This window comes from Nyctibius grandis, chromosome Z (genome assembly GCF_013368605.1).
Source record: "Nyctibius grandis isolate bNycGra1 chromosome Z, bNycGra1.pri, whole genome shotgun sequence".
NCBI classification, from domain to species: domain Eukaryota; kingdom Metazoa; phylum Chordata; class Aves; order Nyctibiiformes; family Nyctibiidae; genus Nyctibius; species Nyctibius grandis.
In genome coordinates this window covers 11,065,986-11,138,074 of record NC_090695.1, presented here as the reverse complement: position 1 = coordinate 11,138,074, position 72,089 = coordinate 11,065,986, and the positions used below count along the sequence as shown (strand labels likewise).

Sequence of the window (72,089 nt, the reverse complement as noted above, 5' to 3'; positions counted from 1 at the left end):
CAGAAGGGTAAAAGTGAGAAAACCCATGAGTTGAAATAAAGACAGTTTAATAGGTAAAGCAAAAGCTGTCCTGGAAATCTTGCATTACTGCTATCAAGATCCACCTAGCACTTGCCTCCCTTGTACTAGATGTGCTTCATAATGTCAGCACATAAGCTTGTTATATAGGGTACCCTACTTACTGCCTTAAACATCCACATTTGATTTTCTTGTGTCAGCTTACTTTCAACAAGCTGATACAGGTGAAACTGGAAAAGGACGCAATGCAGGCTGGCTGTTTAAGAAAAGACTGGACATGGCACTTAGTGCCATGGTCTAGTTGACAGGGTGGTATAAGGGCAACGGTTGGACTCGATGATCCCTGAGGTCTCTTCCAACCTGGTTGATTCTGTGATTCTGTGATTCTGTGAATGCAAGGACAGGCAGTTTCCATGTGTCTGTGGCTCTGAGACAGTACCGCTCAGCAATGCAAAACTTGTTCCCTGTCCATTTCATGGAGAACATACTAGAACTGTAGAATGATGGCAACACTGAGGTCACACTAGCATCTGCGGATAGACCACATCATTCTTCAGGTGTTGGATTATTAGTAATGGGATACTAATTTAAGTGGAAAGCCCTTCTGAGCCTTATTTAATGTATACAGAATTAGCTATTCTGCTCTTTCAGAGCTGTTCCTGTGTGTTTTTGACAATGAGCAGCAGGCATATCCACTCTATAGATTGTATTACTGCTCTTCTTTCTTCTTCTTTTTTTCTTAAATCAAAACCTTACCCAGTCCGTCTGTAAGCTTCCATTTAGCCTGACATATTTAGGTCACTGATCTTTCTGCTGTGGTCTGGAAAACATCCCCAGACTTGTTCCCAGATGTTTTGTTCACTGTCATATCCAAAATGTGTACCCTGTTGGTGAATCTAAAATTTTAACCCAATCATGGGTACTTTTTTTCACAGTGCCGTTACAAACTGCATGTTTTCCAGATCACTTGCAAACTCAATGCATAAATAGCTTCACTAAATGATGAAATTTACCAATTTGAATTTTCCCAGTTTGTCTGCTAAATTTGTCCATCAGTACCACTACCACCACACAAACACATACTGGTTTTGTTTTCATATCAGTTTGTATATCTGCAGGGAGTAGAAGAGGTAATTAGCTTGTATTGGAGGACCAAGACTACTTTTAAGGAAGGCATGTGTATTTGCTGAGGAGGTCTGTTGGAGCAAGGTCGTAGCCCCCAATTTGAAAATCTCTCAAGCTTTCATTCAGACAGTAGCTGTTTTGCTGTGTGCAACATGGGGTCTACAAGATTTCTGCACACCATGATATGGGCCACAAACATTCACTTCTTAGAAGTCTATAGTAAAAAGTCTAGGTTGTTTCTCCATGATCTAGAAGCATGTTCTTCTGGCAACTGGACCCTGAGAAATGCTGATATCATGTCTTAAAAAAGGAAGGTTCTTTTATTTTTAAATACTTAACTCTTATTGGTGCTGCTTATTACTTTGATTTACTTCCCTGGACCTTCAGAACAATGGAAACTTTTTTAGAATGCTTTAAGACATCCTCGTCTCCTCCATCACAGCACCTCTGCTTTTAGAAAGCTGTAAGTTCCAAGTAATGCGTAAATGATATATGACATGCTATTCCATCTTTTTGGTTGCTGTAGCAACATTGCACTAAACTATGCATTAGTCAGTAGTCCAGGTCAGGAACTGTCTTGTTTCTAAAGAATGGTTTACACATTATGAAGACTATTAGAAACAAATGCTAAAACAGATAATTGACTATATAAGCAGTTCCAGTGAAAAAATGTGCATAAGAAGGCATTACATTGATTAGATTTAGAACTGAATCTGTATATTAAGCTTCATACATAAATCTTTCAAATTTCCCTCACCTCCTCTTTGTCCAAGCAAGTACATATACCATTTTTATATGCATGCAATGAGGAAAAAACAATGCTTCAAAGGTAGGTAAAAACTGAGAATTAGAAGTCCTTTGTGATGACCTGTATCTGTGACACTCAGTCATATGATGTTGCTGTATTTGCCATGGTCTTTTTGTTTCTGTATACAATATGATGACACAGATTTTAGGAAAATCAAGTAGAGGTAGAGATAGAGATATCTGAAAAACAGCTATCAAAACATCCTTCCCATTCAAAATAACATGACATTAAGGAGTACTAGTCAGGAAATTCAAAATAAAATTTGAATGTTTAAATAAGTTCTAGATAAGGGGTAATGTGTTTTAAATTTTGGTATGACCAAAAAGGAAACATTTCTTACATGTAAAGCTGTGAATTTATTTTTATTATAATAGAAGAGTCTAATCAAAGAATTCTTACTAGTCCAGATCTAATTGTTGCAGAAAAAGAAAATAAAGAATACGGTTTCAGAAAAAGTCTCAAAAATAGTAATACAATGAAAATTGTTGTGCACATGATTCCTAGTCTCTATCTCTTTTTCTCTGCTCATCCTTTCGCTGCCTCTGCATTCTAAGGTCAACAACGCTAGTCTGCCTCAAGCAGAAAGGAAGGGGGAGCATTGCAGCACACCATCAGTGCTCCAAGTCCTTCACTGAGAGGGGTGAAATGTTGATGCTGGGGTTACTTGCTCTTATTTGCTAGGAGGAATATGATATTGGTGTTCAGGGTTTCTTCATCTCCTTCTTTAGGATACACTTTGAGCCATTTTTATATGTTTGCTATTCATTCCTTGGTCTGCCAGTTTACATTACATCCAAGTTTATTCTACTTGGTGAGTTTTACATATTTTGGATATTGTTTTTCATTACCTTCATTTTGCTCAGCTGAGTGTAGGCATTCTTTAACTGGCTGTTGGTGAGTTGTTTATAGCCCTTGGATTTCTAGTGTCAGCTTGTCCCCCTTTTCTTATCAACCCACACCTGAACTCCTCTGCATTGCATCCTGTGTCCTCATTCTGAAGGCTTCTGCTATCAGACCAGGCTTGTATTCCTCTACACTGTATCATTATGCCATTATTAAATATTTCATCATATCAGTTTAACTACGTGTTACTATCATGTATAAAAAATACGGTTATATCATACAAGAAAGAGAAGTAAAAGTAAAATAAATTAGAAAAATTATTACTATGACCAAACAAGCCCCCCAAAAAGGTGCAGACAGACCGAGAAAAGTTTAAAGTAAGTCTAACAAGCCTCAGTCCTTGTGGACTGGCAAAGCCAGTACAGTCTGCAGCCCATCGCTAGCAATGGCAATAGTGTGTTTACAGGGCTACTGTAGAAGACAGCTATACCTTTAGAGAAGAATGGAACTGAATTTGATATACAATTTGACCCTGGACCACAGTATGATAAGCGGCAAGGTGCTGTGATTTAAAGCATCTGTAAACCATTAAAGAAATTGGAAATCTCACATTAAATCAATATCTGGAAAACCAAATACCTATAATTTGAACTGACATGAATTTTTCAGTTTCCTTGTCAGTAAATGCAAGACAGCTATGGCAAATATTCAAAGTGTTGCCATTCTTGAAATAAAAGAATTGAAGCTGTTGTTCACTTGGTAAACCTTTACATAAATAATCCCTCCATAGTTAACTTTTGTGAATTACAGTTCATCAGAATGAGAAAGAGGTTGATGATAAAATAGAAAAGAACTTGGTTAGCTTAAAAAGTTGCTTGAAATTCCACTCTAGCTAGCAAATACTTACAGTTTTTCTTTCAAGGATGACCCTGGATGTGTTGATATGGATACAGCCTTCACATGGTTTATTTCCTAATTTTTGAGTAATTGTTCTCTTTTCTTGCACCACATTTTTCCTGTTGTTTGAAGATGTATCCTTACTTACTATGCTTTAATTATTCCAATTAAAGTTGGCACAAGTGGCAATGAGATCAGGAGAATATTCTTGGTCTTCTGTCAAACAGTGATTTTGTTTTTCTTTAATCATGCAAGTTTTCCATGCATTCCATTTCATGGAAAACCTGTTTATTTGAGTTTTGTGGGGGTTTTATGTTTTGCCCAATGAAGCAGAAAGCTACTGGCTGGAAGTCAGATATACTACGTGTATCTTCAGCTAACGCTAAATTCAGCAAGAATTCTCTGTATATACTGGTCTGAAAGTGGACAATGCAGAGCAAAAGAAGAGACTAAAGTGTACATGGGGTTGATATAGCAGGGAAAATAACTCAGTATTTAACTTAGAGGACTGCTTGCTGTATTTTTATTACTGGTCATTGTTAGAGATAAGATAATGGCTCAGATGAGCTTTTATCTAACCAGTTAGAGAAAGTGCAGTGACTGACAAAACAAAAATGTATGTGAATTTTTTTTTCCCACATAGTATTCTTAAGGGCCTGATTAAAACCAGAGTCAGTTCAGTGTTGCAGATTCTTTATGCGTTCATTACAAAGTTTAGTTGACTTAATTGCGTATGCTTACCAGCTGCTGGTGTCATTTCTTTATCCTACTTCTCCCAATGGAAAAATCATAAGCTAGCATTCACAGACACTGAAAATATTGAACTAAAAATGAGAAGTAAAGAAAATAAATGCTTTGCACTATAAAAGGGGAAAATGAAGACACCAAAGTCTTTCGTTTTGGAATTTGTTTTATTTGCTGATTCAGGCTGGAGATCTTTTTCAGGATTCATGGAATATTTTAGTACTGAATTTGGTGTTTGGCATTAAAAGTGAACCCTGGCAATCTCATGAAAGGAATAATTCTGTATTAATAAAGAGTTTCATCTTGGGTCTGAAGAAATTGAATATACGTGTTCACTGTATATATTCCCAGTAACTTTTTTTCCTATTTTGAGTTGCTGTTTTTTATTCTCTGTAACACTGATTTTGACAGCAATAGTGACTGCAGACAGTTTTGCAAGTTATGTAAGTAGTCTTACAGGCAACTCGGGCTTCTTGCAGTGTCACTGTTAGAGTATGTCTGAGCTCCACTTGGTGCAGCCACTATTCTAATGTAAGAGTACTTCAAAGCCAACACTTCTTTTGTCAGAAGCAGTTGTAATATTTAGTTTGATTAGAAAGAGTCCAGGCAAGAAGGAAAATCTATATTCTTAATATAGAACTAGGACATAAATATTGTTCACTGTTTAAATGTACTATTAATAAATAACAGTTGTTTTCTTGGGAAAAAAAAAAGGTATTAGACAAACTCTAAGACATTTTAAAGATGTGTGTATTTCAGCCAAGCAATATCATAATTAAACTTTTCCTCCTTCAAATCTTCATCTAAGATCAGATATCCTGATCTTGCATCACACCAATCTTAATTATTTTAGATAGGATCCATATTTTTCCTGGTAATCTCATTATTAGGTGTCAGTATAATCAAGCAGAATAGAAGAAGATAACTATTTAAATTCTGATTTGGAATGTTGGAGAGTTACCAGGGATCAATTAATTGACTTTAGGCAAGATAATAAAGATTCACTAGATTTCACTAGATTTCATAATTAATACGCTACTGAAATTAAAAATATCATCCAGCAAGTTGGAGATGATTGCAAGCTTGTGGAAGGTACCAGGAAGAAACAGACAGAAGTCGCAGTGCAAAGCACTGTATGCATCTAGTAGGGTATGTTACCTTTAGATAGGAAGAATCTTCTGAACTATCTCCTGTGAGATTTCCAGATGTCTGTAGGTGCCTAGTGTGGCACCTAGGCAAAATCAAAGTGTATAAATCCATCATTTGCAAAATCTATCAGGTGCTTGTATTTTGATTTTGAAAGTTCCCTAGGTGTTTAAGCTTAGGCTTCTGCATGTGTGCCATTGGTGTAGCTAGAAAGACTGGCTCCATTCAATGTGCTGAAAACTTGCTTAATTCATACCAACAGTATAGCTCAACTTTTCCAAGTTATAAAATACGTTCTTTATTTAGGAGTGCTCCTGACCCAAAGTAATTTCTTACAGTATCCTTAAAGTTTTCAGATCAAACCTTGGGTCCTATATGCAAAAGTGTAACAATAATAGAGCACAATTCTCCTCCTTTACGTACCAGACTCCTTGGGTTCTTTCTGTGGCAGCCGCAGCTGCCTCGCTAGCTTGTTGCTGGAGATCTCTTCTTTCCGGGCAGCATTAACAGCAAGAGCTGCAGGAGGAGCTTGAGCCATATCTGTGTCCATCTGCTGACTCTCTGGTGCCCTGCCTTTGCTGCAGCCCTTCCTCTACCATGCACAACCTGGAATACAGTGGAACAAAATCAACACTTGGGATCTGAAGTCCACAAAACTTTTGGACAAGTGGAAGCTGAACTGTATTATGCAGGCCCAAACCTAATTAATATCGCTTCCTCTTCAAGAGTGTGTGAGATTTGCTTTGTCAGACAACAAAAGCTTTTGTTTCATTGGTATTTAAGAAATAGTTGTTATTTTAATTGAAGCTCAGTTACATGTTCTATATCAGTAGGTCCTAGTTCATCTCATAATCTTGTTTAAATAAAACCAAGGTTAACAGGATGCTGATAGAGATTTTTCAAGGATTTTAGGAAGATAAGGCATCCAATGGCTCGAGTATTTTGTCTTTAATAATGCCTCCTTTATTTTTAAGTAATTTTTTTTTCTCTTAGCAGCTTGCCCATGTTTTTTGCTCTTCTTTTCTGTATGCCAGCTGTGCATATAGAAAACAAAAATAGTTGAAAGTTGGTATGTCATTATAATAAAACTGAAATCACAGAATCACAGAATCACAGAATCACAGAATCACAGAATGTTAGGGATTGGAAGGGACCTCAAAAGATCATCTAGTCCAATCCACCTGCCGGAGCAGGATTACCTAGATCATGTCGCACAGGAACGCGTCCAGATGGGTTTTGAATGTCTCCAGAGAAGGAGACTCCACAACCTCTCTGGGCAGCCTGTTCCAGTGTTCAGTTACCCTCACCGTAAAGAAGTTTTTCCTCATGTTTATGTGGAACCTCCTGTGTTCCAGCTTGCACCCATTGCCCTTTGTCCTGTCAATGGATGTCACTGAGAAGAGCCTGGCTCCATCCTCATGACACTTGCCCTTTACATATTTATAAACATTAATGAGGTCACCCCTCAGTCTCCTCTTCTCCAAGCTAAAGAGACCCAGCTTGGAGAGGAAATATGTTATTGCAAGCCCGTTCGTTCATACGTATTTTATGTGGCATCATGTTCACCTGTTTGTCAGGTGTCTAGATTCAGAGCTGAAAGAATTCCTGCATTAAAACAGTATTCCTCTGCATTAAAATAGTCTTCAGTGATTTTTTGAGAAAAAACAGATTTAGCAGAATGGATCAATGCGTTTGTGACCGAGTCACAGATTGTAGCATAAAATTTACAGGAAATCTTTCGGAAATTAAAAAGCTCAACAATTACTACCTGTAATAATACATTCCACTTTTTTGACAGAACATTTTTCAGCCCTGTGTTTTTGGCAGCAGTCTTCTCTTCTGTCATGGGAAGGGCTGAAGGCTTGCACTTACAGCATAGAATTCTCTGCTGCTGAGAGTCACTTTTTCATGGCATTTTTATGCTATGATCAGTCTCAGTTCTGAGTTTCAGGTATGCTTTTACCTACATCTACTTTCTAGAAGTCTTTCCTAACTTATTTTCTTGCTAGTTTTCCTCATAGCTTCCTTAATTTGATCTGCAGTTTTGCTTTCAGTTTTGTGTTTGTCTACGTGGGTTTTTTTAGCCAATAGGGCATTCGAATAACTGAGACAACCTGGTAGCTTCTTCTCGTTCTTACCTTGTTGATTTGCATTATCCTGTGATGGAGCAGAGGTGCTTGCTTTACTCTAAAGGAGCTCAGATTGGTGAGAGCAAATGGCCAAACATTTTGTGACTGAGCAGGATTTTGGTGCTTTTGTAGAGTCACAGCAGTAAAAGAAAATACTTTCTTTGTTACCTCATGGCTGCAGAATTTATTGTAAATGTGCTTTACAGTGGTGGTGTACATAAATCTAAGGGCTTCTTTTCCCGGATGCGTAAATCATTAACAGAACACTGTGTGTGGTCAGTAGTCAGCTTACGTTTTAAGTAAGTAGTGCTTACTTTTATCTAGCACATGTGGTTACAGCAAAGCATAAAACAGGTAAAGGTTCAAATTCAGCAATACCTCATCTCTAGCTGCAAAAAAGACATCTGGAATTTTATATTTTATATGTACAGTAATTGTTCAAAATAGAAATACTCCTTTTCCTTACAGACAAATCCAGCTACTGAAAAGCAGCTCGTGCGTAGAATCTGCTTAAACTAATCTTCTTTCCATGCTTCACCCTCTTCTCCTGGAGTCAGTCCACTCAGACCCTGTATTTCCATAAAGAGAATTTAAGCGGCTTGTCCTCACTCTTGAGGACTGTACGGTCTCGATGCAATCACTCATACAACCCCTCCCTAACCTGTGGCTCTACTCTCCCCCTCTTTTGTGCTATCATGTGTCAAGGTTATTGTTCTTCGCCTATTTCTATCAAATGTGTTTAGGTCAATGTAAACTTTGTTTTTCCTCTTTCCTTCCCCACTATAAAAAACATTTGAGGGACAAGTTAATGCTTGATCTGGCTGGGACAGGCAGTGAAGTCTTGAATTTATGATCTGAGTTTCGTGATATTCAGGTTTACTTCTTTTACAGAGGTTTTTATGGAAGGATCTCCCTGTTCTTGACTTCCAAGAATACTTTTATCGACACTATTTCTTCTAGGATTTCTTTCAAACTCCTTCCTAATTTGTGATTTTCTGCTTGATCCTTCTTAGCTTGTAAAGCATTAGCCATAGAAATGCATCTTAATCTGAAATTTGAAATATAGCATGTAAAAATGCAATGTTATACAAATTCTTTTTATCAGTATCTTGTGTAAAAATAATATGTAGTGCAAAAATACTTTGCATTAGTTCATTTTAATCCTTAAAAAACATCTAACTATACATCATCTTAAAAATAGACTGAAAAAAATGTAGTAAGTCGAATATTTTTTTAAAGGAAAGTTTATGGTTTTACTTCACCTTTCTTTTTTTTATGCAGGAAGCAACATACAAATTTGCCATACAAGTTTTGATGATGAAATAACCTTCCAATTTTTATTTTCAGCTGTATTCAATGTGTTTCACTCACTGTGCCTTCATAGAAAATAGAAATAACAGTAATTTCTGTACAGTTTATGAAGTATGAGAGAAATTATGAAGCTATTATGAAATTTGGCAGGGGAAATTATAAGTTGTTCTGACTGGTTTTTTGCATCAGAATTACCTCAGTGGAGTTGAAATCAGCTGTTTACTATAAGGGATGTACAATGTCTCAGCTTATTTATATAAATAGTTCCTTATTTACCTGAATAAGGGGAAGCACCTGAAAAATTATAGCAGCTGATGCTACAAGTTCTTCTAGAGTCTTTTCAGAAAATGTAGAGTAGACAAATGCAACCAGAGAATGGAAAGAACAAATATGTAGATACTGGCATTCAAAAATGGAGCAGGTAGATGTGTCAAGAGAGGAGTACCAAGGATGTACAAGAAGTAAAGGGAATGTTTTACATTAAGTTTGAGCTTGTTAAGCTGTGGGACGAACCCCACAGCTAGCTAAGATTAAATAGTCCTGGAACAAAAAGCTGTAAATTATATTAAAGGGTCTGATGTTTACTTCTAGTTCTATTCTTTTCATGCCATCTGAGTACAGAAGATGTGTTTAGACTCCCTGTGTGAAGCTGAAATGGTTTTGCATGTTGATCTGTCCAAAGAGAGGGTCTGTTCCAACTGTTGGGATGCCTTGGAGGTCAGCTGTGTTCCCAGGAACATACAGCTGGAGGGCCCCATTTTGTAAGAGCCCCACCAGCAGCCCGTACGCAGGGACTATGTCACAGGACAAGCAAAGCTGTATTGGTTCAGGACAGACAGACATGAAGAACGCAAACGTCCAGTGCACTGGGACCCAGCTCAGCAGTCATGTGAAGGGAGGACTCAACTAGCACCAAGATACTCACTTTGTACAGAGTATTTTGAATTGTTAGATGGGGAATGCTGTGTGAATGTACAAGGTGCCAGGGATGATCTTTCCATTGCATTGAACAGAGTGCCTTACAAATCAGAAAAGACTAAGTCAGATTTAGATTATTTTTTTGTTCAAGTGAGATTCTAATCTCACCAATTTTAGCTTCAGGAGAGTTTTCTGTTTAATTCAAATTACCTCTGTGATCTTAATGGTTTATTTATTAATACAATGGGGAAACACTAAGAATCTGCATTTGGGTTTTCATTTCAGCTGTTTATACACAAAAAGAGGGAGATTGTTTTTATCTTCAAAACAGTTTAATAACTGAAAGTACTACTGGAACCCTGCTACATTACCATATTAGAGTCTTTCTGAGCCCATTTCCAGAGTGTTTCCACATAAACAGCATGGGTTTATTTAGAATCACAGAATCATAGAATGGTTTGGGTTGGAAGGGACCTTAAAGGTCACCTAGTTCCACCCCCCTGCCATGGGCAGGGACACCTTCCACTGGACCAGGTTGCTCAAAGCCCCATCCAACCTGGCCTTGAACACTGCCAGGGAGGGGCATCCACAGCTTCTCTGGGCAACCTGTGCCAGTGTCTCACCACCCTCACAGGAAAGAATTTCTTCCTAATATCTAATTTAAATCTACCCTCTTTCAGTTCAAAACCGTTCCCCCTCGTCCTATCACTACATGCCCTTGCAAAAAGTCCCTCTCCAGCTTTCCTGTAGGCCTCTTCAGGTACTGGAAGGCTGCTATAAGATCTCCCCAGAGCCTTCTCTTCCCCAGGCTGAACAGCCCCAACTCTCTCAGCCTGTCTTAATAGGAGAGGTGCTCCAGCCCTCTGATCATCTTTGTGGCCCTCCTCTGGACCCGCTGCAATATGTCTATGTCCTTCTTATGTTGGGGCCCCCAGAGCTGGACGCAGTACTGCAGGTGGGGTCTCATGAGTGCAAAGCAGAGGGGCAGAATCACCTCCCTCAACCTGCTGGCCACACTTCTTTCGATGCAGCCCAGGATATGGTTGGCTTTCTGGGTTGCAAGCGCATATTGCCAGCTCACGTTGGTTTTCTCATCACCCGTCACCCCAAGTCTTTCTCCTCAGGGCTGCTCTCAATCCATTCTCCGCCCAGCCTGTATTTGTGTTTGGGATTGCCCCGACCCACATGTAGGACCTTGTACCTGGCCCTGTTGATCTTCATGCAGTTCGTGTGGGCCCACATCTCAAGCCTGTCCAGGTCCCTCTGGATGGCATCCCTTCCCTCCAGCATGTCAACCTCACCACACAGCTTGGTGTCATTGGCAAATTTGCTGAGGGTGCACTTGATTCCACTGTCCATGTCCCAGACAAAGATGTTAAACAGCGTCTGTCCCAGTACTGACCCCTGAGGAATGCCACTCATCACTGTCTCCACTTGGACATTGAGCCGTTGACCACAACTCTTTGAGTGGGACCATCCAGCCAATTCCTTATCCACCGAGTGGTCCATCTGTCAAGTCCATGTCTCTCCAATTTAGAGACAAGGATGTCATGCGGGCAGTGTCAAATGCTTTGCACAAGTCCAGGTAGATGTTGAAATAAAGATATTACATTTCCTGTGATCTAGAATATGTTCTGAGTCGGAATGCAACTTTTTTAGTTTTTCTCAAGTATTCACAAGCTACTTATTCAAGCGTATGCTTGTTGCATGAGAAAAAGGGCATTACACTCCCCTTACAAGTAAAAGAATCCATCAACATCAGCAAAACTTGCAAGGCTTATACCACAGAAGCACAAGCCAAAAAAAAAGTGGGAAATCATATGAGAATCTCAAAACCTTATTTTATTTTCTGATGCTGAGTAAAGGCAAGATGCCGCCTTTTCTCTACACGTAAAATTCATTGTATCTCTCCTTGAGGAAGTAGCTTCAGTCTGTTGCCATAGTAAATAGCGTACGTGCTCCCAGGGCCATGGGTAGGTATCTTGAGCTTAGGATCTTAGGGACTAAGAACAATTAACTGATAATTAATTATTGATATAACTGCATTTACTTCAACAGTTTTAAACCTAAACATTTGTTGCTTAGTGATCTTATTTAACAGGCAAACAATCTTTCTCTAATAGGCTCCATTCTTCCTGTACAGGTCAGTTTAGTGAAATGCTAATGGTACCCAGTAAATTCTCTCCTATTCTGCAGCTGTAGGTTTAAATGAGCACCTGCAGAATATCTCTGTCTGCAGGAAAGAGGCCAGTGGTGTTTAAAGGAATTGACTAGACCTGGGAACATGCAGCTCTTATGACAATGAAAAATGAATTCTGACCTATACTAATCTTTTTCACCTGAAACAATAGGCAGCTGCAACAAGCTAAGCTCTTTCTAATCTTGCCAATTTCAAGAAGTACTTTTTCTATAAGTATGAAATGTTCTCGAACCATTTCTTTGACACACAAAGTTTGAATAGGTTTTGTTTTAGCAGTGAGTTGGCATTTTTTTTGTGCCGCTTATTCTTGTTTAATTTTTGGAGTGTTCATCCCAAACTGGCTAGGGGAAGCTGATAATAATACACCAGCCAAAATGTCAAGTCCTTTTCTGAGCCTATAATGAAATCCCTAATTTTAAGACTTTTTCATTATCCGACATTTCTCCTGAGAGTATGAGAGCGCACAGGCTGGTTCACATTCTTTGTTGAGCTCCTGGTACTGTTTACCCTACCTCCCTACTGAGACCACCTAGTTTATTTGCAGCAAAGTAAGTTTCTAACTGCATCCATACACACAAGATAAGAAGACAAGGGTGATCAAAATGCACAATGTAACAAGGCTAATAGTTAAGCATTAAAATACAACTTGGTAATTATCTCATACATATCTATTTTGAGTATTTCAGTGATTTTTTAGATCTGTTCACTGTCACAGTTGACAGTTCTATGGGAACTGATGAGATTTCTTTTATTTTCTATAACTTATTCCAGAAAAATTAATCAAAATTATTGTTTCAAGTTGAGACTGCTGTGAATAAACAGCAGTAGCTCGCTAGGATTCATTTTCATGATCTATTTGAATTGCATCTCCTTTTGTAGAAATACACATGTTCATATTAAGTTGCTGCTGTCATACTCTTTTTTTTTTTCATAGGTCAAGTGCATTTTTCTTTTTCCTTGACTGTTGGTACTTAGACAATGTGACTGAAGGAACTCCAATATGGGGTAGTATATGTTCACCCTAAGGACAGTCAAGGAGTGCAACATGTTGCCCCAGAGAGGTTCTGAAGTATCCATCGTTGGAGATTTTCAGACTGTGAATGGATAGGCCCAGAGCAACCCCATCTGGTCTCATAAGTGACTGGTTTCAGCAGAGGATGGATTAGAGATCCCCCAAGCTCCCTTCCAGCCTGAATTATTCTTTGATCCTGTGAGTCTGTGCTGTTCTACTTAACCTTGATAGGTCCCATGAAATTTAGGTGACCCTACTGGGTCTTTCTACTGCTTTTGTTTTTCATTTTTAGTGCATTTCTTACAATCTGCTTCCATACAAACACATTGTCTCCTGTGTGCAACATTTCCTGAATTTAATGATTCCTGTGTGCATGCCGCACACAGTTACCTCTGCTTTTCGAATTCTTCACTAGCAGTGCCCCCAGTAAGAAGTAAAACTTCAGTAGCTTGTACTTAACTTTTTAGTCTTGGCGATAAGATTTACCTGCCACATGTAGCTCAGTGTAATTAACACATGCAAGAGAACATGTGGAGACCGTGCTTCCTAACCATAAACCTTGTGTCTTTGTTTACTACATACTAGGTAGCTCAACATATTCACAGCATTTCATGGAGTTCTAAACAAAAATGTTGTATTTGGTTTTCCACTTTTCTGACTCAAACACCTGTTGTTCATCTAGAGTTAAGGTCAATTAGCTCTTTTTTGCTTGCTTTCTTGTGTTCAGGCAAATACCATTGATTTGTTCTTCAAGACTGTTTTTAGGACATTTCTTTTGAATGGAAGTTAAAAAAATATATGCTTCTGCTTGTCTAATTTGACAAACACAGATAGTTGGCTAATTTCAGTCTCCAAGGATGGTGACTCCACAACCTCCCCTGCACAAACTTTCACTATTTAATATGCAGCTTGTGAAAGATCAATTGAATTGCTGAGTAATTGATTTATCTCTTAAAAAAATGCAAAAGACAAGTTGCTTTTTCCCTTTTCCCCTACAACTGTCTTCTCTTCTTTCTCAGCCTCCTCTCCCTTCTGTGTGCACATGGGTATAGATACACACACAACGGGAGAAAGAAGTTTTCCTTTTATCTGTCTTCTGTAATTCTCCTGACTACTACAGTATGTCTTCTCTCTTCTTTGCAGGATTCTACTCTTGATCTTCTTTCATTCTCTCTCCACATCTTATTCTGCATCTCATCTGAATTGACAACTCCATCTGTCTTCTCTGTGGTGATTACCCAGGAGTCTACACCTCCAAACCTTTCCTTTTGCCTTTTGTCCAAACAAAGATATTGGCCTCTCTCTCTGACATTTCTTTGTGAATTTGTCACCAGCTGAGCAAGCTAGACAGGGCTCGAGGACAGTTCCTGATCAGTCACCCAAATCCTTTGTTTCTCATGATCTTCCTTAACTACTGTAGAAGACTGAACCACCCTGCCAGTTTAAACAGCAAATCACTTTTCATATCTGAATTCGAATCCAGGCTGTCTTGCACATTCCTTTGCATTGCTATTCTCAAATATTGTCTTTCCTGCCCACCAGATCTCTTCATGTATTTTACATTAAGCAGACACTGTACAATAAACAGAAAATTTGGGCAAGGAGCAAGCAAACTTTATTCTTTCCCAACCAAGTACACTCCACACTAAGCTATAGTCGCATTCCATCCTGGTTATCTTTTTTCTGTCCCTGTAACTCTTGCATTTGTAGCCAGAATGGAAAAAAGAGGGGTAGAGAATAATTCTAGCCCAGATTACTCTACTCTATAAGAAATAAGAGATTTGGGATTGAATTTCCCTAGGATGAGATTATAATTTAATTTATTCCTCCTGGTTTCTAGGCAAATGACCAAACACGTCTATTTTTATCCAAGTGAGGCAATAATTTGTAGTCCACATGTTTTTTAAAAGCCCATGCCCTGTTTGCTTAGGTAGCAACCCATAAAAGAGAACTGCATGCTCAGAGTGAACAGAAACACTGTTACAGACTTAACAGAAAAATAAAATTTAGAATGCTCTCAAATTACAAAATAATCCTTGGAGATTTTGATATGTAAAACTGCTCTTGGTCTACTAAGGAAGTGAGGCCAATTGATCTCACAATCTATAGGCCCCTTTCCTTCCAATATTGTATTATCATGTTGCCCAGTATAGACCATATTTAAAAGAGGGTAGAATTCCCAAAGATAATAGAAACATATAATTTTTCTGAAAATTAATGAAAAAGAGAGACCCTAATTAGCATTCCTTCTCATGTGGAAATAAATTTATGCAGAATTTAGTTAACATTGTGTTCCATTTGGCAAAAGCCCATTAGACCATCACCACATGCATGCTGGCCATTCAAGCCAACTTGTGTAGAAGTCACCCCATTGGCATAAGTTTATATCCGGCCCAGCCATAGCCTTTCAGTCTCTTGGCCAATGGAGTATCATAGAGGATGTCAGGAGGGAGGAAACTGGTATTACAGTGGCAAGGTGAAACAAATTCTTAGAAAATCAGGCTTTATTAGTTCCACTGCTCATGGAAAAGCATGGTCTTTTCCCAGGCTGGTCTCAGCTTTAATCATGTGTTATTGCCATGTTTTAGAACTTAACTCCAGTTGACTCAGTGTCACAGAATCACAGAATCACAGAATCACAGAATCACAGAATCACAGAATGGTTGGGGTTGGAAGGGACCTCTGGAGATCATCTAGTCCAACCCCCTGCCAAAGCAGGTTCACCTAGAGCACGTTGCACAGGGTCGCATCCAGGCGGGTTTTGAATATCTCCAGAGAAGGAGCCTCCACAACGTGCTTGGGCAGCCTGTTCCAGTGCTCTGTCACCCTCAAAGTAAAGAAGTTTTTCCTCATATTCAGATGGAACTTCCCATGTTTCAGTTTGTGCCCATTGCCCCTTGTCCTGTCACTGGGCACCACTGAGAAGAGTCTGGCCCCATCCTCTTCACACCCGCCCCTAAGGTATTTGTAAGCACTGATAAGATCCTCCCTCAGTCTTCTCTTCTCCAGGCTGAACAGACCCAGCTCCCTCAGCCTCCCCTCACAAGAGAGATGCTCCAGTCCTCTGATCATCTTCATAGTCCTCCGCTGGACTCTCTCCAGTAGTTTCTTGTCTTTCTTGAACTGGGGTGCCCAGAACTGGACACAGTACTCCAGGTGTGGTCTCACTAGGTCAGTGTAGAGGGGGAGGATAACCTCCCTCGACCTGCTGGCCACACTCTTGCTAATGAAACCCAGAATACCATTGGCCTTCTTGGCCACAAGGGCACATGGCTGGCTCATGGTGAACTTGTCCACCAGGACTCCCAGGTCTTTCTCTGCAGAGCTGCTTTCCAGCAGGCCAACTCCCAGCCTGTACTGATGCGTGGGGTTATTCCTGCCTAGGTGCAGGACCCTACACTTGCCTTTGTTGAACTTCATGAGGTTCCTCTCCACCCAATTCTCCAGCCTGCCCAGGTCTCGCTGAATGGCAGCACAGCCTTCTGGTGTATAGGCCACCCCTCCCAGTGTTGTGTCATCAGCAAACTTGCTGAGGGTGCATTCAGTCCCTTCATCCAGATCACTGATGAATAAGTTAAACAGGACTGGACCCAGTACTGACCCCTGGGGAACACCACTAGCTACAGGCCTCCAGCTAGACTCAGCACCACTGTTCACAACCCTCTGAGCTCTGCCATTCAGCCAGTTCTCAATCCACCTCACTGTCCACTCATCTAACTCACATTACCTGAGCTTTGCTATGAGGATGTTATGGGAGACAGTGTCAAAAGCCTTGCTGAAGTCAAGGTAGACAACATCCACTGCTCTCCCCTCATCTACCCAGCTGGTCATGTCCTCAGAGAAGGCCATCAGATTGGTCAAGCATGATTTCCCCTTGGTGAATCCATGTTGACTACTCCTGATAACCTCCTTTTCGTCCACATGCTTAGAGATTGCATCCAGAATGAGCTGTTCCACCACCTTTCCAGGGATGGAGGTGAAGCTGATCAACCTGTATTGCAAAACTGCTCCTGAAAGAGCTTTTGTTCTCACAAAATTCCAGACTTACTATATTCAAGGGTACAAAGTGTTAGCAGTGGCCAAGAAATGTTTGATGCAACTGAGGGTATAAGGGATAAGAAATGCCTCTAAGCCACTCATCACAACCTGGCACCATCAACATAGGTCAATACCACTGTGTAGAATGGAACTGTTTGTTTGAAAATAATTTTGTTTCATACCAGCTGTCTGTGACTCAAGCCTCATCTCCTGGCTGGAGAAGAAGGATGGTACATAAATCATTACAAAAACTGGGATGAGTATTATCTTCTTCTGTGCTGCCATAGTCATCGCTGGCACAGAGCCCATCTCCTCAGTTCACAGTGTTCTCAGTCAGGTACTCCACTCAGACTTCATAACCTACTACTGCTTTCATCATATAAGCAGGAGGCTTTGCTGGGTTATAATGTCAAACATAGTTGTATAAGTAAAGCTGCAGGAAAAACACAGACCTGCATATTTTGTAGATGCTAAGAAGAACAAAGACTCATGTTCCTCAGTTATGAGACGTGTGCTGTCACTCTGAGCTTTTTGTAAAATGATAATCATTAAAACGTTCTGGGATGTAATTTCAGTGCAATCACTGAAAATGTCACTCACATAGAAATGCCAGGCATATAATTCTTGTTAGGGCTTACCAACCTGCATGCTAATGGAGGGGGAGAAAAAAATATCAAGAAATGACAAAGCTTCTATTTTCCATGCAGTTAGACAAACACAAAGAGATGAACTCTCTGAAGAACGACGGTTTGTTCCCAGGTTGAGAATTTATATGACTTATTTAATGGTTTGGCTGTAAAGTCAAAAATAAAGCGGTTTGTAAAGGAATACAGTAATTGGCTGCTGCTTTTGTTATGAACACAGTTCATCTAAAAAAGGAATCAGATTTTGACTAATGGAAAATTATCATATAAAAGAAAATAAAAAGAGATTCAGGATTAGAACCAGAATTTCCTGAACCTCAGTGCCAGCTCTTATACATATTCACCAGTGGAAAATGAGCATAGCGGAGCTCTTAACACAAAGTTCTTCTCAGAGCTGGCCTTATAATCTCTCCCTTTCTCAATGAATGGAATTAGTTACATATTTTAGCTTTGTTTTTCGAGTGTTGTCCTGAAGGGTTATACAGTCTTTAAGTTTAAAACACCTGGAGTGGTGTCCAGTTCAGCGCTCCCTGGAAGAAAAAAAGACATGGACATTCCAGAGTGAGTCCAGCAAAGGACCACTAAGATAATTAAGGGACTGAAGCATCTTTCCCTTGGGTGAAGACTGAGAGAGCTCAGACTGTTCAGCCAGGAGAAGAGAAGGCTCAGGGGAGTCTCATCACTGGGTGTAAATACCTGATGGGAGAAGTAAAGAAGATGGAGACAGGCTTTTCTCAGTGGCATCCAGGGAAAGGACAAGAAGCAATGAGCACAAGCTGAAGTACAGGAAAATCTCCTTAAACATAAGAAAAAACTTATTTACTGTGAGGATAGCAGCTTTGCAAGCTGAGTCACCTACACTCTGAGCTGCACCTGGGACAAAACCCCAGGGAGAAGGAAGGAAAGCTGCCTCTTACCCACTTTCGTGGCAGGTTCTTAGAGCTCTAATAGTTTCTTTGTGCTTGAGCTGCTTCACAGCTGCTTTGTCCTATGTGCTGATGACTGTTATATTGGCAGCCTTGTCAGAGGTGTAACCATCCTTTTCTCATGCACTCTGAAGGATGTGCAAATCTCAAGTGGAAGAAGACCTTAAGGGAGACAGAGATCTGGCTGTTCTGGCTCAAGGTTCCTGCCATACCCAGTTAAACAAATAATCTGAATTGGATTTGAAAGTCTGGTGCCAGCATCTATTAAACAGTGTCAGATCATATATTCAACGTACTGTCAGTGGAGCAATCCAATGATTAAATTAAAATAATAATTTAAAACACGGTTGTGTTATTCTTCAATGATTTTTCCATTTAAATTATATAAAATGTGCTGCTACCTAGGGCATGCAGCCAGGAAGATGCAGGCATATGACCATAAAAGGCAACTTGAAAAGATGCAGGTAACAATAATGACTGAAGGTGTGGATCCAAACTTCAATAAAAATGACTTTTATATCAAGTGAAAAGGTCAGCCTTTATGTAAGTAAGGTTTAAAAGCCTGCGTTGTTATTATCTAAAGTAAAACCCACAGTTACGGCATTTTTTCCTCCTGCCATTTCATAAATGTCAGCATAAGGTTTTTATTTCAGGGATTGTGGAAGAAATATTGTGGATTAAACACAAAAGGAATGGTTTTACTATTTGAAATATGATTGGGTAACTGGGTGCCTACAAAAAAATTACTAATTGAAGTTGGTCGTGATGGGATATAAACCAAAATGGGTTGATGCTAATTATAGAGGCTGATAGTTGATTTCTAGTGATCTAAACTACCACGCTTAAAATTATTTCAACTGTTAGTAAAATTTACTAGTTTTCTGCAATTTACCATGAAGTCCACCATACAGAGGGCAAGCATGAAGGTTCCTGATGCTTATGCCTTTCCTCTGATTCCTTGTAAATATCAAATACTTCTAAAAGAAATGTCATTGATATTTCAGATTTATTACCTTCACATTTTCTTTTTTTTTGACTTTTTTGTGATGTAGCCTTTGTCTGATGAAAACATGCAGATCTGACATTTTAGATGCTTGGGCATAAAAGGTCATCTTTGTCTACCTGCAGTTATTGAAACCATTGAATTTTGGTCAGAGTTTTCTTTTAGGTGAAAATCAGGTGGTTTTGCTTACAAGCAGTTCTGAACTGACCACTGCAACAACCCACCTTCATACCTTCCCCTTTGGCCCCTAAATTGGATGGCAGTTTTATAATCTTGAAGAAGCATGCCATTTCAAAGGCAGAGGACTCCAGCATTGACTCCAGTGTTCCAAGGTGAAGCCATTGCCCAGTATAATAAGGCTTGTAAAACTTGATATTGTACATACCATGGGTCAAATCTGAGATTGAGTGCAAAGAAGAAAAAATTTCACAGCCTTTGAAGCTATACAATAAACAGTGAATCAAGCACATTTACTGAAAAAACAGATGTAGCCAGATGCATCGATACATACTATAACCAAAAGTCCTTCATTTCATTCTGAGTCTTTTTTCACCAAATAACAGGAACGTCATGAAGAAAAGTGTTAAAATAGATTTTGCTCTAGTAGAGAATATATATTTTTATTCCTTGAAATCTTTTCTTCTCCAAATTCTGTTTAGTAGCTATTTCTTCATTATTTAACAAAGAAGTGTGCAAACTCCACAGAGGAGTAAGTCGAACTGAAAAATTCATGTTAAATCCAATTGGACATATTTGGTGTTACAGCAGAGGTAAGGGACAGGCATTCCTAGGTCCTTAGTTTGTTAAAACTAAACACTATCCATAGTCCAAAACCTAATACCCCATATTTAGTTAACCTTTATTTGCGAAGCCATTTGTTTGCCTTTGCTGCACAATGAAGATTTCTCTCTCTTTGCAAAATGAATTTCTTCAAGCAGTTTCTTGACACGTTTTATTTACTCTGTCAGAGACGCAAATATCACCTGTTAGAAACTCATTCATCTGTAGGAGATACAATACTGTCCTTGCAGTTTCTAAGGAACAGAGCAAGTGAGTTAATGAATGAATTAATACATTAATAATTTTACCTTTAACCTCCCGAGACTGCAGTGTAAATCTTTGTTCTGTAAACAAGTACATAAAAGTCTCACCATCTGCAGCCTCAGGGTCATTTCCTTATACTGCAAAACAAACTAAAAATCCAAAACACAGTTCACCATGACTGAGAATCTCCAAGGAATAGCAGCCTGGGATGAAGATGAGGGGGTAGATCAGGTTAGTGCTATACTTCGTTCAGTTTATATACTCATCATGAAGAAATTAGAAAGGAAATTCGTACTCCTGATCAAAGGGTGAATTCAGTTCCTTCAGGATGCATATTGCAGCTTTTAGGACCTTCAGTATTCTTTCACTGCAAAACTTTAATTAAATAAAGATATTTTTGCTGGAAGATGAACATCTATGTGGAACTCAACAGGTCTGTGATACAGCAGTATTGACACTGTTACTGGTTTGGCATGTAGAATGTTCAGAGTAGCTTGAACATTTGACTTTCTGTAATGAGAGACTCCTCATAAGGCAGCTGTGTGTTTTTTACTGCCATTAGAAATTAATGCCACCTATGTAAACCCCCATAGAAAATAATCTGGTTATAAAATGTGTTAAACACTAGTCTACTCACGAATTAGGTACCAGAGGAGATCTACAAAATGCCACCAAGATTAGAGCTAGGCAAGATAAAGATACTTCTCTGCATACACGCGTATTTCTGTATTAAGGGGAGTATAATGCTTTAGGTTAGAAGTGCCAAAAGATTAATTTTTTTAAGCACAGGAAAGTGAAGGTTGAAGGTTAAATATTGTTTTATTCCCATTACTGTCAGATATTTCTGTCAAATAATTGTAAGAAAAGATTTTTCCCTCAGTTTTAGATTACCAGGATAACATTGTTTCATTCCTTTAGCTAACCAGTGTGCCACTTGATCTGTATATGGCATTAGTGGTAGCCTTTAGCATGTAACCACAAAGCTCTTTTATCGAAGCTCGGGGAATATGTTTGAGAAGGGTTCATGTTCAGAAATAATAGGACATTGAGTGTTTATATCAGTTTGATTGGAGTAGTAATTTTTGGTAATTGTGTTCTTTTACAGAGTAACTCTACAGTCACTTAAGCAATTCAAGTGTAAATGTACAACATGTACTCAGAAAAAGACAAAGCAACAGCTATTTTTATGCCCTCATACTGAGGACCTCCTGTAAAAGAAAACACTGAAGCAGCAAGCAATTATTTGTCCAATAGTTTTCTCTGCTCCCACTGATATTCTTAGTTACTGAACATATTTGTGATTGAACAAGGACGTTTATTCCCCTGCAGCCAGGTTCCTTCTGTTACCATCTTAGCACAGTCATAAAGCTTTGAAGAGACACTCCAGACACAGACTTAGCCAAAATGGACCATCTCAGTGAAAGGGAATAAAGAAACTGTGCTAGAGCTAAGGTCACAGCTTTCTTCAGCATTACCCTACTGATGCTTGCAGGAACTAGGATCCAGAAGATGCTTCTCCTTCACCCAACCCCATATCCCATGTTTACCAAGAAAAGGCTATTTGGGGATAGCATCCAGTGGATGGAGCTTTGAAACTCAAAGGGGATATTGGAATACATTCAAAATTACAACCTTATCTGACACTTTACTGCCCAGTGCCAACAGATTGTTTGTTCTTTCCCCCTTCTGTGTCCTTCCTCATTGTCTCTTCAGATTCACTCCATAAACCTTTCACACTTTTCTCCATTATTGTGTTCCTTTTACTACTTTCCAAGTCCTCTTCCGTTCCTTCCTGTAAAGTTTTAGTCATTGTAGTCTTTCTGCAATAAACTTCCTCACCTCTACACCAGCATCTTCCCCCAGAAATCTCAAAATATCAAGACATTTTGTGCCATTGCATTGCTCATTGAAATTCTTTGCATAATTAAAGATTATCAGAAATTTTTCATGGCAACATGTTTTCATCGGAAAAAAAAAGATATAATAAAACTGCAATTATTTGCTTAGATTTCAGAAAATGTTCTACTGGAAAATTTCAAAACAAAATGCTTTATGTTGATATTTGGTGATACTTGTTCATTTTGGAATTTTGAAAATTTGCATGCATTGGCTTTGATTGAAAAAGGATTTGTGACCTTCTGAAATGACATTCTGAAGTGAATTTTCTAAAACTGATTCTTCATATGCAGTTTCCAGTTTATGGGATATTTTGAAAATATTTTGCAATAAAAGTAATCTTTAGTTTCAAACCAAAAATATTCAAGTTTTGACCTGCTTGTTATATCCCTTTCTTCCACTCTGTATTATTAATTGGTTATTTACATTTAAGCTCTTGAGAGCAGAAACTCTTCTTTGTACAGAATCTAAGACAGTGGGATTCTTTGTTCTCAGGACTGTCATAATAAAAATATGATTTAAAAAAAGATTATTTGATGTAGAAATACTTGTGTCAGTCATTGTCCTGGTTAATGCAGGAAGTAAGGTCAATTCTATCGTGATCCTTTTCAATCACTGATATGAACAAGCCAGTGTTTATGGCACTATTGTAGCTTTGGTAAAAACCACACTTTACGTCAGTCATATTATGTAGGGCTGTGTCACCAGTTCATGATATCACTTCCTTGATGAAAGCAGTCATGAAAGCAGAATGAAATTTGCTGGTAGGATAGAACTGTATGTTTTGATGTAGTACCAAGTAGTAGAAATCAGAAAAAGTGGAGGAAAGTTTTATTTTTATTTAATTATCATAACCATACATTTTCTCTAAGAACTAGGCTTCCTTTTAACTGAGGAACAATTGCATAATTTTTAAAATGTCTCTGTGAAGTCATCTGGATCTACAAGGCAGCTAGTATTTTGGGAGAATTCTTCTATTTAGCCAATCTTGAGTCAAAACATTCCCAGCATGCACACTGACAACCAGATTTCTGTCCTCTGTGAAACAGGGAGCACTTATTGAGCTCCATCTTCAAACTACATTTCACCTTTTGTCATGGTTAAGTAACTTCACTGCAAACATTATTTTTGCCGTATTCAGTTGTGTGTTATCTATGCCATTTTATGTATGCACATAAAAAAGAAACTGTTTATCACCCTCAATTAAATCTGATCCTCTGTCACGGCATACTGTCTATCTGCCAAATAATTTCATGGCATTTTTATTGTTCTCATTAGGTTTACTGAAATGGAGACAAACAAAAGAATACCCTGGTAACTGAGTAATACAGCTTCCCACCTGGTCTCCAGGCGATACATACCATTCTTAATGTTAGCTGTAAAAATATTCTACTTTGTTTCAAACTGTTTAAAGAGAGAAGATTTTTTAAAAATAGTATGAGGAAGTTAGTAATTTCGAAGTTAGTAATTTAATGTATAAATAGTTTTTCTTGCTCTGGCAGATTTAAGCTTTGCCCATTGAAGCTCATCTAAATTATTTCTTCACAGCATAGTGTATTCAGATGGGATGACAAAGAGCAGTTAGTTAAACATAGTGGCTTTTGTTGGTAAAACATGTAGTTTCAGCCTGTTAGAGGCAGCTGAATTGGGTAGCCCCATAGATGTGACGCTGCTGTAGGTCCTTATCCTTCGCTTCTGCCAGTAGCAAAGCTGAGCAGCTGCTCCCAGTGGGTGGGCACACAGACACAATAAACACACACAGACGCCACACACATCAACAAAGATGTAATGTTTACATTTACAGGTATATGTGTGTATTTGCACAAAAAAAAACCCAAACAGATCGCTGTAGTAGTTAGTCTTAGATGCTCAGTTAACCCGGTAGCTGGCCCCAGATCCTCTGGTCTCCCCAGTTGCAGGGAAGTTGCATATGCCCCCAGAGGTTTGCAATCCCACTCCTCTCTGGCTAATCCAGCTAAAAGTTCCCTGCATCCAAATGTACCCCCTCAGAACAGAGCACACGCAGAGAAAAGATTGTTAGAAATAGGACTTAGTGAGAACGTAGGGTAGACTATGGTGATCAGGCACACATCTCAGTCAGACAAGCCACCAGTTTACACTTAACTGACCCCTTCATTCCCCTTTTCACCTTATTTTCCCATGCTTGTTTCTCTCCAGTCTGCTTTGATCCCTTCTTTTCCTCCCCAAATTCTTTTCCCCCTGCCTCCCTTAACGAGTGCTATACCTCCTTCAGTCTATGAGGCATATGGGGAAGAGGATTTGGTTGGTTGGCTGCTCCCAGCGGGTTCCACATAAGGGACAATGATCTGACTGTGCTTTGGTAGTCTCAGGTGTAGCCAAATCCCTGTGCCCCATTTTCACTAATTAGGCTGCTAGGGTTCCTCCCCCTGCCCTCAACACACACCCCCCACCTCCAGCCCCATCAGTTTTTACTCGATCCTGTCCCGGCCTTTGTGTAGATGGAGATTAGCCTTTAATCACATAACCTACCACAGTCCACTGGTAAATCTAAACTGCATCCTAAGTTGCTACAAAATGTTGTGCTTTTATTGAAACAGATAAAGGGAAGAGTGTACAGTGATAGGATATTTTACCTTAGTCGCTATTACTCTCAACATTTAAATGACAGAGTGTCAGTATCTGATAAAGCTAATACAAAGAGTGATTTTTTTTTTTTTCTCTTTATGTTTTAGGAAAAAAGTAGTGATACTTCCAGTAATATGCTAATCCTGTATTTTTTTTCTCTTGAAGATTATCAAGTGATCTGACATTCATGAAAGAGAGAAACAAAAATCTTCCTCGCATATATGAGTCCTTTAGGTAGGAAACTGGACTTAATATTTCATTACTATGCTATATATATATAATATTTAAAATTATTATAGCAAGGTAATTACTCTAGAGTTGGGCTTGGTAGTTGGTAAAGATGAACTTCCATCATATTTCACGAGTAATTTTCAGGTTCTAATGTAAATTCTAACTTTCAATATAAAATTTTACTCTTTACAGCTTATGCTTTTCTTGTCTGTAAAAGACTGCTGTAAAAATAATAATCCTGAAATTATGGCTAAACGTACAGACCACCAGGGAAGAAAATAGAATGTTCAGGAGCCATGAGACTGGCAGAGGAAGATTGCTATTGTTAGCTAAATCATGTTTTATTGCAAAAACAAAGGCAGTAGAGGTGGTATTCAGAAAAGAAAAAAAAAACTAGTAAGAGAGGATCAATTTTTAGCTTTTTGTTACATTTCTATTATGAGTCTGAGCAAAGTACTTGATCATTCTCTGTCTTGGTTCCCCATCTGTAAAGTAGGGATAATGGTACTTTCTTCTTGTTGTCTTGGCTTTTCTTGTCAGTTTAGATGTTGAGAGTTTTAAAAAGAGCTTCAGGCTCAGTTCTGTAAAATTGACAGGAGTTAAGTGCATAAATACTTTGTTGGAGAAGTAAGTGTCTAACTATTTTCAAGAATCTGGGGTTTCATTGTTTTTCTTTTTCAAAAATTACTTAAGTCTTTAAGACTGAGGAGTATATCTCATGGGTGAGATAATTTGTTCCATTCATCATCACGTGTTTACTGCTAATCAAAGGACAGACTACAAAGGGTCGTTAGGAGAAGGTTTGTTTAAGAGAGAAATTCAGGAAAAATATATTAGAAACCCTTATATAGGCTTTTCAAGTGAAATCTAAAACAACTTGTAGGTCCTTCCAGCTTATGCAACACAAAAATATAAAGGGCATGGTCCCAAGAAATTAACTGGATGTCTAGGTTCCCTTGCATAGGCAACAGCAGGAACTAAGCATCCTCACAAAGCACTCCACAAAATCTACGTGCTAAAAGTAGCCACCTGCAACCAGTCACAAGAAATTCAGATCAGAGACATGTCCAAACTCCCTGTCTTCTCTGGAGCATATACATCTCCATGAAGGCTGTACTGGGTGCCTGAGCAATTCAGAATTTGGAGACTTCCAATTAGGGCTCATTCAGGGAGGCAAAGCAGAGCTCTGGACACACTGCACATCCACAGCTTTTAATTTGCAGTATAATCCCAACCATCACTGTCATTCAGAAACACATTTAGTGATAGCAACACCCAAGTCTTGGCTAGGGACGTATATCACTGTTGGCATTTGAGAACTCAGCATGGGAAGGCAGACTTATGCAATGTCCACAGTTTAGCTGAATGTCTGGCCAGTAGGATTCTGTATGGTCCAACAGACTGCCACATTCTTGCTTTGTTCTGTTCTCTATTCGTACTTGGGTTCCTACAGCTCTAGTTCAGCCTTTCAAATGGTAATGAACTGTGGTGTTTCTAGACTCCTTAAACTGCCTTCCCCCAGGCCTGAAAGACGAACATAGTTTGTCATCATAACTGGTGGGAATGTGAATCTTTTTCAGTACAGATTGGTGAAGTACTTTCAGCTTTAGATTTCATTAGCAGCACAAGCACAGCTTGTGATGGACATAATGTCATTGCCAGTGGGTGCTATACAGTTGTTCCCCTCCCTGCAAGCCCAAAAACATTGCAGACAGAAAATTTTTCCACCTGGGCAGAACTGAGTAAAGACTTCTCTATCAGTCTCAAGAAATTTATCCATCAGCATAACCAAGAAAGAGAGGGAAAAGAATGTAAGAAGTAGAACTCAATTAGGACAAGGACATTTTTCTCTGAACCCTGCTCCACAGCACCTGATTTCAGTACTGGTATTTAACTTTCAGCTTCATCTAGTAGCATTATAAGAACAGTTTTCAAACCTACAATTTCATAATAGTATTAATTGCAGAATAGGGCTATTTTACAGGAATATCTAGTACTTCTGTGCATCCTAAAACGCCAGTAATCATTTCCATTTCCATCAAGGCACACTATTTTCTGGGATGCAATGTGCAGCTGTTAAATACTATATAACAGCTATGTTAAAGAGAGAAATTCAACTATAATGTCAGAATGTAATAACTTTGTTGGTATTAAATCAAAACCTTCAAAAAAGAGATATATGAACTTTTAATTATCCGTTACTCAAGCCTTGGTTTTTCATGATGTTCTGGCAAATCAGTGTCCACTGTGTCCCTTATAAAAGAATGCATTCAGTCCTAAAAGTGAGGCGTTCCCTCACAGCATCTTCAATAATGCTAATTACCCTTTCATGAAAACATTTTCAAGTCATGGATAGGGGAGATACACTTTTGATATAGTTACGACAAAATGGGCATTACTTTTTTCTATTAAAGCAAGTACTTTTAAAAAACAAGACATCTCTCCAGAAGCGTTAGAAACGATATTTGAACCACAAATACCAAATACCAGCCAACCGTGGAAACACAGGCACTGGAACAAATGGAATATGGTTAATAAGCCTGGAGCCTCCTGGCCACTGGTCTGCTGCTGCTTACATTCCTTCAGAAAGCAATGCAAATATCAGAATGAAGCTTCTCTAAGATGCTTTTAAGCATGATCTTCAAATAAACAGAGGTTCTGATAATTCTTTAAAAGAAAATATTTTGAAAGCATTAAATCCTGAATGTAAAATAGGACATCCAGCCATCTCATACTTCTGCACAGTTTTCTAACTGTTAATAATTCAAGGTATTTAACTTGAATTGAAATACTGGCCTGGAAATCATATATTGGATCATGAAGTCCAGTCCTCAGCTATCACAAACCACCATGTCATGTACACTTCATAACAGATGAGACTACCAGGGAAAACTAAATGGGATTTTTGTGTTTGGAAGTTTGGAAATTTGGAACTATTCCAGAAACTCACTACTGTGATGGTAAAATTTTTCTCTAATTTTTTGAGCTAATTATGGCTATCTGTTCTTGTTTCAACATTTGCTAGAGTTTACATATTCTTATTCTCCCTCTTTTGATGCTAATCTCCTGCTATGTTTATAGAAGACAACCACCCTTGCGTAGAGTGAAAAGCCAATTCTTTAAACTGTCATCATGAGGCAGCCTCTGGGTCCCCTGCTCATCTTTGTAGCTGTGTTCTAAATCTGTTCTAAACAGGTTAACCTGTTTTTTTTTTTCCCCAAGTATAGGTGACCAGATCTGTACATAGAGTTTCGTCGGTGGCACTAATAGGTCCATATTCCTCCCCTGTACCTCTCCTGTTCCTTTTCACAGCCACGTTACAGAAGTGGTTCACGATCATCTCATTTTTAAAAAACAAATGCTCCCAAGGAAAAATACTTGTTTTTAAATGCATTAATTTCATCCTGTTTCTATTAATTTTGTTCTTCAGGTCTTCAGTTTCCAAAATTATCGCTTTTTCCTTGCGGAGTGGTCTAATATAGCTTTTTCTTGATGATGCCTCTCTTTTGTCATATGGACAAATTTCATTCTTTCACTCACTGTAATCAATTTCTCTTATCTGTCAATTCTTCACACAGAAAAGATACATCTGTAAAAGTAAAAAAAAAAAATCATAGTACCAGTTCCCTATAGGGAAGCACAGTATAAGTCTCAGTTTGAAAGTGCTGTATTTTGCAAATGTTCCAACTATTTTTAGAAATAATAAAATATTGAAAGTGCTATCATATGTACATGAAATAGTTACTGTTTACAGTTCATTATTTCAATTCTTTAAACTGCCATCTTTCTTCACTTGAGAAAAAAGTGTGTTGTTCTTGCATGAGCTCAATGGTCTGTGCTCCACATTATATAACACCAAGTTTTCAGCTCATTTCTGAAGTTAAACACTAACGTTTGTGCCTGCCGTTTGTTTACAGGCATAAAATTTGCATGTGCTTACAGAAAACTGGAATATATATTTAAATGGCTTGCTCTCCACTGACTGTATATGCGCAGATAGCTGTAAGTGAGTTTAAAACTAACCCAGATGTGTTTTTGCAGCCTGTAGCTCAGTTACATGCATGAAACGTGCCTGGATATTCAGAAGTGGTATATGGAAATGTAGCCAAGTGTTGTTCTTCTGCACATTGTTCACAGTAAACATGTTTTAGACTCAGTTATATTAATTGATATTTCGTTTGCCTTTGTGCTTGAAAAACATTTATATGCTGATGGATTATAGTTTCTTGAGACAGAAAATGAATTGCATAATAAAAATTGAGTCATCTGATAAACCACTAAGAATTTTTCCTCAGCAAAGAGACAGATTGCTCCCACGCTGTGCTACACTGAATGGATTTCAAGCGTACAAATACCTGTCAGATATGCTTGCTAGGATTGGATTGCTGAGGTAAGGAGTTTACTATTTAGGTAGTAAATTGTTCTTCTTTAGTTTCAAAGAGTGAGGTTGGCTACCAAAATCTAATAGCTGACTCCAGTTACCATCTCCAAGCAGGAAGCATATTGGTGGGAGAAGCAGGAGGTTTGCTTTAAGTTATTGTCTTTTCTACAGGCTAAGCAAACAGATTTAGCAGCAACAGGGGCTCCTGATCACCCTGAGCTGTAACCTGAATTCTGAGGACACCTAGTGGTGTCAGCCCACTGCATGGACTGGGTCTTCATACCTGGTGGCTTCCCACTTGCACCTCTGTATTTCAGCAGAGTTCTGAAAAGGCTGATTTCTCAGGTAAATTTATGAGTCTAAAAGTTAGAGCTTTAAGAAAAGCATCCAGTGTCCCAAGATGCCAAATAAATATACAAGATTTGTTAATGCTACGGAATTGTAATCCTAGCACTGCTAACCGTTCAAAGACCTTCAGGAAGACGCACTTACTACTCTGTGATTCAGGTTTTCTACTTCTGAAGTGGAACTGTAGGTGTTGCTGCACCTTTTTGAGAAATAACAAGAATCAATTAGCCACAATTCTAAACGGACTTTGATCAAGCCAAGTGATATGCATTACATGTTAAGTGTTGTTATTGACTATTGCATGATGGCCTATTTTTCAGTGAGCCCTTGATCTGACATTTCCTTCTGAGGAGAAGCAGACATCATGAAGCAGAAATTGACATCACCAGTTCAAATTATTTTGCTGCTTGATCTGACTGCAATGGGTCTGACTGGTAAGTACAACACTTCCTGAAACTCTTGTTTTTCTTTAGAACACTTTCATTAGAAAAGTCTGAGGCTTTTCCCTATCTATCCTGACCACCACTGGAGCCTGTACATATTTAAATTATTTTCTTCTAAAGTTTTGTATGTAGATTTTGAAAATGGCTTCAGTCCTCTTTTCTTCTTATAGTATTAATTTAATGATTATGTGGTGGCGATGATGAAAGGCGCTCACTCCATCCCTACACACCATGCTTGTCACCTTCTTGGGAATTAGCATCATAAGTAACACTATTAGAAATAATGGTGTGGAACTTTAATGAAATAAAGGTAAGCTTAGGTTGAAAAGCCACATGCTTTTGATGTCAAAATGTATGTAAATTTATGGTCTATGTTCTTGGTAGAAGTTAATGACAAGTATCATAGGATCGTAGAATACCAGGTTGGAAGGGGTCTCAAGGATCATCTGGTCCAACCTTTCTTGGCAAAAGCACGGTCTAGACAAGATGGCCCAGCACCCTGTCCAGCTGGATCTTAAAAGTGTCCAATGTTGGGGAAGTAGTCTTAACAGGAAATATTCTTAAATGTATTGGGTTTATTAGAAAATATTCAAATAATTAATGAATACATTCAGGTTGTCAATACACAAAATACTCCATCCAGCCAATTGATTCCTTCTTTTTATTACTTGTCTTACTTATAATTTACCCCAAATATGTGCAAACAGTGGTTCTGTTGCAAAGTTGAAGGAGAAATTTAATTTTAAGGTGACCTGAAGATAAAAATTTTGGATATTTTAGGAGAAATAAAAGGTCATACATTTACTTCTGAGCTTTTTAATTTAATTTGGAGATAACTGTACACATTTAAGTTTCGGTAGAAATGAAATTTTCATTTGAAAAAGAGAAGTAAAATAATTTTAGTAGCTATTTTAGAAGTTTGAAGTAAAATATATGTACTTTTCTGAACGTTTTGACCCTTTTTCCAGGCAGATTTATTTGCCAAATTCAGTCCATATTTTCAAATCATTTTATTGTCCTCAAAAAAGCATTCCTTGCTTAATTCATCATTCAACAATAACAACAAAAAACATTGTCCAACTCTAATGTAACTAGCTGGATTTCTACACCTTCCTAGGTCAATTATATCCTGGAAAACCTAAGATAATAAGATGTCGTTCTCTAGAAAAGGAAACCTTTTCTTGTTGGTGGAAGCCTGGCTCAGACGGAGGACTTCCTACCAATTACACCCTGTTCTACAGCAAGGACAGGTAACAAGTGGTGCATACGTATTCTGTAAGTGAGCAAGTGATGATTATGACAGAATGAAGGAATCATAACATTAATTTATAAAGGTGTTTTTATGAATCTTTGTTAAACCCCAGATAGCCAACATGGACTACATGAGGTGAACGGCTTTCCCTTTTTGGAAGAACACGTGAATACTACCAGTCCTAAATCTTCAGCCTGTGCATACTGAAACTCCTCTGACCTAAAATCCCACTGGTCTAAAGATGTGCTGGGAAAAGGTGTAGTTTGTCCATCTTATCAGGAGGCACACAGCTTTTAGCTGAATGGCATGCTTCTCTGAGGAGGGGAGCATCAAGGCACCACGGGGCCATGGGGGCTCCCCCAGGGCAGTAGGGCAGGGCCTCCATCCAGGGCCCGTCCCACTGCCCCAGCCAGGGAGCAGGGCAGGCTGGGGGCAACCCAGCCCTGGGCATGGGGCACCTCCTTGGGGACTGGGACAGGCTGAGGCGGGGCTGGGCCAGGACATCAGCCTGCAGGCTGGGGCTGGCTCAGCAGGGCCCATGGCTGGCAAGGGCATGGCTGAAATGGAGACCTGGAGCCCAGGCAGTGCGTGGAGAGGTCCCAGGGAGGCTGGACAGGGGCAGGGAGGGTGGCAGTGCCCTCAGGGCCATGCTGAGGAGCTTTTCCATTACTGTGCACCACAAACCCCCATCTGGAGAAAATCTATAGAGAGCTTCTGCTTCCCCTTCTCATGGTTCCCAAAGTGGAGTAAAATCAGATATGGGTATTGCAACTCAAAAGTTACTGTTTTGGTAAGGTCTGTCACTCCCTCATCCTGTTTAAGAATAAAATATGTATACGTTCAGCAACTTTGCTTAACCTGTGCTTCTTTTTATAACTGTCCTTTCTTCTGAAAGCAAGAGATCTCAGAACAGGGCCAAGTAAGCAGGGAGGCTCAGAGATTAAATTTCTTTGAATAAATCCAGTGAGGTTCAGAATAGGTCATGTAAAGCCTCAGACTTCCTTGCTTCAATTAAATAAATTCAAAATCATCTTATATTAATTCATCAGGAAAGACGTAGCCTTTAATGAAGTTACTACACTAAACAATGATCTGAGAGCTTTTATTTTATGAAAGTCCAGATGTTTCCATCTCGATCAAACCAGAAATTTTAATGAACATTGTAAGTCATACCTATCTCAGCCCAGAACAGGCTGCTTAGAGATGGATAGGAGAGCATCTCCATTTCATTAAATCTGCTGAACACCAGGCACTGCCAAGCACTCCAGAGCTGGGCCATGGTTGCCTTTCTTAGCTTGTTGTCTCTCAGGTTACAGTCCCCTTACTCCCATCTTTTCTTTGTGAACCGGGACAAAACTGCCTGGAAACTAAGAGACCTTGTTATTAGTGGTGCATAGAGCATAACAGTGGGTCTAAAGTGCATCCTTGAACCATCTCAGCTGGTGCTTTGGGTTTGTGCAGTTCTTCACACCTCCGATAGGCTCTGAGTACACCACCCAGTTCAGCTTTAACTGAGTACAAAATAAGTCCTCTCCTAAAAAAAGCCAGACTCGTATAAAGGTAATAGGTAAGAGATCATTAATTAATCAAATATTTTTTGTTGAGACAGTTGTGATTATGATCATGTCAAAAAGCAGATAAATTAACATCTTGCTGAAAACAAAATAATTAGTAAAATACTCATCTACCGTAGGGCCCATCCGGTTACTTTCCAGGGGAAATACGTAAAGAAAATATTTAGCAACTTTCCTTCTTTAGTCAACGTGTTTAATTTGCCTTTTAACTTGCTTTTAAACATTTTTTAAAATTGCCTTGTGCTCTCTCTGGAAGTTTCTCTGTCCATTCTTTTGTTAACATATTCCTATGTATAAAAAAGGAGATAAAAGCATTCATGCTGAACAACTGCAGTAAAAATAGCAATGAAGCATTTATGATAACAGCATTTGACACTCACCAAAAGGTTTCCCAGAGGTGGGATTATAAATAAATTTAAAGTTAAACATTTCAAATTTCTTTGCTGAATCTAGGCCATTACTAGAATATTATCTGCTTTGCTTCATTTCCTGAACTTTTAACTTTTAAAATAATTTTATTTCAGTGAAGAAAAAATCTATGAATGTCCAGACTACCGAACGTCAGGTCCCAATTCCTGCTACTTTGATAAAAACCACACTAATCGCTGGACAACATATAATATCACTGTAATGGCAACAAATGAGATTGGAAGTAACAGCTCAGATCCTCAGTATGTGGATGTGACCTCCATAGGTAAAAAGAGAAGAATGAAATGGAAAACAGACTATTTGGAGATGTATGTGGTTTTTAATCCCAGAACAAGTAGTGATGAAAGATTTCTTTCTTCATGTTGTGAATCTTGCTATGGAGGAGTGTTTATCTACAGATGATCTAAAATATGCATCTTTTCTTTATGTGAAAACTGCATTTTACTTAAATAACTACATATTTTATTGTCATTTTAACTTTGGCTGAAAAATTTGCTCCAGTTTCTTGTTATCTCCAGTATTTCAATTAGACTCAATGACAGTTTTGTAGGTTCTTAGCACTGCAGATTATAAAACTTGCAAATTAGGTTAAGCTACCTAAATTTTCCAAATGTAAACATCTTTCTGGCTGAGGGCATTGCAGTCTTGGGAGGGTAAAAATAACTGCCGAAGCACTCTGGGTACTTTTTGTAGTATTTCATATTCTTAACTCCATTCTGCTTTCTGCATACACGTAATCTACACATTGTAATGATAAATTTACTTCATCTTTTTAGCTATGAAATATCTGACATTTTAATTTTGCAAGAGTGGCCTAATGAAATTATGACTTGTATTTCCTTAGGCTGAGAAATTCAGAGTAAAGTCTAAGATTTGCTGATACTGTGGGAAATCAGTAGCCAGTTAAACATTATTAAGGAGAAAGGAAAAAAAAGGCTATTGTACCCTTAAAGAAGTGCTGAATGATCTGAAATGAATGTGATAAAATACAAAACAATAAAGGAGATGCCTTTTCTGAGAGAAAATTAAATCATTAATGGCAACATTTTTATTTATACAGTTCAGCCAGATGCTCCTGTGAACCTCTCTCTAGAAACAAAAACATCTGCTAGCATAATACACCTTTGGGCAAAATGGTCTCCACCTCCATTAGCTGATGTCAGCTCTAATTCACATGTATATCACTATGACCTACGACTAAAACCTGAGGAAAAGGAAGAGTGGGAGGTAATGGGAAAATATATTTGTTGTATAAATGCTCTTTTTGGTGAGTTCTCTTGTCTGAGTTTAACTGGTATTATAAATATTTTAGTTTCTATAAGGATAGAAAAATTAATGTAACCAAATCTGATTAAAGAAAGAAAAATAATGTAGTGGTTTGTAAAGGCAGTGAAATTCAATCTGTTTGTATAATTGTCCTAATGTCATATACTAAAAAAACCTATGTAGTCCACTGATATAATATTTAATTGTAATTTTCATTAATGTGTCTGTTCCCAAGTGTTGCAATAAGAGACTGCTTGGTTCCTATAGTTTAAACGAAATCAGGATCCAAGCAGTTTATTCATTCATTAAGATGTAAGTTACAAGCAATCAGTTAACTATGCAGGCAATATATATATCATCAATACAACAGATAAATCACAATACTGAGCACTTAAAAACATTATAGACACCTACAAATTTATAAACACACTTCTATAACTGGTCCCAGAAATATACTATATACAGAAATTCCCCTCTCCGAGGAAGGGTAGGGTACAAGCACACCTCACCCTCCTGGGAGCACAAACTGCCCTATTTATACCCACTTCTGGAGGAGACATGGATGCTTTTACTTAATGTGAACCCACGTCCCTTCTTTAGTCCTTTAGTAGACCTACAGTCTACTAAAACACACATCAGTAAGAAAGCACCCACACGGTTGCAGGCATACACCCAGGTGTGGGTTGCTGCCTGCTGCAGCCCACCCTGTTTGGAGTGCAGCTACTCAAAGCATCAGAGAGGAAGGCTGCTCTGCCTGGCCAAGGCAGAGGTCATGTTGCTTGCAGAGCAGCTTCTGATAGCATCAAACTAAACTTTAGTTACTGCTGAAGTTTCTAGTCTGCCCTGACTATTACAATTTTCATGCTTCTTTAATACTGCTTTCCAAGCTGACCCTTTTTGTTCAGAATTCTCTCAGTTATTCCCTAATTACTGTTTAATTGGGCTGAGAGTCATCATTATCATCCTCTTCAACATGATCAGCTGGGGGCAACCCCCATCTCAGAAAGTTTGGAGCATCCTACTCACACACACTATTTCCATTGACATTCCCAGCTGTTGCCATTTTGCCAGGAGTGGGCCATAGTACTCCCACAGCTGTGTCCTGGTTTGGCCCAAACCAGGCCAATTAGTCTTAGAGAAACCAAGGTCACTGCTAAATTCCTCACTGCTTACAAGTGAAGAGCCGAAGGGGGGTCACACCTGCAGGGAGGAGCAGACAGGGCAGGTGACCCAAAATTGACCAACGAGGTATTCCATCCCATACACGTCATTCTCACTTTCCTATTTATCACTAACCCACTGCCTCCTGGAGATGGGGCCCAGGAGGGACCGGCCCTCCTGTCTCCCACTGATTGGTGCCAGCTTTGCCAATTCTCCAGTTAAAAGCCTGCAGGTGTGATGGCAGGGGGAGCTACTGCATTTTCCCCTCTGCCCGTGCTGGGGGAGCAACTCTGCCTGAGGAGGATTTCCAAGCTCTCGATCTTGGTTTTGTATATATTTGATTATTCCAATATTATTATTACACTCTTTTTCATTATTATAGTTCATTAAAACTGTTTTAACTTTCCAACCCATAAGTCTCTCTCCCTTTTCCCTTTCCCTTTGGGTGGGGGGGGAGGGTTAACAGAGAGCATCTGCCTCAGGTTTAATAGCTGGCCCAGCTTTAAACCGTGACAAGCTGAGATACCAGGATAAAATACCATTCTTAGAGTCACAGTCAGATGGTCTCAATGCTGCCTAAATTGTTGATGCCTTAATGATGGAGAAAGCTATGTGTCTTGAAAGACTTCTGAAGAGACTCAAAGGGCATGAGGAAGGCACTTAATAGTAAGCACTAAGACTAGCCACTAAGAAGCACTACACAGAGGGTTTATCTGTGAGTTGGACTACCTATAGTGTTCCTTGCATTGTGGATCTGATGGAGTACTAACTTATTGGAAGTCTACAATTAAATACGCTCTTCAGTATCAGAATCTCAGTATCACTGAAGTGAGTTTTTCTGTTAAGTCATTACCTTTGCTTCTTTGTAATTCACATCTTATAAAATAGCCAACTGAAACCCTTGCCCTTCAGAAGTCAGTGACACAAGCCTACTCCTTTATGGTTTATTTGTTAAAATGGTCCAGTTCTTTATTATTTTTCCAGTCCATTTTCTCTTCCAGAAAATATCTGTTGGAGTGCAGACACAGTACAAAGTGATTAGGCTACAAGCTGGGGTGAAGTATGTTGTTCAGGTCCGTTGCAAGTTAGACCTTGGAGAATGGAGTGAGTGGAGCTCTGAAAGATGCATTCAGATCCCCAGTGGTGAGTGGATGATTGCTGTTCCGTTGTTTTTAAATTCTAGCCAGTTCAGTGTTCTGAAAGGTGCCTAAATGGCAGTCCTGAAAACCCAGTTCCTCACACAGATACTTCCTAGTGCTGGAGGAACAGCTTAGTGCATCTTACCATGCTTTCTGTGTAATTGCGTGTTTAGTCTTGTTGATCCACTCAGGATCCTCTCCTGAAACTGGCTATGACAAACAGACTGGGATTTACTAGGAAGTCACTTCTGATACAGGTGTGCCTAAATAATTTATTGTTCCTGCCCCTCTATTTAAAAATCATGTGGATTTCATCTGTAGCTATAGATATCAGGTAATGGTACTTGTGTAAGAATCATTCATTTGTTCATTAGTAACTACACTGAAAGCACTGCCACATCTAACAGAGCATAACACTTGCAGCTACTATCACATGGAAATAATTATCTGTATTTTGTTGGGTTTGAGTGGACACATTAAATATGCATGACATCATATCTTGTTGTCAGACACTTTAGCCAGGTTGTCTCAAATCATCATCTTCTGTCACTAATTGTATTATTCATTATTTGACATGGAGATTGCTGAAGTACTCTTAATAGAAAAATAATTTTAAATGTCCCATTTTCAAATCTGCCTTAGGCAATTAGAAATTTGGAAAATCAATGTTGCTACTCTAAATAGTAGAAAATATATATTATTGATGTAATAGGACCATATTTTGCCACAAATACATAACTGCAAAAGTTTCAATCACATCAGGGTTTTGACTAGCATCACCCTATTCAAAATTTAAGCATTTTCCTCTGCCCTACTCTAAGCACTTTGCTTGAGTCTATAAAAACATCGGGAATCCAAATTATAAATTTCTTGGCAGCAATCAGGCAAGTAGCCTGAGTATTGAGCATAACACCACTTTACAAGGAAATATGAGAGCTGCTTCTTTGTATCTTTGGAGTCAGCTCAGCATAGGTACTTCAGAAGAGAATTACTGGCAAGGACATAAACAAATGGGCAAACACGTTCTTCATTGTTCTCCTGTAAAAGCTAAAACAAATGACAGCATACTTTTCAAACAATCGGAAGCATCTTAAAACACTTTTTTTGAAGAAAAAATGATTTCTGTAGAAAATAGATTGGATAGCGGAATGTATTTTAAATCATTTTATGGAACCTGCTGTGTCAGTATTTTAGCACCCCTTATCAGATTTGGGAGCAGAGAAGAGCCACAGCCAGGGAACTATGCCATAGCTCCTCGCCGTAGCTGCAGTGAGAAAGGATATCGAATCCAGGTGAAAGTAGCAGGCTGCTGCCCTAACCACTGAATCATCCTTCCTTTCCTATGCTAATACGAAGTGAAACTTTTTCTTTCCTTGTAGAAAAAAAAAAAGTATTTTCCTGCACTCTGCTTGACATTGTTTTATGAATTCAGGGTTGACCTAGCGCATTAAACTTACTAATTAGTTCATTTCTTTATCTCTGACAGGAGAGTCACTCCCTGAAAAGCCTACCATAATAAAATGCCGTTCTCCAGAAAAGGAAACATTTACTTGTTGGTGGAAACCTGGTTCAGATGGAGGACATCCTACTAACTACACTTTGCTTTACAGCAAAGAAGGGTAATTAGCTGTGTATAATTATTCAATGTTTTATTGGAAGGGCCTGGAAAATCAGTCCTGATTGGTTTTGCATTTAGGAGATGTTTTCCATAGCACATGGTTTTGTCCAAGTGACGTATTCCAGAATTGCACTAGCAGCAACACATTTAAGGGTCAAACAGGATCTCTTTATAATGTCAGGTTTTTCAATTTCTGTGAATTCTTCTGCCTTGAAAGACAGACTGCCTTGAAAGTTGCCATGGCGCAGCAACTGCATAATAGTATGCAATACAAATGCACAGTGCTGTAGCTCTGCAGCCACGCAGCCCCAGAAATAAAGCTTTCCAAAAATTAAAATTTTCATCTTCTGATAATGCTTATTTTGCACAAGTATTCATAGGCCATGAATGCCTCCTGGCTTCTGCAGTAGTCTTGGTCCCGGAACTTACATCAAGTGCTAAACATTCATTTTAAAGGAGGAGTCAATATTTTTGGGTCCTGTGAACTATTTTTAGTTCACCCAGCACTGCTCAGCCTTGCACTGACCTAACTGGATACTAAACTCTGTACTTGTCAGCTGAGAGCCAGGTCGTAGTGGAAAAAGACAGGTACTGCTCCAGCCAGACAGGGCAGAGTGTGAGGTCCACATCCATAACTTTCTCTTTTGATGTGCATCTAAGAGGAGCCTGGAAACAAGTACTACATACACAACTTTCTCTCCTATCCCTGCTCCCTTTGGGAAGGTTGGGAATGGATTTGGAGGACAGGTACAAAGCAGATTTTTTTGCGGAATAGGTGATGAAAGAGCAAAATAGATTCTGAAAGCATATTAATGTAATATGCGGAACTCATGTAAGTGTGAAATGAACACTGGAAATACTCAGTTTTTAATAGATGGGTTAGAAGACTTCAGCAATCACTTCTGCTCACTCTCTGGAGCCTGTAAGGGCTATGCAGTGGACAATGGCATTCAGAAAAGTAAGAACTGCACTCTACTAGCCCACCGCTGCATCTGCAGCAGCCTAAGTTCTTCAGGCTTTGTAGTCTTTATTTTGGGGGGAAAATGCTTACTATAGTCTCAGGAATTGTCCAATGACTCTTTAGTCTGAACGCAATTTTCTGATTTTCTCCACGTTGCCAGGCATGAAAAATCTGATCCAGCCCTAAATGATGCTGAACTACTAGTAATCAAAGTCAGGTGTCTTAGACTGTGTAACCTAATCACTGTGATTCTTTCATTTCAGAGAAGAACAAGTTTATGAATGTCCGGATTATAGAACTGCGGGCCCCAATTCGTGTTACTTCGATAAAAAGCACACCTCTTTCTGGACCATATACAACATTACTGTGAGGGCAACTAACGAAATGGGAAGTAGCGTCTCTGATCCTCATTACGTGGATGTGACTTACATAGGTAAGAGATAAAAAGTATTTTCTGTGGAACCAAATAATTCAAAATTACAGGTTTTGACACAAGAATTTTAATTCCAACTCTTCTCACATATAGTATTATATCCAAGTCAAAAACTTGTAAGAACAAATAAGGTCTTACCTGGTATAATAATAAATCAATATTCATTCCTTTACCATTTTATTTTCAAATGAAGTCTAAAATTGCTAAAAGCTTTAAAACTGCATTCAGATAACCATTTATTAGTTTTCTGTATTTCTTTCAGTCAAGCTCTGAGAAATATCATCCAGCTAAAACTTTTTCCACTCTACCGGCAACTGAAATCAAATTGATCTTTTAACTAATAATGCTTAAATTTGATTACCTAAAAGTAGTTTCCAGACCCAAGAGAAGCTGAATTAGTGCTTTTTCTAGCAAAGTACTGATAGACAGTGCACTGTCTCTTTTCTCAGACTCTTTCTACAGAGTGACTGTAGACAAGTATTTAGTTTTTTTTCTAAGAGAACAGAACATTATCACCAATAATAATTTTGTTGTCAAGGATCTGGCTGCCAGAAGTCTGGCAATTGGAAAAGGGCTCCTGGAGAAAAGGCTTTACATTTTACCTCCATGCCCTGACTGCTTACTTGATGAAGCTTTGCATCAGACACTGGTAAAATACATGTATGATCTGCAGAAGCTCTACCTCTGAACTGAGGAAGCTGCAAGCCTGACTGTATCAGAAACCTGTGTTCTATTTTGGTTTATTTTTGAGATATAGACAGGGCTTTAATATTACTGGTTTGTTTTACTTTTAAATATCCTTATATATGCACGTAGGGATTATGCTGTTGTGTTTTCTGAATGTAAAAGATGGGGGGGGGGGGGGGGGGGGCAAGTTTAATCAGCTGTGTCTGTGTTTTCAGCATTCCTAAATGTATATGCCAACTTTGATAAGATTATGGTAAAGCACAGCTTTCATAATACAGCATTAAAGATATTAACTTTGAAACCTAGTTGGGAAAAGCAACAATAAATGGTAATGTAAGAAAAAATTATTTCTGGTGATAAATGATGAAGGCAAATCTCAACATGAACTCAACATATTTACTGTTCTTCAGTTTTTTTCTTCAAATTCATAAAGCCATGCTTACTTTATCAAGAAACTCTTGATCTCTGTATTTCAGCACCCATTCTAAATTTCTAGACACAATGGAGGCAGCAACTCACCGTTCACATCGTTTTATATTTCTTCCTAAGATGCAAGGGAAAAATAATTTAGACTCATTGTCAGTTCTTTTATTTTAACAGTAGAGCCAGATCCTCCTGTGAACGTAACTCTGGAATTAAAAAAGCCAATAAATAGAAAACCATACCTGGTCTTGACATGGTCTCCACCCCCGCTGGCTGATGTCAGATCTGGATGGCTTACCCTTGAATATGAGTTGCGACTAAAGCCTGAAGAAGGAGAGGAATGGGAGGTAAGGATGTTGCAAGTTTTTGCTAGATGATGTTTTCTGATCAATTAGATTTTGTCAGCTAGGTTCCATGTCTGGACGTAGTGAAGGAGGCACACTGAATAGCTCATCATTTTTCAAAAGTGCTTGTGTGATCTACAATTTCCTACTGAGAATACTGGTATCTCAGATGCTGTTGTGTGACAGCAGGCGATAAAGTACTTATTTTTAATTGTGGCCACTATATATTAATCGTATTGGCATTACAGTTTAAATTGTTCTCATTCAGTCAGGTTTCTTTTGCGATAATTTGTTCTTAATCACAAGCACTTCTTAGGTAACAGAAAGTTCGGTGACATTATGTAAAATCATTTAAATTTGTACAAGTTGCCATTAGGTGATAGTTGCCATGGCCACATAATAAAAATCATCTTCTGACAGGATCTGCAACTCAAACAACTGGGCAGCAAATTAAAGTCTCCAGCTGTTGGTATTTGACTGCATCCCCTTCTTGTCTGCTGCAATACTTCCCAGACATCTCTGTATGTCCTTCATCCTCCTGCCACTGCGCTTCCCAGCCCCCTGGCAGTTGCAAGATCCGCTTTTTACTACCCTGTGCAGTTCCACCAACTCCACATTCCTTCTCTTCTCTCTGCATTTTCTTCTCCCATCTCATGTTTCTTCCCTCCTTCTCCTCCTCTCACCATTGCAGTTCCCACCTTTACCACAGTTCCTCCCTATTTGCCATATGCTCATGACGTGGTTTTGTAGTGGTTTAATTTGCACTGTATACCAGAGCCAGATCTCATTCCCACTGAATTATGTTAAAAAGCTGAACTATAGAAATAAACATACCATTACTCCATGCCTGCATAACAATTATTAGTAAGCTACCCAGATTCATTCTTTATTCCCAACTGGGTTACCAAGACTTAAACCTAGCTGTGATTTTCATAGAAAAAAAGTCTCAATTTTACATGCATTTTATGATTTTTATTTAATTTCCAGACTATTTTTGTTGGACAGCAAACACAATATAAAATGTTTAGTTTAAATCCTGGAAAGAAGTATATTGTACAGATCCACTGCAAACCAGACCACCATGGATCATGGAGTGAATGGAGCCCAGAAAAGTATATTCAGATCCCTGCTGGTGAGTGGCCAGGCATCCCTTCAGTAATTGTTATTACATGGAAGTTCATGTAATACTTTTGTTAGCTGTTTGTGGCACCTGTGCAGAATGACATCCCATAGTTTCCCTAGGACAGGTAAGAATATCATTGCTAAGGTAACTGAATTCTCAGTGTCCCTGCACCATGCCCAGTTAGCTTTCCACTCATTACTTTTTGGAGGTAAGAAGGTGAATCAATTTCGTTACTTATTTAAACCATGTCCTTTCTGTTTATTGCCTCATTTGTTCTCATGATGGTCACTTTTAATTACAAGAATACTGGTAACTGCATTAAAACTGGTACACAGACAACAAAGAGTGACTGCCTCCAGACAGTAACAGCTCTTCATTACTCTTTATCTGGAATGAATTTGAAATAAACACCTCAATGTAAAAAGTGTCATGTTACAATAGAAATCCTTAAAAATATCCAGTCCTAGATCATTTAACCCAACATTTAATTGTATGATATGTATTTGATAATGAAATGACTACAGAATTGGCATAATTGGATTTGAACCCAATTGCTATAACTGGCTGTGACAAAATTTCCCTCTTCATACATTTTTGTTTCATTTTTCCAAGAGAGTTTATTTCCTTCACAGTGCCATTAATAGAAAGTATATTCATCATCAAATATTACTATGATTATTGAGATGTATCTATGATAGTGTAAACCTCTAGATTCAATACCAAATTTGGCAGTTTAGACCAATTTTAAGAATAAAAGTAATTTGAGACTTTTTTTGCATGCTGACTACGCATATGCTAGATGTGTGTCCTTAAATAATTCTGTTTGTTTCCTAGACTTTAGAGTAAAAGATATGGTTGTGTGGATTGTCGTTGGTGTCTTGTCATCTCTTGTATGTTTAATCATGAGCTGGACAATGGTTTTGAAAGGGTACAGGTAAGTCACCAATTCAACAATTTCATGGAGTTGAAAATCTCAGCAAACTTTTCAAAAATAGACTTCTAACATTTGATTCAATTTCCTATAGGTTTTGTGTTCTTTTATGAGCTATGTTACAGGTATTTGACTTTAAATTTGCAACGGATAAAGAGGTATTTCTGTTCCTTAGAGAAACCAGCCTAAATTCTCAATTGGTAAAGACATGTCTCTAGTAGATCTGACATCTTGGTTAGCCACGTAAGTATTCAGCAAACATCATTTGGAGTATCCCTGCTCCTGTAGAAGACACGCCTTTTGTTTTTGCCCTGAAGGAAACAAGGTTATATTATGAGGTTGTCGTTCTGCCCACCTGTCTGTCAGTTCCCCAAATAATTTATTAGAACGCTGTCTAATTTCAATCAAATCTGAAAGAGAAAGGTGTCACAAAGATTATCACTTTTGTGTAAGTCTTGCAAAAAGTACTGAGTAGAAGAAAGAGAGAGAAACTGTTGATGGAAAAGCCATCAGAACTCATTAATCATAAATCCTGTTTAGTCATGGTCAGCTGACAGTCAAGTATGTACATACAGGCCGACTAGTCCTCCTGAACTGTGCTCCACATTGCTGTTTCTTGGCCAGTGATGAAGTTACAGTGATATGAAAGAACTGGAGGTTAAGGGACAAAGGATGATAAAAGGACATTAGCAGTGTTACTTTTCTAGTTAAATAACTTTTGTACTGTTCTCTTTCTTATAAATACATCTAGGGGTAACTTAATGAACTGTAACTGGGTTTGTAAATTACCTGGCTTGAGAGGTAGACAGGAAATGAAGGTCCAACAGGGAGGCAGTCACATTCCAAGGAAATGGGAGAACAAATAGAGAGGGCCCATACTTACACCTCGTGTGTTTGTTCTGTTTTTTTTAGAATGATAGCCTTTATCCTACCACCAGTTCCAGGACCAAAGATAAAAGGCATAGATACACATCTGTTAGAGGTGAGTACCACTGATAACAATAAAAGAATTCACCATTACTTACTTCTCCAAATTATGTACTAGCAAACACAATTACCATAATAAAGTATAAAACAGCTTCAATTAATTTAATCACTGCTAAAAATAAGTGTTGATCGGGTGGAGGGTATGTGTGAGAAAGAGCCTTGTCTTGCACTAGTAGTAGGAGGGCATTTGAGAACAGGGTTTGTGACTGCAGCTGTTCCCTAGGACACCACAAGAGCCAATGCCTGTGTCATCTTCCTAGGAGTTCTTATGGAAGTTGCTCTCCACAGTCTCTTGCCATGCTGAGGAGCCATGCCGAGGAGCCATGCCATGGCTGCTCTATCATTCTCCTCCATTTCCTTCTTGTTAAACCCATGAGACCCATGCCTGCCAAAAGCTCCCTGGTCCTCCCATTTTAGAAACCTAATTCTGGGATTGTGTCTCCCCACTGTGGGAACTCAAGAAATTTTCTTCTATTCTTCCACTATTTTTTACAGCAGTAGAAATCCAGTTTAGGTCGAGTGATATAACTGTTAAAGTATTTGTATATTAAATATATAGATTGTTCGCAATTGTTCTAGTCAGATAAACCCTAAGGTTAAGAGCGAAAAAATATATCTTGTTTATTATGCCCTTAGACAGGAAAACCTGAAGAATTATTGAGTGCGCTTGGTTGCCATGGTTTCCCTCCAACATCAGACTGTGAGGAACTACTGATAGAATATCTGGAGGTAGAGGACAGTGAGGATCAGCAACTCATGCCAAGCCATGACAATGGTCATCCCAGTAAAAATGCAAAAATGATACCCAAGGAAACAGACAGTGACTCAGGCCGAGGAAGCTGTGATAGCCCTTCTCTGCTTTCTGAGAAGTGCAGGGCATCCTGTGCCCTTCCATCAACACTTCAAACACAAGACATAAGAGATGCTCAAGAAAATAAAGGAGGAAAAAGGAGTTGGGAAACTCAGTGTATAGCCTCAGAACAGACAATACTCCTTTCTAACAATGAGAGTACAAAATCTTCCACATGGCCTGCAGCTCAGTTACCTAATGATCAGCCTCCTGTGTTTGCCTACCACAGTACTGCAGATGCACATAGGATAATACTGAGTACCACAAATGTGAACATTGCACCAGTTCTGGTGGGAAATGAAGAAAAGCATCAGTCACAATATCCTATCACTGAAACTGTCCACGACGACATGGAAAAGCAAAGGGAGATGGAGAATTTGCATTCCAAAAGAGACCAAACTGCAGTGCAAGTCAAACAAAACAGGCCTAATGACAAGTCACCTTTTTTGAATCCTAAACTAATGGATTATGTAGAAGTTCACAAAGTCAGACAAGATGAGGAGCCAGCAGTATTACTGAAACATAAAAAAAACAGTGGAAAGACTGAAAAATATACTATTCCAGGAACGAGCAAAGAATACACCAAGGTCTCAACAGTTGTGGACCATAATATTCTAGTATTAATGCCAGATTCACGCATCCAGCACACATCTGTGTCTCAAGAACCTGCAATGGAAACATCTCAGAACCTTCAGCAAGGTCAAGCTGAGAAAAATATGAGCTACTGTCTGACAGTTCCAAGCGAGTGCAAAAGAGAGACCAGTGGATCAGAGTACGTGGACCCATCTTCCTTTATGCCCTCTTTTAAATAACTAGTAGTTAGTACAGTACATACTTAGTAGTTATGTACAGTAATACAAAACCACATAGCAAACAGTTCCTTAAAAAAGCCTAGCCTCCTATGTGTATTATACAGAGAATAAAATAAACTGTGGGATGAGGTAATAATCATAGAAGTAAACCTTGGATCATTAACAAATGTTTCTGACACAGGGAAATGAGGAAATTGATATTATCTGCCATGAAAAATACATTGTAAACTCATTACTCACCTCTGCAGATCTTTATTAGTTGATTAAACCTGAGGGAATACAGCAGATTCAACAAAGATGAAAATTGTTATGGGTCCGTCAGTACACCATAGTGATCTGAGCAGTTCCTAAATCAGGTAAATCATTGCACAATAGCATTCTGATCTACAATGTATATTCTTCTGAATGCATTCTGACACTAGATTAAGTTTTCTTTATATTTTTTCTCAATCCTTAAGAAAAAATGAGCTCTTATATATGACAAATCATATATAAAAGAGAATATATTCAACAAATTATAGTAAAATAACAAATTCTTCTAAATATATTTTTGCTTTGTTTCAATATGACAGAAAACTTCGCATCCTATTCATATCCTAGACCAATCAAATCAAACATGAAAAAAATAGCAGAACAATATTTGATATACTGCCTTACTGTATATAATATACAATTCTACTTTAGTACAAGCCCATATGTTTAACACTGTATTTTTAAAGGCTATTTTTCTATTACCAAAAAAAAGCAAAATAAAATATTTTTTAATTTCCCAATACTATTTAGCTACTTAGGAACTTTTCTGTTTCCTTCTGCTGAGACAGTGGTAACAAGTAAACTTAACATTTCTATACAAAGCATAAAATTAAACTTTATGCTAATTAAGAATATGAAGTAATTTTTAAGCTATGTTTCTAATATATTGCAGATGTATTACTATTTGAATTGTAATTATTTATTTCACATGTTTTTTATGACCTGTAGTTGTAAAATTAAAATAGAATCTAGGTTTTGAGAGCAAAGCTTCTTTCCCACTGAATTTGTACTCTGATGCCACTCATGAATGGAATGGTGTTCTCCTGCATCCTTAGGCATTGCACTTTTCTCTGAGCCTGGAAGGAAATTTTGAAGTTAAGAGTTTTCATAATGAACTTATCAACATTAATTTTGGAATCCAAAGTCACAGATACAAGACATAAAGTCTGAGTCAGAGCTCTGCTGAAATAGCGGTGGGAATGAGGAAAGGAGTGCATGTACTTGGGCTGGACAGATGTCATAGAATCATAGAATTGTTTTGGTTGGAAAAGACCTTTAAGATCATTGAGTCCAGCCATTAACCTAACAATGCCAAGTCCACCACTAAACCAGGTCCCTAAGCGCCACGTCTACACGTCTTTTAAATACCTCCAGGGATGGTGACTCCACCACTTCCCTGGGCAGCCTATTCCAATGCTCGACAACCCTTTCAGTGAAGAAATTTTTCCTAATATCCAGTCCAATCCAAACCTCCTCTGGCGCAACTTTAGGCTGTTTCCTCTTGTCACCAGAACAGCAGTGGAAACAGTGAGGATTCCTCATATTCCATGTAACTGACAGCAGAATCAAAATGATACTGGAATGGCTCCGAACTTACTGTGGTCCTTCCTTCTTAAAGCAAAAGTTTAATTTACTCCAGGAAAGTATGACCAAGGAATGACTGATTAAAACTGGGCCAAGTATTTAGGCAGTATCACTAGCTTCAGGGGAACCCGGAAACATAAGGGAAATTCTACTGTACATGTGAAGGAAAGTGTATTTACTATAGATGAGCTCTCTTCTGTTCTTGTCCTTCCTGAACAGCTTTACATTTCTCCAGCTTTTCATGATTTTATGCACTGAGCCAGCCTTCCTGCATATCAGGTAACCTGCTGCAGAGCTAGCCAAAAGAGACTTCCAGGTTTTGAAGGTCCCAGAAGGCCACATCTCATCTGGCAAATCAGATTCTCACCTTTTACCTTCACGCCATGGAACTGCTCAAGTACAGATCAGTCAAGCTGTCTAGCACTTCTGCTGGCAGGACTTTACAATTTAACTCATTATCTGTGTGTCTGTAAACACACGTGTTAGTGTAACATTTACTTTAGGCATCAAATTTAGAGCCTGTGTCCTCTACACCAGCAACGTACTGCCCACTTCCAGAGGTTGATCAGAGCAGTCTGGATGCTCTGCTGAATGTGTAGGAAAGTATCTTAGATTCTTAATTCAGACACTTATTTAACACTTGAAGACATGAAGTGTCTACTCCAGAGAGCAGCCAAACATAAAATTTTGTTTAGGTATAGTTAACAGGACCATTTTATTGTAGTGTTTGTAATATATTTTACAAATTTTCTAGATATGCTAAAAGTGCTGCAAAGAAACTTTCAACTTATCAGTCAAAACTGGAATGTTTTGCAGGGCAGCAACTTGTGTGTGTGCATGTATGTAAGCTGATAATATACTCTTTCTGACAGTGCTTCATTTAGTTTTCTGGCTGAATCTGACAGAGCTGATTCAGATCAGACACATTCTCTTTCTTCACACAGATAGCCCTATCTGAGCCAAGCTGTTGTTCTCTGCTCCTAATGCCGGGCATAAAGACATGCTGCTACAGGCCTTCTGTGATGCATCTAGTGATGCATAGAGGCTATAGAATCTTATCAAGCCACAGCCTAAAGATTTTCTTTATGTAGTGGATTTCTTAGAGTAAAACACGAGTGACTACACAGATGGTGTAAACCAAAGAAAGCATGGGATAAGGTGTCAGCAGCAGGCTGTTGCTGTCATATTGGTTACTTTGGACCTGAGGGAGACAGACATAACTTTTAGCAGATTTTAAGTGTATGATCCATCCTGCCTAACTGTAGGTATCTATATGTGTACCTCCAGTAATCCACACAGAAAGAGTCCCGAGTGGAACAGTTTCTATGCTTTGCCATAAATTGCTACTGAAGCTGCAAAATAGCTGTAGCCTAAATTGCATTGTGAGGTGTAGATTCTCTCCCACCTTTGCTGATGAATGTCTCAATATGCCAAATCATCATGGCTTTCTGTGAAAAGGGAAATTCAGCCAGATTGCAAAAGGTGCGTTTGCTCGTTGCTCTGAGGTAGCTAAGCTTTTTGAGGGATTTACTAGCTAAATACAATTTGAACACAATCTTCATAAATATATTTCATTCTTTAAGCTGAACAAATGTGCAGGTTAATTATTTTTCATATGGATTTGCTTTTATTTTCCAAAACACCTTGTTACTCCCAAGGTGGGAGCAACACTTTCTCAAAGTAGCCTTTAACATCTGAAAGTACTTTAAGAACTGAATAAACCTGTGTTCTGTAAAATCAGAATAACCTTCAGCTAAGTGTGTGGGCCTTTGTGTGTTCAAATACTTCATTCTTTGTTTGCAACAATATTTTTCCTGCAGTTCTTTAAGGAATAGCTTTTTATTACGAAATAGATGAGATTTTGCAGCAGTTGTACACAGTCAATTGTAAAATTATGACACACCAGTGGGGAATAACAGGCTCTTGACACCTCCTTTGATATACAGAGGGATGAAGTATGTAACCAGGAACAGCTATTAGCCCTCTAGCTCTTGCACCATTAGTCAAATTTCTCACTTAGAACAATTATTTGAAAAGTTTGAATAATGTTTTCAGTATCAAATTTATGTATGTGTCACTTAAAGAGTGAATTACTTTTTGGTAGCATAAAAGCCCCAAAAGGAAGCATAAAGGCTCTTCAGAAGTAACTAATTTTATAAAATTCATAAAATCAAATATATATATTTTTAATTAATTACCTTTCCTTTGGACTCAGACTAATTTTATTAAGAGTTTTTCTTCAGTATTGACAAATATGACTCATTATCTTAAATTTTCTAATTAGACTTTTTTGTTTAGCAAAGACATATTTGATGTACAATTTTAGTACTTCAGTGTAATATTCCTGACTTTTAAAGAAATACAATTTATCGCAGTGGGACATGTGCTCCCAAAACTCACTGTCACATAACGTGTAGGCTTGAAGAATGGTCTTGATGATACTATGTAACTACAAAGATTATTTAGTAAAAATGCAGTAAACTGACCTTATATAATACTAGTAAGAGGATATATGTGTTTATGGAACAAACTGTAAAACGAGTATATAATGCTAATTGATTTATGTTAAAGCAGTGAATTCTGTGGTATATCTGTTTATGTGTCTATGTTTAAATGGCTGGAAAAGGTTCAGTTGCTTTAAATGTCATTTAAGTATTTAAAGTGTAGTGACAGCAGATGTTCAAAATGAATAAGCTGAATTTTTTGGTGATCTCTGAAGCATTGTGTATGTGGAGTTCACATCACGAAGCCTGTAAATGTATTTCATAATTTTTCTTCAACTGTAAACAATTTGAAGGTGTTGTGCAAGGAAACCAAAGTCACCTAAGCCAGTGGGTGGATATTAGACATCTTCTACAAAGCCATAAAGACAAATGAAATGAAAAAGTGTCATGAGATCAGGCATCAGACTCTCAAAGAATTGCTACCTCAGATTTTTTTTTTTTCTCCCTTTAAAAAGGCAGGCAAAAGCATTTTACTTTGTGTGTCAAATTGTGAATCATTCATCAAGATTAAAAAAATCTCACTCGTAATGTTCGAATTATTTTTGTTAACTAACAGCTTCTCATGGACTCATCCTTTGTGTTGCACTGGTAGTACTAGGATGGGATATTTGAGATGTGTAGCAAAATGAAATGTTCTTAATAAGAAAAAATAACACAGAAATTTCCATCTTGTAGGGAAAGCCATACTGACCAGCTTGGCAGCCAAGCATCAGTCCCTTTCCTGGGCTGAAAAGTTTTTTGCCAGTGCCTCTGTGCCCAGCTTGCTAGGACTGAATGATCTGCGTTGTCAGAGATGCTCTGATTCTGGATCTCAGCAATGGAACTAAGCATTTATAATACTTGCTATTTAGAAAGACCTCTTTTCAGCTGAGTTCCTGAGAAGTAAATCTTCAAACTCTGTCCCTAATGAGTGAAAATGGAGACTAGCCCTGCTCTTAACTATCTCAAACTCTCATACTAAATTCAGACTCCAGTTCCTGTGTGTGTGGAAAGATGGACTGAATTATATTAATTGGAACAATCTTGTGACCCTGCCTTGAAAACCATCTTGAAACACATAAGGGAATTTCTTCATCTCTCCTGTGTATGTCAAGCAGGAGATTAAAGATAAATGGTATACAGAAATACGTAATATATGAGGATAGAATGAGAGCTTAATGATGGGAAGGGGGACACGGTTGCTGCACGTGGCAGAATGGAAGAGGAGTACAGTCACTATAGGATGGTACGTAGGTAGACAATTAGAGAAATAAGAGGGGGTGCATTTTACTACAGCTGAGAAGAGAGGGAAGGAGAACATAAAACGGAAGCAAAGGAATCAAATGTAAGAGTAGACAGGAAAAAATGAAAACTAGTAGAACTGAGAGGAGTGATAAATGAGTTTGTGAGAGAAAAAGGAAGATAAGAAAATGCTTTAATATCAAAAGTGGGAATATGCACAGCTACCTGAGATAGTTCACAAAAGCAGTAAAGCCTTATTAAATGTTAAACACCCTTGCTAATGACAAAACACTGAAATTGGCTATGGATCGACTATTACACACGAGCAGAAAAAGTCCTATACATGAGAAGTGGTCATCCACTTTCTATCAGTTACAGGATTTTCTTCCACATATCTGACATTGGTCCCAGCCAAACAAAATACTTGAAGAGCTAGACCCCTCATCTGATCTGGTGCTGCATTTCCTACATTCCTAAGGAAAATATCAAGAGAAATAAAGTGTACCACGCTGTTTTTTAAAGCAACCTTCAATTTTTCAGACAGATACACAGATGAAGTGTATTTTTCCATTTACATTGTCTGACACATATGCCTATCATTCTTAAGTATTCTTCTATTTTTTATTTATAATGTAATGACCTAGAAACTCCAAGAGAAAAAGGACTTTGTGGATACTAGTAAATGGTCTCTTGCCATTTCTGGGCATTGTTTGGCTTCTACCCATGACAATGTATCTCTTTAAGATTTTCCTTAATCAGAAAGTCCCTGTCTTGGTGATAAATTTGGAAAATTACCAAGTCAGGCTTAAAATACATCTCTCCCATTTAAGCTAAGTTTTTACAAGAAACTATTATATCTGTCAAAAGTAATTTAAAAAATACCTGAATTAGTTGTGTGGCCTCTTGCAGCACTGATAAGCTAAAAGCTGCGCTTATAGTCAAGATGGTGCATAGAGAAGTTAGATACAACAAAGTCTTTTTTCACATATTCCTTTTTTATTTTTGGAAGGTTTAATGTCCTGTTCTACTTTGTGATGCTGCTTGTCTTGGACCTTGTCTTTATTTGACATTTTTTATTAGACAGGGCTGCTTCTAGGTCTGTTGGGTGAGCTGTTGGGTACCTTCACTTCATTTTGACATCAGTAAAAATGGAAAGATTTCACTTCAATTCCTACGAAGAGTGCAATGGTCAGTTTTACAGACATGCAGCACTGAGTAGAATTTTTACAGGATGCTGGAAATCTTTGTAGAAGTCACTTGTAGAAAATAGAGTTAGGACAGAAAACTGTACATGCCTAGGAAGAGGCAGGTTTTTCTACATGCAGAATACATGCAGAAATACAATGATGTCAAATCGTATTTTTTAATATTCATAGTGCTGTAGACTACTCTTAATTCTCATCCCCGTGTCCTTCATTCCAAAACGAAGAGGAAACCACTGCTCAGATATACTCAAAAAGAACTCCTGGGCTGCTTTATTGTTTATTTTTCATCTTGATAAGTAATTTTTTAAATGTGACTACAAATACCATTCATCATGTGGAGTAACACAACCATCAGTTCCATATATGCACTGTATTGCTCAGAGATACTCAGCACTATGTAGGCTTCTGAAATCTTTACATTGTAATTCATATGTTTTTTTAGTCATTGTGTAAAATCTAGCAATACTGAGGGTTCTGGTCTGAAAAAGTATTGCCTAGAAAAATGTCAGTAGTCGTTAACTAATTGTTCAACTTTCTGTCATGCTGTTAAGTTGTCCTGGTTTCATGGGGATAAAATTTATAGAATCACTTTTCTGTTACATTTGGTTTCAGTTTGTGGCCAGCTGTGGTATGGTGACCAAGGCCATTAGCAGTTAAATCCAGGGCAGCTGACCCAGGCTGGCCCACAGGTGTATTCTATAACATTAACGTCAGGTTTACTATAAAAGGGACAGCTTGCTGGGGAGGGGTGGGGTTTTTTTTTTTTGCTTTGGTCTTTTCTACCATTCCTCTTTCTTCTTCTCAATGATTCTATCCCTGGAGTGACTTGCCACAACTCTGTGGGCTAAGTATAATTTTGTGTGTTTTGTATTAGCATTGATATTGGTTTCTTTATTTTATTAAATCTGTTTAAATTTTAACCCACGAGTCTCCCTTCTTTTCCCAATTCCCTTTCTTGGTTGGGGAAGGGACACTGGGTGATAGAACAACTGCTTATTGTTTAGCCCTGGGTGAGGGCTAAACGGAGGTGTAAGTGCAGGTAAAAGTCTCTGGAACTTCCTTGCCTTTAATTGTGCCAGGAGGTCTCTCAAAGAAACATATTTATAAATTAAATTGCATATTCTGAATAATATGCAGAATAAACAATATACTTGCCAGTGGAGAAAGAGATGATCCAATATTTAAAGCAAACTTGTTTCCATTTGCATAAACCATTTTATTGCTAACCTTGCAACACAAGCTAGGCATTTTTTCCGTTACAGTTTTAGAATTCGTATGCAATGTGGAACGTCCAAGTTATTGTAGTGTCATTACTGCAGCAACAGAATGACTTGAAGCACAATTATTCTATGAACCAGATCCAAATGTTTTGTACATTTCTAAAACTTAAGAAATTATAGAAAGTAGATTTCATATGCAGTGTGTACATTGGTTGGAGAATACTGGTATAAAAATAGTTGCTCAGGAATTCTTCATTGTTTCTAAGTGTATCTGAAGGAAAATGCTTTAAAAAATACATTTTAAAGTTCTTAATATTGAAAATGCTGGCTTTAATAAAATCTGTTAGCGATTTCACTTGTAAGATCAATATTGTTTGGAAGTCTGTAGCTTTCTGATGGACTTTTCAATCTTTTGTCATTGTAAAATCTCTTTGCAATGGTGTTCGCATTTCAATTTAATAAAAGTTCTTGAATAAAATTCACAAATTCTAGTTTTCTTCATGAAATATAACAATTGCAGTATATAATATATATAAAAAGAAAAAGGAAAAGCCAGATGTCCAGAACAGTCTGTAAAATGGGCTCCCACTGTTCTGCATGTGGCAGGCCCTGTGTTTAACCTGCTTTGCATGCACCGAGCAACTGAACCAGTTAACACAGACGGCTCATGCATCAGGTCACAGCTTTTGTACTCATGCTGCTTTATGGCTCTGTGTGTTGATTAAAATTATCTTTATCCCTGAAATTCAGGTATTTCAAGTGAGCAAAAGTAAAGTTGGATTGAGAAAGGTTGAGCATTTGGGAGTCCTAAGGTATGTAAGCACATATTGTGCTTGTATAAAGTACCAATCTCTGACCCATTGCAGCAAGATCAGGCAGTTTTCCTGCAAAACTGGGGCTGCCCCTCAGGGTACGTGACATTGTCAGCCTTATGCCTTAGGAGCAGCTACAGTCACCAAAATCGTGGTGAAATACCTGTCACTGGCAATTGTGGCCAGTTACAGTGTATGCCAATTACCATTCTAGGGAATGCCATCACAAATGTTATTTCTTCTAGTATCACAAGGAAATGGAAGGTAACGGAGGAAGGCAACAGAGAGCTTCCAGCTTTTCCCATCCTTGTAGGTGATTGTGCTAGTACTCTCTGCTGAGGAAGCAAATTAAAAAAAAAAGAAGAAACTGGTCATCAGTTATCCCTCTCACATCTTTCAGTTTCTCCTTATCCACCTACTGTATTTAAAGATTGACAGCTGCCTAAACATGAGCCAGCAGTGTGCCCAGGTGGCCAAGAAGGACAATGGCATCCTGGCCTCTATTAGTGTAGCCAGCCGGTCTAGGGAAGTGATCGTCCCTCTGTACTCGGCACTGGTGAGGCCGCACCTTGAATACTGTGTCCAGTTCTGGGCCCCGCACTTCAAGAAAGGTGTTGAGGTGTTGGAGTGAGTCCAGAGGAGGGCGACCAAGCTGGGGAAGGGTCTGGAGGGGTCTGACCTATGAGGAACGGCTGAGGGAGCTGGGGTTGTTTAGCCTGGAGAAGAGGAGGCTCAGAGGTGACCTTATTGCAGTCTACAACTACCTGAAGGGAGGTTGTAGTGAAGTGGGAGTCAGCCTCTTCTCCCAGGCAACTAGCGATAGGACAAGAGGACATAGCCTCAAGCTTCGCCAGGGGAGGTTCAGGTTAGACATTAGGAAGAATTTCTTCTCAGAAGGGGTCATTAGACATTGGAACGGGCTGCCCAGGGAGGTGTTGGAGTCACCACCTCTGGATGTGTTTAAGAAAAGACTGGACATGGCACTTAGTGCCATGGTCTAGTTGACATGGTGGTGCCAGGGCAATGGTTGGACTCGATGATCCCAGAGGCCTCTTCCAACCTGACTGATTCTGTGATTCTGTAAAGATAACACCTCCTTCTGGTTTTTCTCCTGATAGGGCTGTACTGCGAGTCCGCCTCACACCACTTGTTGCCCAGGCCAAGCACAGCCTGTGGCGCCCAGCCTGGGGAGCGCTCTGCAGCGCTGCGGGGTGAGGGTGGCAGTTCCCACTGCTCTGGGACGATGACAGACGCTCCCTCACAACCACTGTTTTAATTAATGTGCACTCAGATTTGGCCAGGAAGCAACCCAAGATGGGGCAGAACTGGATCACAGCCAAACTGAGCCGCCAGCCCGGGGGTAACGGCAACCGGCACCCGGCGCCGCCGGAGCCACCCGTCGCCGCCCGCGAGGCCGCTGTGACGGCCGCTCCCGCCGGCACGTGCGGGCGAGACCCGCGGGGCGGGGCGAGGGGCGGGGCCGCCCATCCTGCGCCCGGCGCTGCCCCGGGACCGACATGGCGAGGGGGCTGGGGCCGCTGCTGCGGGGGCGCAGCTGGCTCGGCGGCGGTAAGGGGCCGGCGCGGTACCGGGAGGCGGATGGGCTGTGCCGGAGCCGGCGGGACGGGGCAGCCACGGTTGCACGGGCGGGCGCTCCGTGGGGCCGTCGGGGGCTGAGGTGGCTCTTCCCGCGGTGGGCGCTCACACCGGCGGGGTCTGCTGGAGCAGCTGCTGTGCACGGAGCCCCGAGGCCCCGCAGGCCTGGGCCGGTCGGGTTGGACGGGGACGGGGGAGGCCCGGCGTGGGCTCGGCGTGTCTCCCTGAAAGCCCGCTGTCCCGGGGACTTTTGGTGGCAGCACCATGTTTGTACCTGGGGGAAAGCAGCACTTTCGGTGTAGCTGTAGATCCCTTTGAAAGAGGTCCAAAGGCAGAACTTCTCTAACTTATGGGGTTTAATTAATATTTTTGAGTCTGGGCTCTTGTAGATGATTAATGCATTAGTGCTGTAAGTGGTTGTAAGGGAAGTAACCATGTATGTAATTTATTTCAGGAAACTTTATTCTTCATTCATTTACATTTTAATGTGTTTTAGAAATTGTTTAAAACCTTAAGACATTTAAAAATAAAAGTGTAATTCTCAGCAGATGATGTTAGGAATGCAGAAAGAGAATGTATTTAAAAGGTAACTTTTTCTGATACCTGCTTAATTACACTTCCAGTTAAATGAAAGGTGGGATAGTGTCATGTTTTAGGATTTTTGGAAAGAGGACGGAGGATGGCAGTGAGAGTTGTCAAGGCCCTGAGCATGCCTTGTCTGCCCTGCGCAGAGTCACCCGGGGCCTCTGCCTGTGCCCACTGCCCAGGAGCCCTGTTCCAGCTCAGCACTGAGCCTTCAGTCTCTGCCTCAGCTGTGCCATGAGTATACCCTCACCACCAGTCCAGCCTCTGGCCCTGTCTCCTGGGTGGACCTTGGACCTGTGTTGTCTGTATCTGGCCCCATCTGCTGCTGCTCCTGACTGGACTCCCTGAGTGGACCCTGGACCTGATTCATCTCTACGTACTGGGGGCACTCTCAGTGGACCGTGTTTTGCTCACCTTGTTCAGGTCTGTGGGACACCCTGGTCCCGGAGACTGCCTGTGCTGCAGTCACCCTGGGCTCCTGGCTCACCCCCTTGTAGAGGATTTCTGTTCTTGCTGTTGCAGATAAGAATATTATAAACTGATTTTTTTTTTAAAGCCTTTTTCTGTCAAAATAAAAGTCCATGTGAAACTGAAAGCTGAGTTTTAGTGGATAAGAGTGAAGCACTTTTTTTTTTTAATTGACTTTTTTTGCCTTTACAAATACACGTTACTTAATTATTTTTTCCCCCAACAAAATCTAAGACAAAAAAAAAAAACAAAAACGCCTTGCTTTGACTGTAGGTTGTGTCTCCTGTGAACAAGCTTATTGAGAAACTCTCTTTCAGATGTGCACTTTGATAAGTGTTTGATATTCTCTTACTTTTTTGTAGTTGCCTTTAGGCAGCAGAAATGGAGAAGCCTTGTCTCCACACAAGCAAAAATGCCTCCTTGTGATTTTGTACCTGAAAAATACCAAGTAAGTCATACATATTACACTGAATTTAAGTAAGACTGCATTACTAGATCTGAGTGATAGGATCATCTGCTATAGTCAGTGCATTTAATATGATTAAATATGTTACAACCACGATATAACCTATAGGTGTACCTGTGTGACAATTCTATAACTTATGGGTAAATTGTTGATTTGAAAAACTTTAAGGAACAGATAAGTGCAGGATAGCAGTCTTATTTCAAAAGCTGAGTTTCAGAGGTTTGTAGAACCCTCTTTGTGCCAGAACTTGTTAAAATCTTAGTTCTGTGAACAACCACTGTAGACAGCTGTGTAATCTATGTGATCTCTGTGAGTCTGGATCTTTAGAAAGCATAAACAGATACTGACTTTTTTATTCCACTCAGTCCTATCCGTATGAACGTATGCAGAAGATTCGTGAACAAAATATTTCTCCTGCTCTGCGAATGTATTACAAGAAGCCATTGTTGCTGCATCAAGGACATATGCAGTGGTTGTTTGATTATGAAGGACGAAGATACCTTGATCTCTTTGCTGGAATTGTAACTGTCAGTGTTGGTCACTGTCACCCGTAAGTTTGTTACTGTTTGGTTTATACTATAACATTCAGAAAGAGATACGTATGTTGGTTTGTTCTTTGTTAATCTGTGGCACTGTGAGCCTAAAACCAGAATATAATTTGCTAAATGGTCATGTATGTCTTATATTAAGGTCAATTTCCACTGTAGTTTGAATAATTCATTTGTCTATTTGATCATCCCTCTGGCAAATGGCATAGTGTCTGCATTTTCAGAATTAGTAGCAGGTAGGTGTGTGCATGTATGTGTGCACATGTGTGTTGAATTTAATTCCTTTGTCTCCTCTTGTGCTACATGCAGGAAGGTAACTATGGCTACCCAGAAACAGCTTGCTCGCCTATGGCATACCACTAATATCTACATGCACCCGTCAATCCAAGAGTATGCTGAAAAGCTAACTTCTCTTCTTCCAGATCCACTTAAGGTACTTTGCGTCTGACAGGAGCAGGGTCTGGTGAAGGGGGTGTCTGTTTATAAGAAATATTTAAGATAAAAATATTTATTAAATAAATGAGAGCCACAATATCTGTGGAGAGAAAACCTGTACGGGGACTACAGACTGTCAGATAAAGAGAGCATGATGACCCTCCATGCCTTTTCTTTAGACCCAGATGTAGACAAGCGTAATATCCCAAGCTCTTGTTCTGTTTGTTCTCTTCTTCCAGTTGTCATTGTGAAGGAGCATTGCCAGCTTAAAAATTACTGAAGATGATGACTGTTCTTATATGTAGCCAGCCTTAATTTGCTTGATCTCATGAAAATTAATGGTGAAAAGTATTTGACAGTACTTTGTGTAGTGAGTTTTACTGACATTTAAATAAATGAACCACATAAATGTCACATTTCATATGCCCAGAAACAGTAAGAAAAATATTGTATTTGCTTTCAGGTAAAATAAACTGTTCATAAAATGAAATTAGGCTAGTGGAACAGTGGGAAGCTATCACAATGTTAAAAACAGAAGGACAGGTAAAAAAAAAACAACTAAGAAAAGGTAAAGCATCTGCATAGTTTAAGCAGTAGAAAATCTCAGTCGCTTCTGAAAATTAACTTTACCAGTGGTGACACTAGAATTTGAGCTGTTTTCAAATCTCGAAACTTGTATTCAGGATATCCCCTTAATTCTCCCTTGCTCCCAATAAGCAAACTCTGCTTACCTGTTCTGTTCCATGGTTGTGTCTGTGCATGTCATTCCTAGTAACTAACCTGCAAGGACACCGTGCAGCCCTTTTTACCTGTGTAAAAGTTACTTCTATTAAGTCAGTCATGCTCAGTTTGACCAAGACACTTTCATTTTTCTTTGAATCACTGTTCCATCTTAGAAAAATCTGGAGACTCCAAGTCTTAAAGATTTGTCTGTACTCTCCCTTGAGTTGATCAGCTTCATATTAGTTCTCACCTATAGCGTATGGGCAGCATTAAGTTTATGATAGTGAACTCACCTTGTGGTAGTGATAGGTTATAGCTCATAATCTTACGAAGTGACATGGTCTGATGCCGAACAAGAAGGTGGTGGTCGTGCGCTGTACTGATCCTAAGCATTCTCCCATAGGTGGTTTATCTAACCAACAGTGGGTCAGAAGCCAACGATTTGGCTATGTTCATGGCAAGGCTGTACACTCGTAACTTTGACATCATCTGTTTCAGGTAATGGTGATCGATCTTTACAAAACTCATCTGTGTGTATGATCAGTTTCTATATGCCTAAACCAAGAAATAATAGAGAACTCCTTAACTCCAGATCTGTTGGAGAACGCTATACAATTATTTTATTTGAGAAAGAGGAATGAAACAGGAGTGATACAGTATGTTAGGACGAGTTTGCATACAAAACGAAACCTGCGATTTTTGCTTTTGTTACTTAGAAAAGGGTCTAGTCTCTGCGTTCAGGGTGTGCTTTGGTGGATCTTCATTCAGGGCAAGAGCAGGCTTCGGCAGTTGCTACTTTCTTCCTTCATTCCACCCTTGCAGTGCCCCACTTTGCGGGGGTACAAAGGTACCTGTGGAGTAGCAGTGCAGTGGACCACAGCAGGGAACTGCTCTGGCTGAAAGCTAACCTGGCGGAAGGATTTTTTGGTTTGTTTGTTTTGCTGCCTTATTTTTTTGCCAGATCCCTGAAGCATAGTTCACTGCACAGGTACACAGACAGCTCTTCTGGCTTAACAACGGAGGTGGTGCAAGGGTGAGTGCTATGTAAGCACGAGTGTAAGCAGTTCTCTTTACTGTGCATCCCAGGCGGTCTCAAATATTAGAATAAAAGGCCTTGTTATGAAGAGCTGTATTTTTCGGTTATTCTGTTCAGCAGAACATTGGGTACCCACTTTGCTTGTGTATTCTCATTAATGAACTTTTGATTTGTGTATAAAACTGGCAGCAAACCACCATGTAGTTTGATGATTGGCAGCATCTGTTGGAGAGAGCAGCAGTTCTCAAGATTCAAAGAACAGAGTTGTTTGGTTTGTAGGGCTCAGGTGCTACAGCAGAACTTCGTGAGGTGCTGTCTGAATTGCTGTTGGTTCCAATCAATCATTGTTCTCTTCTCCTTGCAAATATTAACTCACAGGTTTAACACTTGAAATGTCAGGAAACCAATGCAGATGGGTAGTCGTGGATCTTCCAAAACCAGAGCAAAAAATGGCAGTAGGAACCTTGTTCTGAATATAACAATGAACATGTTCCCCAATAATTTGTAGCTCAGAAGCATGCCTTCTCAGAACTAATATTGCTATAGTCTTTTCTTGGAAATGAGTGACGTTCATGTGCTTTGCTTGTTTGCACAGAGGAGCATACCATGGAAGCAGCCCTTACACGCTGGGATTGACATCTATTGGTCTTTATAAGCATGGTGTTGCCAATGGCTTTGGCTGTTCAACAGTGAGACTTTTATTATTTTTTTAAATAATCTGGGTAACTAACAGTTTATTTGAATATTTCAACAATTAGTACATTTTCTATCCTCAAAGTGCTTTAAGGTCACTAACGGAACTGCAGTGTAGCTGTTCCTGCTGTGTAAGCACGAGAGCCTTTCCTTCTCCATATGGTTACTTATGCTAATTTGGAGTTGGGACAGCCCTAACACAAGCAGTCATGATTTACAGTTCTTTAGTCATGCTTGGTACTTGTATAGAAGTCTATGTAGGGAGCGAAATAATAATGCTTAGAACCCTTTTCTCAAGTTTGTTTTGGCAAATGTGTGCAAAGCTGCTTTCAGCTGGTTGGAAGTAGATCCTCCCCTGGAATGAAAAAAAAAACTTATGGTGATGTCCCTCATTTCAGCAAGACAGGAAACATACCTGTTAAGGAGATCCATTGGGCATAAATGCAATACATTATCTCCCTGCCTTTGAGCAGACGGGAATGACTTTCTGTCTACTGGAAGCTGGCGTCAGCTACTCTGATCTGTTCTGGTCATAGCTCAGCCACAGTATTGGCTATAGGAAGGCTCCTTTATAGCAGCCTCCCACCTGGCTCAATAAATGGGTTGCCTGAAGTTATGCGGTGTTTCATCAGCAGTCAGGATGAGAAGGCTGGAGTTCCCAATTTCCAGCCTGTAATTACTCTACTAGATCTGCCATCCTCCCTGTGTTTTGCAGATTTTTATCGTACTTTGGATTATTGAAGTACTACCAGCAACTCTAAAAATGTTGCTGTTAATCTTAGATAACCATTACAGCTGACAAACTTAACAAAACAAAGGAAATCATCTGTTGTGTGACTATTGCTGGAATAGTCTAAACTTGTTGGTTCCAAAACTGTCTCTGTTCTACCATTTATTGAGGGGGAAGTTTGGTGTTATTCCACAAGTGTTCTTCAGACAAGTTGCTTGAACTAGGTATGCCCTTTGACTCTAACAGACTTTTTTCATTTTTTTTTGTTAGTCATCCCTAAGCATGATCAAAACATCTCTTAGAAAGGTGTCATCAAATCTGTAGCTATTTCTCTTATGCTTGACAGACAATGTTACCAGATGTTTTTCGTGGTCCATGGGGAGGCAGCCATTGTAGAGACTCTCCAGTGCAAACTGTTCGAAAATGCAGCTGTTCTGAAGGTTGGTCAATGACAAAAAGTATTTGGATGTTTACATTAGAGAATACTAGAGGACTGTGGAAATAAGTTATTTTTACCTCCTCAAGAAGGCTAGACCTCTGGTTAGGATTTGCAAGGGCAACCAAAGAAAATATTGCAGAGACTCTCAGCACCTGCTTCCCACCGAGAAAATTTGGGCACGTGACACCTCATATTCTCAGAATTCTTCTTCAAATCCCAGCCTTTGTTCCCAGCATTTGTCATGATCAACTCTGGAAGCTGTGGAACTCAGTCTAGCACATCTGGAAGAACAGAAATGTTGATTAGTGTTTTCTGCTGATTCTGAAGTGTTGATAGCTCTCCAGCTTTTGTTTTGGAATAATATGAACAGTAAGGACAACCTGAAGCCAGTGATAGGCAAAAAGTCTTATATAAGGCAAAACATTCCATATATAGCACAATGTGAAAGCTCCTCTACTGCTCTCCTGTTAACAGTAATTACAGTAACATTTTTCCACTGTTTCAACAGGCACTCTTCAGTATTTTAATTAACATGCAGATGTAACAGAATGTTTTCCTTTTAGCTTTGCCCTCCCTAGTGAATGCAAGCATTAGCTATACTAGTTGCTCTGTTCTTTATTTCAGTATAGACTGATACACAGCTGTAGTCTCCAGAATCCTCATACCTGCACTAACCTAACAATTCCTTACGTCTTATGCTGGTGTTTATTAACCCCTGAGAAAGTGTCTGTTTATTTCTTCTGCTGATGAAGGTGATTCACAAACACTTTCCCTAACCTACAGGTTACTAACCTATATAATGTGTAACATCCTACCATCTGGCAGCTTTGCCTTGCTGTTTTGGAACTGGCATTCCTCAGCATATAGGTGGTTTAAGAGGAAATAAGAAACTCTCTCCTTTAATGTTTAGCCTTTTATTGTGTATTTGAGAGGTGATATTTACCATGCAGTCAGATAATACTTGTTGCTTAGGTGTGTAATTTCATGTTTTGAAGCTAGTTTCGTGTCATTTTAAGTTAATTCACTTTAAACTATTTTCCCTGTAAACAGGTACATGTCATGCAAATGACCAGTACATTGAACAGTTCAAAGATACTCTGAATACCTCGGTGCCAAAGACAATAGCTGGATTTATCGCTGAACCAATTCAAGTAGGTAGATTGCCATTTCTCAATCGTAATAGCACAAATAGTGTGAAACACTCATATCTAATTTTCTTTAGCTACATCTTAAACATAGACTTCTGCTGATTTTTATTATTTTTAATGCCTTAAGCACCTTAAATGTTTGAGAGAAAGGATGCGCTGTCTTAAAATTTCAGCTTTTGCCACTGATTTCAATGGAGCTAGAATTTTGCTTATGAAGTTAAACAGAGAATCATAATTAAAGATACATACTTCTGCATTTAAGTAGCAAGTACAGAGCATGCTATTGTTTAGTTTCTAATACCTTCTTCCAAATTTCATACTGCTTTTTTCTTTACTATTTCTGTAAACTTTAATTCAATCATCTCCCTTTCACCTCTTCCCAGCCACATCATCCACTGTATTTTTAGCAGCTGTCCAGCAAGTGATGGTCACACTTTGTGGGTGCTTCACCCAAGTTCCAGAACTGCTGTATATGTGGTTCTTAAATAGCAACAATGGAGAATATATCCTGGGAACAGTAAAGGGAGGAAATAAAATGTGAGAATTGTGACCACAGAGAAAACTGGAGCTGTTCTCTGTTTTTGCTGTCTTCTAAGCCTTTACATACTTTAGTCTTAAGAAGCTGTTGCAGTCCAGGTGTAGAGTGGAATTTCTGATTCAAATGAAAACTGGCAAGGTGAAGAGAAATTAAAGAAATGGTGTTTTAAACAAATTAACCAAAGAAGGGACATGAATTATCTGGTTAATTTTGTCATCAAACACAGTTTCTGGGTTTCTCAGGATGTAGGTTTTCAAGGTACTTGTTTTGGCAGTTTATCTTTAATTGCTTCTGTCGTACAGTGATGTGGTTTACAGTATGGCGTCATAAGCATTAATACCAGCACAACCAAGGGAACAGCACACTGTCCCATGGAATGGTAATAAGTGACCTGAGCAGGAACTTTTTGAAACAGTTTCACTGCTGAAGCCAGAAACTTGAAACAACAGTCTTGCTATTACATGAGGGCTGCTGGTACTTTTTCTTATTGTAGGATAGTCACACAATGGAACTCCTGTTTCCTTGTCTGTTCCTGAAGATGTCGTCTTTTTTGTCTTGGCAGGGTGTTAATGGAGCTGTTCAGTACCCAAGAAATTTCTTAAAGGAAGCTTTTCGGCTAGTACGGGAAAGAGGGGGTGTTTGTATTTCAGATGAAGTGAGTTTTTTGACATAAGAGCTCTAGATTTTGGGGTACCTCTGAAAGTTGTGTTAAAAGAATCCAAGTGAATGCAAACTGGAAGCCTGGATATAATCTAAACGAAATGCTATACATTTTGTAGCTTAAGTTGAACACAGTGCATCTTTCCAAGCATAGGAGCCTCCCAGTTTTTAGTGTCTTTATTCTGCTATGCGGTATACCAATTTTAGACACAGGTAATGTTAGTAGCAGACTTCAGTTGTTACCTTTTGGGAACAGTAAATTTACACAATTATGCAGCTAATAAATGCCAGCTGTGATGTGAGGTTTGTCACAATAACACTTCCTCTTATTAGTGTTGTTGGCATACATAAACTCTAGAAGGGAGTTGATTGCTGTACCTCTGCAAATATATTTTAGAAATAGAATTTGCTTAGCTAAAGCTATTTCGAAATAGTAGCAAACGCTTCAAAATGACAGTGATACATACCTCAAGCATTGCAGTAGTAGAAATCAGGAATCATGATGTTGCTTTTGAAATGTGATAAGCAGCTGCATTTTGTCTCCATTTTGAAATGGAAGCTGCAGCATATTTGTGCATCTCACCATGCTGAAGACATGGTGACACGTTATCTCTTTCATATGCAAAAGAAAAACCCAATTACAATAAATAGTATTTTGTGCAAAGCCATCTGAATAAGGATCCTAATCCAAGTTGACTCCAGATGTAGTTGCAGTTTAATGCAAATCAGTAACAACAGAAAGACATGAAAAAGAAACCATATTGTAAAATGTGAGAAAGTGATGGGGATTTCTCTGGATTTTTCTTTTGAAAGGTACAGACAGGTTTTGGACGGACAGGCAGCCATTTCTGGGGATTTCAAACACATGATGTAGTCCCTGACATTGTTACTTTGGCAAAAGGAATTGGTAATGGCTTTCCAATGGCAGCTGTTGTTACAACAAAAGGTATAAGTGTTGTGTTCTGCTAAGGATTAAAATAGAGCAATTACAAAATACAGTATACAATAATTACTTACTGGAGAGATGTGTGTTCAAACAGATGAGCTTTCTTAATAATCTTTGTCTCAGTCTTATCTTTTGACAAATGAATTGGATTCTCATTACTCACTTGTTTTACCAAGTGCTGTGCTATTCGAGTGCAAAGCTTTATTTAAATGGGGTTAGCTGTATAACTGAAGCAGGGACGACGTTGTGAGTCATTGGGAGAGCTGGTAATAGATCCTGGAAATCCTCACTGAAATCACCGTTTTACTAATCAATGTACTGCGAGTATATAAGGCAGCATGTTAGCCAGCTGCTTGATTCATACAGATGGCTGGCTGAATCTAGTGAAGAAAATTTTTAGATGTCAGTTTAAGGGGACAACTGACAGCGTATGTTAAAAGCGTAACTTTTTTTAAAAAGTTTGTTTTTAGCATCTGCTAGACACTATAGTTTTGGGAAATAGTCATATTTTGCACACACTAATTGCAGTGGAAAAATAAAATCTGCCTATTGCATTGTCTCCAGTAGAATCAGGGTTGAAGCACAGCAAATTTAACTTAACAGTTAAGTTAAAGCAGATAAGTACTGTTACGAAACATAAGGCAACTGTAAGAGTAATCAATGTTCTTTTTCTTTTAGAGATTGCAAGTTCCTTGGCTCAAAACCTTCACTTTAATACATTTGGAGGAGGCCCTTTGGCCTGCGTAGTTGGAGCTGCAGTTCTTGATGTAGGGAGAACATTATTTAAATTTATATATTCTACACTATTTCTTGTAGCAAAAGATGAAAAATGTTTACATTTATTCTTACTATAAAGATGAAAAATGTTTACATTTATTCTTACTATAAAGTTATATGTGGGCAATTTTTTAAATAATTGTATAAAATGCATAAACATATGCATGTATTATGCACACATGGCCAATGTGCCCTATGTGTAGGAAAAAATAAATTCCTGGTTAGTTCCATTGCAAAATTTTCATTTCTCTAGCAAGAGTAGAAGTCTTCTAATTGTGTTTTTAGAATATGTTGCTTTGTCACCCTCTCATTCTTTACTTTGTTAATAAAACTGTAGGAAAGCACTTTCTCAAAAGCCTTAGCTAACTCTTTGATAGGGACTATGCAAATCCTCAGCTAAATGAAATTTATTCTTTGGCACACATGCTTAACAAAATTGTTTTAACTCCACAGCTTTTACCTTATGCTTAAAAAGCCTTAACAACCAGATAGTTAAAATATTTTCAGTCAGAATTCATTTTGAAAAAAATACCTCATGAAAAAGACAACAGAAAAATTTGCAATATATTTAACTTACTATCTAGCAGAAGATCAGTCAGTGGGCAGTAGATCACTATTTAATTTGTCTTGATCATGTACAGACCATTTTTCCTTTAATCTCACTTCGTTACAGGAGACACTGTTTCTACTCATGTTACTTCCCTGAGTATTTGGGGTTTTTTTAACCTATTTGATAAGATGGCTGATCATATAAATAAAAATATTTTGAAAAAACAGTTTACAAATAAGAAAGTCTGAACCCATGTTTCATGGTGGTTTTGGCTCTGAAGTAACTTGGAGCCTGGATCTGAAATAAGTCCGAGGAGGTTGTCAGAGTCAGGAAGAATAAAATGGAGTTGAAAGAAAAGAAAAAAAAGAAGCACCCACTTTAACTTCTGTAATTGTATTTTTTTGTTTTTTCATGTGAATTTTCTTAATACAAATATTAAGTTCATAAACGGTTTGTGGTAAGTTCATAAAATGGCTCATGATACTGGTTAAAGAATTAAAGTATTTCTGGTAAGATTTTTAAAATAATCCTGCTGGTCAGGTGTTTTTCAGTTATGACTACATGGGAACATGAATTACTGGATTATGTTTGTGGAATAATAAGTAAAATGTGAAAAACGCCACAGCAACATCAAAATACTGTCTTCAGTTGTACTATGATGCCAGTAGAGGATTGTAAGAGAAGAAAAATGTAAGGACCATAGTAGAGAAGGAACATAGTCTGCAAGGAAGTGAGATAAACATAATATGTCATCAAGCTAAATGGGGATTAACCAACTGTACTGCAAGCTTTTCCTGCAGAACTGTCACTGTACATAATTTTAACCAGGCTATTGAAGAAGATGGTCTGCAAAAAAACAGTGAGGATGTGGGAACATATATGCTACTGAAGTTGGCCAAACTACGGGATAAATTCAAGATTGTTGGAGATGTCCGTGGCAAGGGACTTATGATTGGAGTAGAAATGGTGACAGATAAGGTTAGTGATTTACTTTATTCCTTTCAATTTACAGTGCCATTGAAAGTTTTATCCGTTGAAATAATAGGAAGATTTTCTATTAAAAAAACAGCTAGTGAAGTGAGAAAACATTGCTCTGGCTAAAAATGAGCCAGAACATTCCAGCATTTCAAATATTTCACAAGCTTTGAGTACACAGTGACTTGTGTACCTTAAGTGCATAAACTTAGCATAGAAAGCAGATGAATTACACAGGTAATATTTTCAGCCAATATTTAGGGGTGGGATTTGTTGGAGACACTGGAATATACATCTTTTTCATAGACCTAATCTAGAATATCTAAGTGAAGTTTAATATTCACTTTCCTTAGGACAGTCGCCACCCTCTTCCAGCTGAAGAAATTAATCAAATCTGGGAGGACTGTAAAGACATGGGGGTTCTGATCGGCAGAGGGGGACTCTACAGTCAGGTACTGAATCTCTGGTTACACATAAAGCTTATTTTCTGTCCTTACGAAATACATCCCATTTCCTTCAAGCTAAATTAACTTTAGTTTAGTAAATAAACTAGAAAACGTATACTCTTAGGAACTAGCTCTGAGCTTGCAGTTTTCCTTTAGAGGGACAACCGCCCCTAGAAAAGCAATGTACTATAATGTGTGCAGATTAGAAGAAATCATTAATATTCAGGTCTGCTAAGTCTTTGCTACTGTTCAGGTTATCACCTGACCTGTCAGCACAGAACAAGTTTGGTTTTGCTAGTTCTTTTCACTTTGGAGAGCTGGTAGCATTCCATCTGGATGGTAATTAAAAAAAAATTAACAGCAAGTCAGCAACGCAGCACAAAAATGAGAATTGCATATGAATAGGCATCAGCCCACACGAACTGAAGATGCACCATGCTGTACCCAGGGCACTTTGTCATGGCATGCGAGTTAGTAGCAGAGAATTGCCTCAGGGCTGGTCGGGTCAGCAAAGCCCTCTGACGTAGAGGAAGCAGCTTCTGTATGAGATAGGTGAAGGATGGCTGAAATAAATAGCATGCTGCATCTGGCACCTCATCGGTTCTTCCACAAGTCAGACCGGAACAGGTGTAACAGGCTGCAGCTCAGAGCACAGTAAAATCTAATTCTGTCTCACGAGAGTGCTATCTATCTGTAAGTTTATCTGTTTGTCAGTTGGGTGCTGTGGGTGGGAAATACCATTATTCCACTCTTGCTGCATGAAGTCCTGGGATATGATGACAGAAAAACTTAAACTGAAAGTTTAAGATTCTTATGGAAATTAAAATATTCTTAGAAACATTATAATATAGATCAAACATTTGGATTTAAGAAATTAAGTTCTTGACAAGTTAAAGTGTGCATGTATCCCTTCCTGATCAACATGCATTCAAACTATAGTACCCTAACTGAAAGCATTTGGTGATTGATAAGACTTTCTCTTGGAAGCCTTAAAAAAAGCCTCTAATATAACAGCAAATCAGCTGACACAATGCAAGAGGCTGACACAATGAAAGAGGCTGCCACCCTGAATAGATACTGTTTTTCCCTGTGGCAAGGCTGCCAGAAAGGAAAATACACCTACCTCTGTTCTTTCTTAGTACAAGCCCATGTAAGGTTTTATACTAGCTATAGAATAACAGAGCTGCAAACATGACCTACTCTCGCCTCTTTTGGAGGCAGTTGCTTTGTCACAAGAGTGGAGTGGAGAGTTGGATGCAGTCAAGTCTTCAGAGTGCCTTTATCAGAAGCTTCAGTCCCTGCTGTTCTCCTATATATTATTTTTCACACTTTTGGTTAGATGTTTTTGGGCAAAAGGTGAGTGCAGACCTAGATGGGCTGCTAGAAACTGGAAACTTCTTTCCATACAATTTTAAGGATTTCTTTGTTTTTTTTTCTCTTCTCAGACATTTAGAATTAAACCTCCTATGTGCATTACTAAAAAGGATGTCGACTTTGCTGTGGAAGTATTTCATTCTGCTTTACAGAGACATGTGGAAAGAGCAGATGCAAAACACTCTTGATTTGTGAGTCTCATGTAAGAAACACAGAACCGCTGACACTTGCCACCCAGACCCTGCACTAATCTACACTGGATAAGAAAATCATAGTCTGAAGATGAAATACTTGTTCACTATCATACAAGCAGTCTGACAGACCCAGTGTTTAATAAAGAATATGCTCTAGTCTGTTTTGTAAGCATACAGTTCTACAGTGGTGTCGTATATTAGCTGCACACCTATTCTAGCATTGGCATAAAGAACCCTGATTGGATTAACTAGGTATCAGACACACGCTCATCTTTCATCTATGAAATTCATAACAAAATTGGTAATTTTTTGAAAGAGTGACAGCAAATTAATAAAGTTGTTTTGCAGAAGTGCATGCTGTTTGGACTTTGTAGCATCTGCAGTCCCCTTAGGGGTGGTACCAGCCCTGCCATGGAGTGCCTCCCGCTGCCCTGGCTGTGTTCCTGGCTCTTAAATATGTTTTCACAGAAGCACTGCACGCTCACAAATGGCTGGGTGTTGGTGTGCGGTGGGTCTGGTGCAGAGCTGGCTGGGAGCAGTGCAGGGTAGTCCCTGACCTCCTTCCACAGCGGTCACCACTGCTGCTGCCCCCACCCCAGCTACCAAAACCTCACCATTTATACCCAATACATACAAGCATTTGTAAAACACACAAATGATAAAGTATTTATTTAAAGAAAAAAAAAATTTGAGTCAAAAAGTAATACTCCAGGGTTAAGTATGTGAAATTTCACTTTCATAAGCATAGTCAATCTCTGGCTGAGAACCACCACACACAACTGGAGCTTTCAGAGTTAAAACTGTTTACCCTTACTACAAGGATACACTAATTAGAGCATGAAAAAAATATGTGTGCACACAGAAGTTGAAAAGTTTCTAATTATAGTAATTATTCTTATCACGGGGCTCTAATCCAGTCATCATCCTCTCAGAAATATGCTTTTCTTTTCCTCCTGCTGCTTTTGGGATTGCACAGCATACCCATTAGTCATTTAGCGAAGACGCAAGCTCTGGCTGGTGAAATAAGATGCCATGCTTCTTTCTTACATAATCACTTTTTAAAGTGTTTTCATTCATTACCTCCTTCAGTTTCCAACAAAAAAAATGGTGGTGTGGACAGTCAGCAAGAACTGTACATTTATCATTTTACTTTCTTTCAGTTTCTAACATCTGAATAACTCCTTGACCAAATAAAGGTACCATTTCAACTTGCGGGGGAAGGAGAGTATCCTGCCATTTTGTGTGATGAGTTGAAAATTTAGAGGAACTTAATTAATGCAAGATCAGTGCTTCTGGAAAGTTATACTCCAGAGGTTTCCGGAACAACATACTATAGCCCTTGCTGAGCACTGCCTTCTGCAACTGCATTGGCAATCCCCATGTAAAATCCACTTCCACTCCAGCATCAGGTGTTTCTTATCCCAGAAGAAATTTATGTCACTCATTATTTCTCCCTTCATTTATTCCAGCAAGGCATCTCC

General features: G+C 38.9%; 2 protein-coding genes across 3 annotated transcripts; both read left to right on the top strand.

Annotated features, from left to right (window-relative positions):
- Positions 1 to 30,633: 30,633 nt before the first annotated feature.
- PRLR (prolactin receptor) lies at positions 30,634 to 46,702 on the top strand. Of its 2 annotated transcripts, none has more exons than XM_068422862.1 (12): positions 30,634 to 30,703; positions 31,830 to 31,962; positions 34,063 to 34,232; positions 35,028 to 35,194; positions 37,396 to 37,534; positions 39,020 to 39,152; positions 40,376 to 40,545; positions 41,833 to 42,002; positions 42,987 to 43,131; positions 43,957 to 44,056; positions 44,966 to 45,035; positions 45,677 to 46,702. In XM_068422862.1, exons 1-12 carry the CDS (start codon positions 30,634 to 30,636, stop codon positions 46,700 to 46,702), a joined length of 2,493 nt encoding a protein of 830 aa, XP_068278963.1. The 2 variants fall into 2 exon arrangements, with proteins under 2 accessions (XP_068278963.1, XP_068278962.1); XM_068422861.1 differs by having other exon boundaries at positions 37,396 to 37,537.
- A 9,893-nt stretch (positions 46,703 to 56,595) lies between these two features.
- Positions 56,596 to 70,602, top strand: AGXT2 (alanine--glyoxylate aminotransferase 2). The gene is made up of 14 exons (XM_068422120.1): positions 56,596 to 56,866; positions 58,293 to 58,378; positions 58,762 to 58,946; positions 59,254 to 59,377; positions 60,506 to 60,600; positions 61,734 to 61,827; positions 62,908 to 63,001; positions 64,051 to 64,151; positions 65,249 to 65,341; positions 66,160 to 66,292; positions 66,971 to 67,059; positions 68,448 to 68,597; positions 68,948 to 69,046; positions 70,486 to 70,602. The coding sequence occupies exons 1-14, from the start codon at positions 56,596 to 56,598 to the stop codon at positions 70,600 to 70,602; spliced, it is 1,731 nt and encodes a 576-aa protein (XP_068278221.1).
- The last annotated feature ends 1,487 nt before the right edge of the window (positions 70,603 to 72,089 follow it).

What these genes read in the sequence shown, in the direction of transcription:
- AGXT2 (XM_068422120.1), top strand. Translation starts at nt 56,596, where the DNA reads ATGGGGCAGAACTGGATCACAGCCAAACTGAGCCGCCAGCCCGGGGGT. An exon ending in AGTGTTGGTCACTGTCACCC is followed by an intron (nt 58,947 to 59,253) that starts GTAAGTTTGTTA and finishes TGCTACATGCAG; the next exon opens with GAAGGTAACTATGGCTACCC. An exon ending in TTGGAGCTGCAGTTCTTGAT is followed by an intron (nt 67,060 to 68,447) that starts GTAGGGAGAACA and finishes AATTTTAACCAG; the next exon opens with GCTATTGAAGAAGATGGTCT.
- PRLR (XM_068422861.1), top strand. Translation starts at nt 30,634, where the DNA reads ATGAAGCAGAAATTGACATCACCAGTTCAAATTATTTTGCTGCTTGAT. An exon ending in ATGCATTCAGATCCCCAGTG is followed by an intron (nt 37,538 to 39,019) that starts GTGAGTGGATGA and finishes TATCTCTGACAG; the next exon opens with GAGAGTCACTCCCTGAAAAG. An exon ending in ATGGTTTTGAAAGGGTACAG is followed by an intron (nt 44,057 to 44,965) that starts GTAAGTCACCAA and finishes TGTTTTTTTTAG; the next exon opens with AATGATAGCCTTTATCCTAC.